The 61238-nt window shown below is 41.8% G+C and overlaps 1 protein-coding gene and 1 long non-coding RNA gene across 3 annotated transcripts; one reads left to right on the top strand and one right to left on the bottom strand.

The window, feature by feature from the left end:
- Positions 1-13587: 13587 nt before the first annotated feature.
- Positions 13588-27717, bottom strand: DYNLRB2 (dynein light chain roadblock-type 2). 2 transcript variants are annotated; one of them, XM_043898121.1, is made up of 4 exons: positions 27584-27717; positions 25265-25340; positions 18924-19091; positions 13588-13812 (listed from the first exon to the last, which is right to left on the bottom strand). In XM_043898121.1, the coding sequence occupies exons 1-4, from the start codon at positions 27584-27586 to the stop codon at positions 13769-13771; spliced, it is 291 nt and encodes a 96-aa protein (XP_043754056.1). In that variant the 5' UTR covers positions 27587-27717; the 3' UTR covers positions 13588-13768. The 2 variants fall into 2 exon arrangements, with proteins under 2 accessions (XP_043754056.1, XP_043754055.1); XM_043898120.1 differs by lacking the exon at positions 13588-13812 and adding an exon at positions 17354-17605.
- Positions 27718-27750: 33 nt separating this feature from the next.
- LOC122691544 lies at positions 27751-57540 on the top strand. Its single transcript, XR_006340438.1, has 3 exons — positions 27751-27897; positions 44152-44353; positions 57226-57540. It is a non-coding gene; the product is annotated as an uncharacterized LOC122691544 (long non-coding RNA).
- Positions 57541-61238: the final 3698 nt, after the last annotated feature.

The raw sequence follows: 61238 nt of genomic DNA, 5'->3' as shown, positions 1-61238 counted from the left end.
GACACGGCTAAAGTGACTAAACACGCACTCACACATAGTTCACATTTACATACAAGTCACCCTCTATAATTCAGTTGTGCAGCCAGCACCACTAGTTCCAGAACACTATTCTCACTTCAAAAAAGAGACCCCGCACCCTTGAGTACCATCACCTCACCTCTCCCCCCATCTGTGTCAATCCCTAATCTACTTTCTGCCATCTCTGTCTTACCTTTGCTCCTGGATAAGCAGGTTTAATCTTCCCTTAGAGCTATTTTTCATTATTTGCTCATCATTTGAACCTCCTTCCCATATGTGTGAAATTCCATAGGCTTATTGTCAGAAGCCTTCTATTTTTTTTTTTTTTTTAGATTTGTTTATTTTTGGCTGCACTGGGTCTTCACTGCTGCTCGTGGACTTTCTTTCCTTCCAGCAAACAGGGGCTACTCTCTGTTGCAGTGCATGGGCTTCTCATTGTGGTGGTTTTCTTACGGCAGAGCACAGGCTTTAGGTGCTCAGACTCTAGAGCGCTGGCTCAGTAGTTGTGGCACACAGGTTTAGTCGCTCTACGACTTGTGGGATCTTCCTGGACCAGGGATTGAACCCGTGTCCCTTACATTCAGTTCAGTCACTCAGTCGTGACTCTTTGTGACTCCATGGACTGCAGCACACCAGGCTCCCCTGTCTATCACCAACTCCCAGAGCTTGCCCAAATTCATGTCCACTGAGTCGGTGATGCCATCCAACCATCTCAACCTCTGTCGTCCCCCTCTCCTCCTGCCTTTAATCTTTCCCAGCATCAGGGTCTTTTCCAATCAGTCAGTTCTTTGCATCAGGTGGCCAAAGTATTGGAGTTTCAGCTTCAGCATCAGTCCTTCCAATGAAAACTCAGGATTGATTTCCTTTAGGATGGACTGGTTGGATCTCCTTGCAGTCCAAGGGACCCTCAAGAGTCTTCTCCAACACCACAGTTCAAAAGCATCAATTCTTCAGCACTCAGCTTTCTTTATAGTCCAACTCTCACATTCATACATGACTACTGGAAAAACCATATCTTTGACTGGACAGACCTTTGTTGGCAAAGTAATGTCTCTGCTTTTTAATATGCTATCTAGGTTGGTCATAACTTTTCTTCCAAGGAGTAAGCGTCTTTTAAATTTCATGCTGCAGTGATTTTGGAGCCCCCAAAGTAAAGTCTCTCACTGTTTCCATTGTTTCCCCATCCATTTGCCATGAAGCGATGGGACCAGTTGCCATGATCTTAGTTTTTTGAACGTTGAGTTTTAAGCCAGCTTTTTCACTCTCTTCTTTCACTTTCATCAAGAGGCTCTTTAGGTTCCCTTACATTGTCAGGCAAATTCTCAACCACTGGACACCAGGAAAGCCCTGCCCTCTCTCTATTAAAGCTTTAAAATAAGCTGAATGTATGCTTTCCCAGATACCCTTGCCACTGGATCCCTCATGTGGGAGGCTTAGCCAATGATTTTAGCCAATCATTAACCGATGATTCAATGATCAACCAGTTAATCTTAACCAGTCTGGAGTCAGTGGCCCCCAGAAGTCAGGGTGAGTCTCTTCTGGTAGCTATGCTGGCCCCCGTGGTTGTGTCCAAGGCCTGTGGGCAGCTGTGGCGACGGGGCCGTGGCCGTGGCCGTTCTCAGCGGCACTAGTGTCCCCACTGGGCTGGTTGGGGTTCTGACTACGGTTCTGGCTGTCAGACTCCCCATTCCTGGCCATTGTTTCAGCCGGGTCCTGCAGCCTTCCTGGCTCCTATGTCAACTAGACCCTCTCTTTAAAATAGATTCCCTTTCAGCTAAAACCATCTCGAGTTTGTTTCCATGCTTGCAACTGAGAACCCTATCTCAGTTTAATGAGACACGTTTTGTAAGACTAAAGTCATAACCAACTAGCTTTGTAGAGGTTTTCCCCCAGAACACTGCATTGGAGGGTGCCACGTTTTAAAGACTGGCCCTCCCTCCTTCCGTGTTCTTTGTTATTCCTGCTGCAGTGCGGTGGTGAGCAGGCTTCCTTTGCGCCCATCCCCTTGGTAGCAATGAGCAGAGATGGAGATCGAGACTCAAGATCAAAGGTGTTAAGTGTTCACCTGGGGGTCCCTCAGTCGGGGAGGAGGGCAGGTCTCTCCTCATCCTCTCTGAATCTCGTTTAGAAATTGAGTTTCTGGTTCTGGCTGCTTGTTCTCTGTTACAGGTTGAACTGAGTTTCCCCCAAAGATACATTGAAGTACTAACCCCACAGTATAAGAATGGGAGCTTATTGGATAATGGGCTTCCCTGGTGGCTCAGACAGTAAAGAATCCACCTGCAGTGCGGGAGACCCAGGTTCGATCCCTGGGTCGGGAAGATCCCCTGGAGAAGGGCATGGCAACCCACTGCAGTACTCTTGCCTGGAGAATCCCGTGGACAGAGGAGACTGGCGGGCTGCAGTCCATAGTGTTACAGAGTCACACATGACTTAGTGACTGAACAATAACAGGAAGTTAAACCACAGTTTGAACCCAAATCCCTGGCAAAAGCTTGGCTTGAGCATCCAGCCCTCGAGGCAGGTGAAACTGGGCGTGGGCTTAATTCATCACTGCCAGACATGTGGGTTGAGGTCAACCATTCACTTTCTTGGAGTGTCCATTTCCTTACCTGTGAATCAAAGATGAACAGACCTCTTTCAGAGACTGTTAAACACTGGGACTTCCATGGCAGTCCAGTCTCCCAGTGCAGGGGGCATGGGCTCAATCCCTGGTTGGAGAACTAAGATCCTGCATGCCAAAAAAAAAAAAAAGACTGTTAAACGTTGAACATAGTACCTGGCACATAAGTGGCAACAACTAATGTTACCCAAGTGCTCCTTGTCATTCTGAGACCCCTATGATCTCTTCCTGTTGAGTGGATGACGTCAAAGCCTGCTCTTCGAATACAGATCAATGCCACAGATTATTCACAAACAATGAATTTTCTTTTCAAAAGAGAGGATAACTCTGTGCATGCTATGTGTCCCCCAGCCTGCACCATCTTTTTAGTATGTTTTCGTACTTCTGAGCTTATTTGCAGGAAGACCCCGTTTTTCAGGAAGGGTGGGTGCTAACATGTCGGGGGGGAGGGCCTGTGGCCCAAGGACAGAGCCCTCCTCCCCACCAGCCAGGCAGGGTTGAGCGTGCAAAGGTGGCTCAGAACGGCTGGTGGGCAATCTGGCCTCCGATCTGGGGAAGCTGGGCGCAGCGGGTGGCTTTAATATCCGCTCTCCATGGCTTCATCTCCACTTGAGATGGCTGTTGATTGTGGCACAATAAAGTTGGAGTGACGGAGGGGGTGGCTCGGTGGTTCCTGCTTATTTCATTCAAAGGCTACTGTAATCCCCTTCAGGGAGAGATGGGCGTGATTCAAGGTATTTCAGGAGTTCAGGACTCCAAGACGATTACTGTTCCTTCTAACCCTGGGGATCTCATGATTCAAGGCTTGTGCCCCGCAGGAGGGCCATTCTGACTGCAGACATGGGAACAAATTTAACAGGTGCGTGTACCTCCCGGGTGCTGGGTAGTTTATGCGACAGTTACCCACGACCCTTGTCTGAGGGCAGTTTCCTTAGAAGTGGGCCCTGCCCGAGGATTCCTGGGCGTGGGACTAGTTCAGGAGCAGGGCCGGGTAGAGGACGGAGGCCAGCGGAGCTGTGATTTCAGGCCGAGACCCATGCAAGGCAGCTGTAGGCTGCTCCCGCAGGGGCCTCTGAATGGTACCCTGTACCTCTCCTGGGTTCAGGATTCTACACCCCATCCCCAGCACCCACTGGCTGAGGGCCCCTGTGGGCTGGCGCTGCCAGAAACCTGTTTGCACCGGGTGCTGCGGAATCCTCGATTCTCTGAGTGGAAGGATCATCTGAGTATAGAATAGAGTCTGGACCTGGGAAAGGTCCCTGTGTGTAAAAACTGAAAGATGGGCTTCATAAGGAGCCCAGGCAATAGGGGGAGTGGGGCGTTTCTTTCCTCACGGGAGGCAGTTGTACCCAGAACGGGAAGGGATGGTGGGGACAGATGAGGGAGTGGTCCCCAGAGGTGATCTGTGATGTTCGGAGCCCTGTGGCTCTGGCAGGAGCACCAAGGAGGTTGGAGCAGTGAAGGGGAAGGTCATGAAGATGCCGCTTTAAAACTGCTGGCCTGACTCACGGGCAGCTGAGGTGCCCCAGGGACCCCCCCCAATGCCTGTGTGTGAAACCTGGCTGGGGAATCAGCTTTGCCTCGATTTTCCAGGTCATCTCCTTCCTCTTTTTCTGGGGTGGGGGGCGGTCAGGACTGGGGCATAAGTTGACTGCTATTTGGCATCCTTTTCCTTCTCTCTCTTGCTCTTACTATGAGCCCAGGCTTTGGGTGGCCTAAGGTTGGCGGTGGAGGGAGATTTCAAGACGAGAGCAAGGGTGGGCTGACAGTGTTCATACACTCCCATCCTAACCCCTCTCCTGGGGACACTTGTTGGGGGAAACATAGGTTTCCTCATCCAACTTCAGTGGGAAGAACACAGGTCCCTGGGAGTCTTTCTAAACTCAGAAGCTGATTCAGCAGGTCTGGGGTGGGGCCCCTGAAGGACCGTTGTGTGTAAGTGTGGTAGGGGTGGCGAATAGCAAGGGAGGACATAATGGAAGCCCCCTGCCCCCCCAACTTCGTGGAGAGCGAGCAGCTTTACTCATCGCTGTGCGTGAACGAAGGTCTGTCCCTAAAGCGGGATCGAAAGACTGCTGACCTAGAATGTGCCTCACTTTACACACCCTTCGCCCAGGTTGCTCTTTATCTCCCCGAACTTTGTAAACTCCTGTTGGGCCTTCAGCCTCCAGCTCAGGGATATTTGCTTGCAAGCCGCTTTCCTCAAACACCAAGCCTTGGTCAGTCCTTTATCTGCGTGGCGTTGGCCCTCATGCATACTTCTTTGGTCGCTATCATCTCACTGGGTCGAAAGTGCATTCTTTGCACACCTCTCTCCTTTCTACACCCAGAGCTCCTTGAGGGTGGGGATGACGTCACTCCTGTCCCCCGCTGGGCAGCCTGTTCCGGTTTCCATGCTGAACTGGGCACCACCTGGGTCCTGGTTCCCTGACTAGGAAGCACACCGCCTTTCAGTTCTCAGATGGAGCCGGTGTTTTTTATTCATTTGCAATTTCATAAATGGTTATTCAGCTCCGCCTGCATCTCCCAGAAATTACCTGGCTTGGGCAAGAGCAGGTAAACACGTTTAGATAACATCCTCTTTCCCATCCTCCTGACATCACAGACAGTGTTGTGTGGGCTTTTTTTTTTTTTCCCTTTCCTGGAGACACTAAATATTCATGTTCCCCCTCTTTCCCTGAGATATGATCAAATACCTAGCCGAAAGGTTCAGGGTTTGTGAACAACTTAAAGTTCGTGTTGGATAAAGGATCTGGCTGACAGCACCGTTCGGGACATTGTAATCTGATGAGGCTGGCGCCAGCCCATTCCTGGGAGGTCTGGGACTTGCTGACACAGGCCTCGCATCCACGCTTCACAGAGGGTGCAGCTGTGAATACTGACCTATGCTGAGAAGCTGGGCCTTCTGCTCTCCTGGCGTTGATGGGGAGGCCCCAGTATTTCCTGGGAGCCATTCAGGAAGCAGGAAGTTGTGCAGGAACAGACGCAGAAGGAGGCCTCTGGCACTTGATGAGCTGCTTTAATTCATTCTGTAATCTGAATTGAGATGTTCTAAAGCTTCTAATCGGCACTAGTGGTAAAGAACCTGCCTGCCAGAGCAGGAGATGTAAGAGACACGCGTTCAAACCCTGGGTTGGGAAGATGCCCTGGAGGAGGGCATGGCAACCCACTCCAGTATTCTTGCCTGGAGTATCCCCAAAGACAGAGGAGTCCCCGGGCTACAAGTCCATAGGGTCACAAAGAGTTAGACACGACTGAAGTGACTTAGCATGCAAGTGCAAATCTTCTAATTGGTCAGAATCCTGTCTTGAGTATTCTTGAAGGATAAGGATGTGCACTTCAGAGGTGCTCAATAACTTTTCAACCAGTCCCATGATCCAGGGAACAGTGTTTCTAAAACAGGGCCTGGGTGGGAATAGAGATCTTCACTATTTACCCTAAGGACTTAGTACCCATCCTGTGCCAGAGTTTCGGCCAGGCGCTGGGGTAGGGGTAAGGACAAGGCAGAGTCTGCATCCTTAAGCCTCACAGACCGCCAAATGCACCATGTCTCTTGATTGGATTGTTGAGGCAATGCAGCCAGTTAATACGGATCAGAAAATCCGGTCTGATGGATTGAATTGATCCATCAATCCAGACTGAATAAGAAAGCTGGTGATGTGCGTCCACAGGGTAGCGAGAGGGAAGGAAAGAACGGTTCAAACAGGTTACACGTGAGGATGGTATGGGAGGGGGATTAAGCATAGCATGGATTGGTTTTATTGTAGACATACTGGGAGGGGTAAAACATAGGCTTGGTCAGCATATTAAACAGTAGATGTCTTCTTTTTTTCTTTAGTTTTGATTGGAGGGTAATTGCTTTATAATATTGTGTTGACTCTGCCACACGACATTGTGGATCAGCCACAAGTACACGCGTGTCCCCTGCCTCCTGAAGCTGCCCCCGCCCCTCTAGGCTGTCACAGAGTGCCAGGCTGAGCTCCCTGCGCCCCTGTAGCGGCCTCCCACTAGCGGTGTGTTTTACACATGTAGTGGTATGTGTCCCTGCTACTCTCTCAGTTAGCCCCACCTCCCCCCCCACCCCCCCGCTGTGTCCAAAGTCTGTTCTCTGTGTCTGTGTCTCTGTTCCTGTACCATTTTTCTAGATTCCATATGTATGCGTTAATATACAAAATTTGTTCTTCTCTTTCCGACTTACTTCACTCTGTATAACAGGCTCTCGGTTCCTCCACCTCACTAGAACTGACTCAAATGCATCTCCCAATGAGGAGATTGGTCCTAAGAGCAGTCTGTGATACAATGACATTGCATGAATGGAGTGGTGGTTTGACATCCTGGAGACCCAGATGGATGGTTGATTGCTGGAGTCTGATGAAAGGATTAGCAGTAATTGTTCTACGTGATGAACCCCACAGAATACTGTCAAATGTCGACATTGTGACACTGATCATATCTCTAATGATAATGTAATTGCTGTGATGGTCATCTCCCGGCACTTGCTGCTTCTCTAGAGAGTACTGATGATCATAGCAGCTCCCCTTTGTTGAACATCCCCTCAGTATCAAGGGTGTTATGTAGTTTCTTCTTGTCTCCTGACAACCTGCATTGTAGGAATTCTGGCCTCTATGTATTTTCAGGTAAGGATGCTGAGGCTCGGGCTTCCTCACTGGCTCACACAGTGAAGCATCTGCCTGGAACGCAGGAGACCACTCCGGTGCAGGAGACCCAGGTTCGACCCCTTGGACGGAAAGATCCCCTGAAGGAGGGCCTGGCAACCACCTCCAGTATTCTTGCCTGGAGAGTCCCATGGACAGAGAAGCCTGACAGGCTACAGTCCATGGGGTCACAAAGAGTCGGGCACGACTTAGAATCTAAACAACAACAACCAGCTCAGGTTCAGAGAAGCTGAGGATCCTGCTAATAAGTAAGTAGTAGAGTCAGACGGTCGGTCTCATGATCTTTCAACTGCACCATATTTATATCTCATGGGGTTAAGCTGACCAGAGAAAGAGACTTTGAAAGTCATTTCTGCCTATAGCAGGAATGTTCATGGTTGAGGGCATCAAGAGAGGCAGTCCTGAGGTCGTGTATGGCGAGGGGAAGAAGGAGCGGAGGTTTCCAAAGTCAGAACCCAGGAGAAAGTCTTTTTTTCTGTGTCCAAGACATGCCTGAGCACATGGCCAATCTAACCCTCTAGGTTAAATCTTGCCGAAGAAATATAGAGCAAAGTGTTATTAATACTAACCTAAAATATTCAAGATCCTAAAATAATCCAGGCTTCCCTGGGGATGCCAGAGTGTCCATTATTAGAGATGGTTTCGTATTAGGGGGGCAGTCCAGACCCACGATACCCAGGGATTTGAAATACTGGTTTGTCTTTTGTAAGACTCCTGATTGGAGGTGTTACCATCACTCTGAAAGTTCTGCTGTGGCCCAAAACATGATCTACTTTTTCTTAAAACAGGAACTGTAAGACCAAATATTGGTTGATTGACTACCTATTGCTGTATTATTCAAAGGCATATATTATTATACATTTTCTAAATGCAGAAGAATAAAGGTATTTCCCCCCATGTCAAAGACATATTGGGGATTGTGATTTATTGAAGGCCAAGAAAGGAGTGGGGAAGAATCCAAGTCTTAATCTATGGCAATTTTTGCTTTTGAAGAAGTAAAAAAAAATGTGAAATTTTGCTCAGTCATATTTGACTCTTTGCGACCCTATGGACTGTGGCCTACCAGGCTCCTCTGTCCGTGGGATTCTCCAGGCAAGAATACTGAAGCAGGTTGCCATGCCCTTCTCTAGGGGATCTTTCTGACCCAGGCATCGAACCTGGGTCTCCTACACTGCAGGCAGATTCTTTACCATCTGAGCCACCAGATCTAACCCTTTGAAGAGGTGATCTAGCTCAAAAGCCAGAGTATACACAGGAAAGTGGCCTTGAGAGGCAGGCACTCGCTGGATCTTTGGGCAGGTTCCTGGCCATCCTCTTCTGAAATGGGCTGGCTGTTCAGAGATGAAAATTTGGGAGCTCGTCATGCTAATGATGTGTAAATGCATTTTAGCTATTTTATTAAGCTGGTCTGCTCAGGTTCATTCTCATTAATATTGATGGTTGGGATATGTTCCTCCAGAGAGTCTGTGAATAGCTCTCCTATTGTTCAGATAAAATTTATAGCAAGTTGGACCAAAGGGAGGCCCCAGTGAGTCCAGGCTTGTACTTCTCATAGGAAATGAAAACTCTATCCGTGGTTTTGTATGGGTGTGGACCTTGAGTCTATAGATACAGGTGTCTTATAATATTTTTTTAATGAGCTAATTTACTCTGTTGTTAGGAATCCAAGGGGAATGTGAGTTTCTCTCTGCTGAGGCAGAGACATGGTACAGATTTCCTAATATCACACCCTTCTCCACGGTCACTGGGTTTGGCAAGTTCTCTACCACAGTCTCTGCCTCCAGCAAAGGGTGACAGTTTCCCTTGGATGCAAAAGTGCAGGCGGGACCGCAGCAGAGTTCCCTGCCTGGTGGAATGGAGGGAGGTTCTTGTTCAGAAGAGCCCACACTGAGTCCTGGCCCTGAAAGCGGTGGCACCTGCCCCTGCCAGAGGTTTCCCACTGCTGCATCTCAAATGGGGCTTGAAATTTCTGGCCTGGCCCAGAGGGAGGAAGTGGCTTTTCCACTCAGCCGTGCATCTGCTGTTGAGTTCTGGGTGGGCTGGGAAACGATGGGGAGAGGGACCGATTTGGGAATTGCAATCAAACGTTGCCTCTGGTATATTGTATAACAGTGAGATAATCTCTACCTCCTCAACACAATTTTTTTCTGGAGGGTATGGAGGGGGTCTCATAAGAGCATGAACCCTCTGATGAGATCATGAGCCCCAATTCCAAAAAAGTGAAAAGTGAAGTGAAAGTGTTAGTCGCTTAGTCGTGTCTGACTCCTTGTGGCCCCATGGACTGTAGCCCACTAGGCTCCTCTGTTCATGGGATTCTCCAGGCAGGAATACTGGAGTGGGTAGCCATTCCCTTCTCCAGATCTTCCCGACCCAGGGATCGAACCCCAGTCTCTCACACTGCAGACAGATTCTTTACCGTCTGAGCCACCAGGGAAGCCCATAGCATGACCAGTTCAGTACAAACTCAGATATTCGATTCCTGAAAGACATTGCATACCTGGCTCAGGTGAAACCTTCACCTGTAACACCAAGGACTCAGATAGATGATGTCAATGATCCTCTCCATCAATAGTGCATCTCCTTGCTGCTCGGCTTCTCACAAGATGTTCTTTATGGTGGAGATGGTCAGCACAGGTAGAAGTGTCCCGTGAACCACTGGGTATTATTATGGTACCCAGACCTCTTTGGGTTGAAGGGTGAGGTTGGGTCCATGGTAGTATGTCTGGTCTCTGAGTCATGACAGAAGGAAGGGGAAGCAGTCACCTGTGATGAAGACCTGCTCTAGGCCTGAATTTCGTCTATTCTTACACGCGGCCCCTGGGTCCAATCAGGAGGGGCTCAAGGGGGATGGGGAGCAGATGGCATGGGGACTCAAGGGAGAACAAGTACAAATTTGATACCACCTTGAAGTGGAGAATAGAAAACGGGGTTCTGAAAACAGCTGAAAAGCTAGAGACATGACCACCCAATGTAACATGCTACCCTTGATAGAATGCAGGATTAAAAAATTAGCTATAAAGGACATGAGGGGACCACTGGGGAAATTTGAATATGACCATGTGTTAGATAATATTGTTATATCAATTAATACATTTCTTAAATGTGATATTAAGGCTATGGGTATATAATATACCCGTATAGTCTATATATGAACTATATGGAGAGAGATATGAGGAAATGTAAAATATTGAGTGGGTAAATGTGGTGAAAGTTATGTGGGTGTTGATTCTTCTTCTGCAATGTTGAAATTTTTTAAAATAAAAAGTGTTGGGGGAAATGCTTGAAAGTCAAATATGTGCTATAGTATACAGGTTCTCTATTCTGCAATCTGTCTCTTCTGTGTTTATTCATCCCCCTTTTAGTTAGAACTCACTTTTGCTGTAATTTAAGCTCATTTCTTCATTTGTTCTGTTCTCTCCAGAGACAGAGTCAGCAACCTCTTTGTAAATCTAGGGCTCAGTGGGCTGGACGATGCGGGGGAACTGCAGGGCTGTTTTCAGGCTGGAACCGGTATAATATTTATCTGTTGTCTTGGGTTCCTCTCCTCACCACCCTAGTAGGACCCACTGTTGAGTAACAGCAGCGGCTCTCAGCCTAGAGCCACACTGCAAATATCTGGAGAGCATTTTCAGAGTATATGCATGTTGGTCTTGCTTTCCAGGGGCGCTGAGATCTGCAGTGGGGTGCAGACTTCTGTTGTGCGGACAGACTTAGCTGTTTGACTTCAGCCACCATGGTCTCTCTCAGCCTTGACCTGCCTCCTCTCCTGTCATCACGTACTGAGTAAACCCCTTTCATCTGAGGGCTTTGCCTCAGCCCTTGCTTTCTGCTCAGATTACACTATGGTCTGCTTGAGGGGGGGCTTCCCTCATAGCTCAGATGGTAAAGAATCTGCCTGCAGTTCAGGAGACCCAGGTTTGACCCCTGGGTTGGGAAGATCCCCTGGAGAAGGAAATGGCAACCCACTCCAGTTCTCTTGCCTGGAAAATCCCATGGACATAGGAGCCTGGTGGGCTGCAGTCCATGGGGTTGCAAAGAGTCGGGCACGACTGAGCGACTAACACTCTGCTCGAGTGGGGCCATGGTAGCCCCCAGGATGCCAGCTGGCGCTGTGGCAGGGTGGAACTAGACTTGTCCTGCGCTGTCCCTCACCCTTGGTGTGCCTTGGAGGAGTTGTGGGCAAGTGCTTGTGGACCCCTGTGCAAGGTAACTTGAGCATCCGACAAGACTCCTCTGGGTGGGCTTCCTTGGTGGTTCGGTGGTTACGAATTTGCCTGCCAATGCGGGGGAAACAGATTCAGTCCCCGCTCTGGGAAGATTTCACACGCCTGGAGGCAACTAAGCCCATGTGCCACACCTACTGAACCTTCTCTCGAGAGAAGCCCCGTGGTGAGAAATCCACACACCACCAATGGAGAGAAGCCCTCACCCACAGCTAGAGAAGGCCCGCGTGTGCAGCAGCCAGGCCAGGAGGGCCGAAATAAGTAATTAGATACATCTTAAAAGCCGACAGACAGACAAGAAAGCAATCATCGGGGAAAGGAGAGAACCGAGGCCTTGAGGGGGAGACAGGCTGCAGTTGTACCCATAATGCTATTTAGTTTTAAAATTTTAACAGTTAATATTTTTTAGGGATTCAGATCAGTACATATATTATTTAAAAGAGGAAGAAACATGCCAGCAAGGAATACAATCCTATTTAAAGCAACTCCTTTCTCTCCATAACATTATATATACATTGTGTTTTAATCTTTTTAATTCAAGTGAATAATCAGAAATCTTTATTTTTTGGATGAATCTCAACAAAACTATGCTGAGTGAAAAAAAAGTCAATCTCAAGAGGCTACGTCCTGTGTCATTCCATCTATCGAACAAGCTTCTGGACATGACAGAATTACAGAAATGGAGGACAGATTGGTGGGTGCCAGTGGTTTGGGGGCTTGCTGCAAAAGGGTACCATGAGGCACTCTGGTGTTTATGGAAATGCTCCATGGCTAGGCTGAATTGGGGTCCACTTCCTGGTTATGGTATTGCACTATAGTTTTGAAAGATGTTGCCATGGTGGAAACTGGGTAGAATCCTACGTTAGGATCTATGTTATTTCTTACAATTTCATGTGAACTCTTAGTGATCTCAAAATAAAACAACTATTTGGGAAAAAAAGGATATAAGGCAAATATGACAAAAAAGGTTAACATCTATGCTCTGTGGGTCATGGAAAATGTTTTTTTTTTTTTTTTTCCTATCATGGTTGTTGTTTTCTGAGTGTTTGAAATACTCAGAAGAAATAAAGCTTCCTGGGACTTCCCTGGTGGCCCAGTGGTTAAGACTTCGCCTCCCAGTGCAGGGGGTGCAGGTTTGATCCCTGGTTGAGGAGCTAAGATCTGACATGCCTCAGGGCCACAAAACAAAACCATAAAACAGAAGCAACGTTGTGACAAATTCAATACTTTAAAAATTGTCAAAAAAACCCCCCCAAAGACCCTTCCAGAGCTATCCAGGCAGCCTTAGACTTGGGTGTCCTTGCTCAGAACCAGCTCCTGGTCTGCTCAGGCTCATGTGATGGAGGGACAAGCCTGAGGAGTGTTGCAGGTGGCGGTGCTGATCCAGCCGAGGACCATGCTCCTGACCTCTTTCCTTCTTTAACCTGGGAAGGCACTTAACCCTCCTTCAGAGCTGGGACACCCTGCGTCCCCCCCAACCCATGGACTCTGCTGAATCTCCTGGGCATGTCCGCGAAATGGGCAAAATCACACTTCTATTTTGATGCTTGGTGGCCGTTCAGTTCAGTTCAGTCGCTCAGTCCTGTCCGACTCCTTGTGACCCTGTGGACTGCAGCACACCAGGCCTCCCTGTCCATCACCAACTCCTGGAGCTTACTCAAGCTCATGTCCATTGAGTCGGTGATGCCATCCAACTATCTCATCCTCTGTCCTCCCCTTCTCCTCTTGCCCTCAATCTTTCCCAGCATCAGGGTCTTTTCAAATGAGTCAGTTCTTTGCATCAGGTGGCCAAAGTTTTGGAGTTTCAGCTTCAACATCAGTCCTTCCGAAGAATATTCAGGTGGTTGAATATTTGCTTCTAGACTAAAAGAACGGTTACAAGGACGTCTGCCTTATCACCAGAATGCTTCAGTTTTGGGTATGGCCAGAAAGTTCATTCGGTTTTTCTATGACATCTTACGGAAAACCCTGAACAAACATCTTTGCCAATTCAATAAAAGAAAAAAAAAAAAGGGTGACATAACTACCAGAACTGATTTATTACATAGTTAAATCACAAATTTACAATGCATTCAAAAGGGACTAAATGAGACACATAAAGAGTTTAAATGTAAAAATAGAAAGGACTGTCCAAAGGAACACTTAGATTGGATTATAATCTCAGGAATCTTTAAAGAGTGAAGTGTTTTCGGCCCAGCATCACAAGACAGAATTTGGCTGTTGCAGGTCTATTCACACGGATTCTGAATGACGATCAGAAGATATTCCTTATCTGTGGAGAGAGATGGACAAGGTTAATCCACCCTAAAAATTTGTTGTTTAGTCACTAAGTCGTGTTGACTCTCTGTTACCCCATGGGCTGTAACCCACTAGTCTCCTCTGTCCATGGGTTTTCCCAGGCAAGAAGACTGGAGTGGGCTGCCATTTCCTCCTCCAAGGCATCTTCCTGGCCCAGGGATCGAACCTGCATCTCCTGCACTGGCAGGGGTATTCCTTACACTGAGCCACCAGGGGAGCCCACCTTACGTGTTAGGCTACCCTAAAAATTAAATTTAATAAGTGAATACTTCAGCTCATCTGCTTTTCTCTTCAGCACATCACTTGGACCTTGTGTAGACCAGTGGTTTGCCAGCCTGATTGCACATCAGAATCACCTGTTGAGCTTTCAAAAAAAAAAAACCATTACCTGGGGCCCAGCCCCAGAGATTCTGACTTCATTGGTCTGGGGTGGAGTTCCAGGTATCAGTAAAAATTTTTTTTTAATTTTTAATTAAATGATAATAGCTTTACAGAATTTTGTTGTTTTCTGTCAAATCTCAACATGAATCAGCCACAGGTATACATATATTCCCTCGCCTTTGAACCTCCCTCCCATCTCCCTCCCATCCCACCCCTCTAGGTTGATACAGAGCCCCTGTTTGAGTTTCCTGAGCCATACAGCAAATTCCCATTGGCTCTCTATTTTACATATGGCAATGTAAGTTTCCATGTTACTCTTCCCACACATCTCACCCTCTCCTCCCTCTCCCCATGTCCATAAGTCTATTCTCTATGTCTGTTTCTCCATTGCTTCCCTGTAAATAAATTCTTCAGTACCATTTTTCTGGATTCTGTATATGTGTTAGAATACAATATTTTTCTCTTTCTGACTTACTTCACTCTGTGTAATAGGTTCTAGGTTCATCCACTTCATCAGAACTGACTCAAATGCATTCCTTTTTATGACTGAGTAATATTCCATTGTGTATATGTACCACAACTCCTTTATCCATTCATCTGTCGATGGACATCTAGGCTGCTTCCATTTTCTAGTTATTTTAAATAGTGATGCAATGAACAATGGGATACATGTGTCTTTTTCAATTTTGGTTTCCTCAGGGTATATGCCTAGGAGTGGGATTGCTGGGTTATATGGTGGTTTTATTCCTAGTTTTTTAAGGAATCTCCATACTGTCTTCCATAGTGGCTGTATCAATTTACATTCCCACCAACAGTGCAAGAGCATTCCCTTTTCTCCACACCCTCTCCAGCATTTATTGTTTGTAGGCTTTTTGATGATGGCCATTCTGACTGGTGTGGGGTGATATCTCATTGTAGTTTTGATTGCATTTTTCTAATAATGAGTGATGCTGAGCATCTTTTCATGTGTTTGTTAGCCATCAGTATGTCTTCTTTGGAGAAATAACTGTTTGGGTCTTTCCCCCACTTTTTGATTGGGTTGTTTTTCTGGTATTGAGTTGTATGAGTTGCTTGTATATTTTGGAAATTAATCCTTTGTCAGTTGTTTCATTAGCTATTATTTTCTTCCATTCTGAGAGTTGTCTTTTCACTGTGCTTATAGTTTCCTTTGCTGTGCAAAAGCTTTTTAAGTTTAATCAGGTCCCACTTGTTTACTTTTGTTTTTATTTCCATTACACTAGGAGGTGGATCATAGAGGATCTTGCTTTATGTCATGTGTTCTGCCTATGTTTTCATCTAAGAGTTGTATAGTTTCTGGTCTTACATTTAGGCCTTTAATCCATTTTATCTTAGTGTATGGTGTTAAGAAGTGTTCTAATTTCATTTTTTTACATGTAGCTGTCAAGTTTTCCCAGCACCATTTATTAAAAAGGCTGTCTTTGCCCCATTGTATATTCTTGCCTCCTTTGTCAAAAATAAGGCACCCATAGGTGCATGGATTTATTTCTGGTCTTTCTACCTTGTTCCATTGGTCTAGAATTCTGTTTTTGTGCCAGTACCATACTGTCTTGATGACTGTAGCTTTGTAGTGTAATCTGAAGTCAGGAAGGTTGATTCCTCCAGCTCCATTCTTCTTTCTCAAGACTGCTTTCACTATTCGGGGTCTTTTGCGTTTCCATATGAATTGTGGATTTTTTTTTCTTCTAGTTCTGTGAGAAATGTCATTGGTAATTTGACAGGGATTGCATTGAATCTGTAGATTGCATTTGGTAGTATAGTCATTTTCACAATATTGAGTCTTCCTATCCAGGAACATGGAATATCTCTCCATCTGTTCATGTCATCTTTGATTTCTTTCATCAGTGTCTTATAATTTTCTATGTACAGTTCTTTTGTCTCCTTAGGTAAGTTTATTCCTAGATCTTTTATTCTTTTTGTTGCAGTGGTGAATGGGATTGATTCCTTAATTTCTCTTGAGTTTTCATTGTTAGTATATAGAAATACAAGTGATTTCTATGTCCTGCAACTTTGCTAAATTCACTGATGAGCTCTAGTAATTTTCTGATACTATCTTTAGGGTTTTCTATGTACAGTATCATGTCATCTGCAAACAGTGAGAGCTTTACTTCTTTTCTGATCTGGATTACTTTTCTTTTTCTTCTCTGATTGCCATAGCTATGACTCCCAAAACTATGTTGAATAACAGTGGTGAAAGTGGACACCCTTGTCTTTTTCCCAATCTTAGGGGGAATGCTTTCAGTTTTTCACCATTGAGAATAATGTTTGCTATAGGCTTATCATATATGGCCTTTACTATGTTGAGGTAGACTCCTTCTATGCCTATTTTTTAGAGTTTGAATCATAAATGGGTGCTGAATTTTGTCAAAGTCTCTTTCTGCAGCTATTGAGATTATCATATGGTTTTTATCTTTCAATTTGTTAATATGGTGTATCATAATGATTGATTTGCATATATTGAAGAATACTTGCATCCCTGGAATAAACACCCAACTTGATCATGGTGTATGAGATTTTTGATGTGTTGCTGAATTCTGTTTGCTAAAATTTTGTCGAGGAGGTTTGCATCTATGTTCATCAGTGATATTGGCCTGTAGTTTTCTTTTTTGTGTGTTGTCTTTGACTGGTTTTGGTATCAGGGTGATGGCGGCCTCATAGAATCAACTTGGAAGTGCTCCTTTAAAATTTTTTGAAGAGTTTTAGACAGATAGGCATTAGCTCTTCTCTAAACGTTTGATAGAATTCTCCTGTGAAGCCGTCTGGTCCTGGGCTTTTGTTTTTTGGGAGATTTTTGATCACAGCTTCAATTTCAGTGCTTGTAATTGGATTGCTCATAATTTCTATTTCTTCCTGGTTCAGTCTTAGAATATTGAACTTTCCTAAGAATATGTTCATTTCTTCCAGGTTATCCATTTTATTGCCATATAGTTGTTCATGATAGTCTCTTATAATCCTTTGTATTTCTGCATTGTCTGTTGTAACCTCTCCTTTTTCGTTTCTAATTTTGTTGATTTGATTCTTCTCTTTTTGTTGATGAGTCTGGCTAAAGGTTTATCAATTTTGTTTATCTTCTCAAAGAACCAGCTTTTAGTTTTATTAAGCTTTACTACTGTTTCTTTCAGAAACTGATTTATTATATAGTTAAATCACAAATTTACAATACATTCAAAAGGGACTAAATGAGACACATAAAGAGTTTAAATGTAAAAATAGAAAGGACTGTCCAAAGGAACACTTAGATTGGATTATAATCTCAGGAATCTTTAAAGAGTGAAGTGTTTTCGGCCCAGCATCACAGGACAGAAGATGTTGGCTGTTGCAGGTCTATTCACACGGATTCTGAATGACGATCAGAAGATATTCCTTATCTGTGGAGAGAGATGGACAAGGTTAATCCACCCTAAAAACTTGTTGTTGTTTAGTCACTAAGTCGTGTTTGACTCTCTGTTACCCCATGGGCTGTAACCCACCAGTCTCCTCTGTCCATGGGTTTTCCCAGGCAAGAATGCTGGAGTGGGTTGCCATTTCCTCCTCCAAGGCATCTTCCTGGCCCAGGGATCAAACCTGCGTCTCCTGCACTGGCAGGGGTATTCCTTACACTGAGCCACCAGGGGAGCCCACCTTCTGTGTTGTGTGTGTGTTAGTTGCTTAGGCGTGTCCGACTCTACATAGACTCTACATAGACTGTAGCCCACCAGGCCCCTCCATCCATGGGACTCTCCAGGCAAGAGTACTGGAGTGGGTTTCCATTTCCTTCTCTGAAAGGAACTATAGAAAGAAAGAAAGTGAAGTCACTCAGCTGTGTCCAGCTCTTTGCGACCCCATGGACTGTAGCCTACCAGGCTCCTCCATCCACGGAATTTTCCAGGCAAGAGTAGGCTACCCTAAAAATTAAATTTAATAAATGAATGCTTCAGCTCATCTGCTTTTCTCTTCAGCACATTGCTTGGACCTTGTGTAGACCAGTGGCTTGCCAGCCTGGCTGCACAACAAAATCACCTGTTGAGCTTAAAAAAAAAGAAAAAAAAAAGAAAAAATACCATTACCTGGGGCCCAGCCCCAGAGATTCTATTGGTTTCAGGTGGAGTTCCAGGTATTGGTAAAAATTTTTAAAAAGTTCTCCAAGTGATTCTAATGTGCAGTTTGTGTGAGAACACAGGTGCAGGTAAAGCTTTAGTTTGTGGGTGACTCTGATTTTACAGCTGCATTATAGAGAAGTTTACTCTAGATTAGATTTAGGAACATTGAGTCCTGTTTTACACTGACATCCACTAACATTGTGAATGCACCTCCTTCGAGGAAAGAAGTATTTCTGTGACAGCTGGCTTTTGGTGGCCCCCGTGAATGGGCTCCACCCCAGGGAAGGTTTGAGACCCGAAAGACCACCCTCTGCTTTATTCCCTGGACAGGAGACATTTCTCCCACTCTTCAGGAAGCCCGTGTGCTAAGTTCACATAACAGGAAACCTACACCTCCTAAACATTTGACTAACAGGTACAAATGGGCAAAATCCAACTTCCTAATTTCAAGGAATTTTCAGATTCAAACTTCTTCATTTTATAACTGAGGAACATGATGGGTCATATTGCATGCTAAAACCCACAATCGCCATCCTTTGAGACAGAAAGACTTTATCCATTAAAGTAGAAAGATGCCTGAAGTGTGAAATGAAATGTGCCAGATTACCTGGAGCTACCATGATTTCATGTTTCTTGGATCTGATCCTAAGAAAAGTTAGGTCGTTCTGAGGGTCAATGTCACGGACGGTGCTCTTGGCTTTCATGGTCAGCTGATGAAGGAGACCTGCGTACTGAACTGTTGTTGAGTTGTCCAAGGTCGTTCGGATGGGGATGCCTAGTGTGAGATTTAATTATGGGTTAAACATTTTTTTTTCATTTTATAAAAGTTATATGTGCATCATAGAACTACTGGAAAATACTGGTAATTTTAAAAAGGAAGAAAAAAATGATGACTCATATTACTCACTGGAACAATTTTACTTTATTTCCTTCCAATCTTTCTGCCTCCACATGGGTTTTAAAATTTAGTTGGATCAAATGATAATAGTAGATTTGACTGTTGCTTTTTTCTTCACTCAAAGGGCAGCATACAAGTTTCCCTTGTTGATGGTGCCATCGACATTATTTTTAGTGGCTGTAGACTTTACTATTCTTTGGATATATCATAATATAATCAACCTCCTACTATTGGATTGTTAGGTTGTGTGTTTTTGTTTTCGTACCTAATGGTGATGAACACTTCTGTACACAAATCTTTTGGAAGTTGTTAATTGATTATTTCAGTAGTAACTTAACATGTTTCTATATGAAATGCATTCTCCTAAGCGACTCTTGAGTGTCCCTTGGACTGCAAGGAGATCCAACCAGTCCATCCTAAAGGAGATCAGTCCTGGGTGTTCACTGGAAGGACTGATGCTGAAGCTGAAACTCCAATACTCTGGCCACCTCATGCGCAAAGTTGACTCACTGGAAAAGACCCTGATGCTGGGAGGGATTGGGGGCAGGAGGAGAAGGGGACGACAGAGGATGAGATGGCTGGATGGCATCACCAACTCAATGGGCATGGGTTTGGGTAGACTCCGGGAGTTGGTGATGGACAGGGAGGCCTGGTGTGCTGCGATTCATGGGGTTGCAAAGAGTCAGACACGACTGAGTGACTGAACTGAAGTGAACTGAAGCACCCTGTCTACAGTGAGTTCACTGTGAAAAGCTGTGAAAAGTCCACTTGTGACATGGTGCTAGTTTCCCGAGACCAGAGATAGAAGGGGGGTATCTGCACATGCTAGAGAATATATCAAAAGGGGTTTTCATAACTTCTTCATACAGTATTTTGCAAACCTTAATTTTTATGCTAGAAAACACAGCAACAAAGATGCTGTAGTTTGGCAGGGGATTCCCTGGTTTGCACTTATTCTTGGTTTAAGCGTGATTAAATTTGGCTACTTGTGTGCTCTATTGTTTCATTATGAGTGTAAAACAGAAGCTATTAATTTAGCTGAAAAAAACCTAGCCAGACGAATATGCGAGTGTAATTTAATTCCGTCCAAATCAATCCAGCCTCTATTCAGGTCACTCCATGCTTATTATGGAACAGGTGCTGTGCTAGGTATTTTACATATATTGTATCTAATCAGAGCCAACCTTCATATTATTTTGAAAACTACCAGATAAGCCAGAGAGTTCCAGGGATTTGATTTGCAAATGTGCCTTGAATTTCGGGGGACATATGAAGGTGAATCTGGGATCGCTGTCAAGTTCCTCAGGAACCCGAATGAAGGCCCATCAATAAAAATGGCTAACATGGCTCTCTTGGCTTTTTTCCCTCAGAGAATGTAGCTCCAGAAACTGGTCCGAGTGCTTCTAACTTGGGAGTTTGTGTATGTTTCAAGAAAATCTTTGAGAACCTCGACTCTGACTTTGAAACAGACTAATTTCCTTTCCCTTTAAGAAATCCATTCTCTCCAGAGTAGGTCTTGCCAAAAAAGATGAGGAGGAGGATATTTATAAGGAAAACTTTTCCAGCAAATAAGGTTCCATAGAAAACTTGTTAATTTCTGTATTATTGTTTGCTGGCCACTTTCTCTCCGGAAGTCTGGAGAAGTTCTGTCTTTCTCACCCGGGGAACCATTACAACATGTGCGTCTTCACCAAGCAGGAAGCTGGAAGTGGAGCAAGCACTCAACCTTTGAAAAGCGCTTTTTGACCAAACAGTTTTATTTTGCATCATGAACAGTGACTACCTACAAAGTCTGCATTGCTCAGTGTCAAAAAAGAAATACAAGCAGAATAAATTATTTAAAGTGCAGATGACAAGATTATGAATCAGATGCTCGGGCCTACTTAGTCAGTCTATTCATGATTCAAGTCAATAAATAATAGACCTAGCCTTCCTGAATAATAAGTGTGCACCGTGGAAACTCTTGGAGTTCTTCATATCACTGTGGACCCTTGGGGAAAAAAAATCAATCAACAAATGTTTATTGAGTTCTTGCTTGGGACCATGTGAGGTTAATTAAAAAACAATTTATTAGGAAGTAATTTTAGCACATGGTATAAAATGCACCCACTTCTCCTTCTGAGAGGTAACCACTGCTCTGAGTTTCTTTGGTATCCTTGCAGAGATAGTCCAAGTCTATTCAAGTATGTTCATGCTTGTATTCTTTAACTGTATCATTCTCTATTCTGTACCTTAACTTCTTCCATTTGATACACTTGGGAAGTTGTTGCATTCAGTCCACATAAGGCTAGGGCATTCCTGTTAATGGCTGTATAATGCGACTGTTGAATGGATGCTTTGTCATGAGCATAACTAATATATCTTCCTGACAAGCATTTGGGCTGTTCCCAACCTTTGCCTTTTATGAACAAGGCGACAGAATATGTCTGTGTGGATGCCATTTCACATTTGTATACACATGTGTGTAGGATAAATTCCTAAAATGTAACTTCTAGAACAAAGGCTATAAATTCAATATTCCTGAATTTATGATACTGCTTTAAAAATATGACTCTTTATATCCCAGTAAGGTGGTACTCTTCAACTGTACACTTGTATTTTGGTTGCTAGATTATATTTCAAAAATAAAAGGAAATGGCTGGATGGCTGGATAAAATCTAATGAAACTCAAATGATGGGTTGTTAGAAATGTCAAGAATATTCAAAATTAAGAGCCTGCAGAAATCAGGCTTATATACATAAGAATATACAACGGATATGACTGTCTGGGAAACAAATATGCATGTTCACCAGTATCTAGTTCAGTGATCAGGACTGTAATATTGTAAACAATGAATTATTTTATAAATGGGAAACCAATGTTAACAAAGAATCTAACAAAAACCTACACCCCTCAGCACTGGGTTAAACTGATAAGCTCACTTCATTGTCATGGATAAGTCTATGTTTCAAATAGTGAAACCAAAGGACTCTATCGAACGTGGCAGAGGATGAGATTTAAATGTAAAAACATGGTAGAAGGCTTACCTCACCACAATTAAAAACCTAAAAAACTGTTAAAATGATTTGCCTGGAATTAATCAACTAAAACCATTGGTAGAGAATAAGAACACACAAACAGCAGTTTAGTTAAATATTTACAGTGTTAAATTTCATGGGACTTCTGAATGCTGCAAAGCTACATTGTAATAAATGGCACATTCATTTAAACCTGAGAAGCCTGTTGAGATGGAGTATTTCATTTCATTCTAGTCACACAACTTATACTATATGCTATTAATAAACATCCTTGTCATACACTCTAGTTGTTAATAATCTGACCGTAAAAATAAGCCCCTCATTTATATTTTTTGGGAAAAGGTTAATTTGGCTTTCAGAAAAGTGCCCTGAACCTTAACACAACCTTTTCCTAGTAGAGGTTAATTAGAAGTTAATGAGTATGAAAAATAATATTGTGTTACTCTTGGATGAGAAAAGTGTTAATTGAGAGACCTAAGGAAAATAAAAGTCATTTTTAATTCAACTGCTCAAGAGATAATCACCGTAACACATCCCTGCCTTTTCTTCCATATTTCAGTGTGTATGTGTGCCTGGCTGTATTCAGGATTTAAAAATACTGGTTACTGCTTCGTTTCCTGCTTTTTTTCCATCTAATATTGTGAGTAGTTTTTCATGACTCTAAATATTCTTCAACATTTTAAATAGAGCAATGGTTCATTGAGTAAATATTACATAATTAATTCAAAAATTTCCCCACTGTTGGGAGAGATTTATTTACTTATTTGTCTGTGTATTTATTGCGGGAGAACTGGGTTTGATCCCTGGGCTGGGAAGATCTGCTGGAGAAGGGGAAGGGTACCCATTCCAGTATTCTGGCCTAGAGAATTCCATGGACTGTATAGTCCATGGGGTTGCAAAGAGTCGGACACGACTGAGTGACTTTCGCTTTATGGCTCTTATACATGATGCCTCTGTGAGATCCTTTGCACCTAAATCTTTTCTTCATTACTCATTAAATAAAGTCCCAGGAGTGGAATTACAGATGAAAAGGTAGGATATTTTTCAGACATTTAAAGCATATTGCCAGGATTATGAACTTTAGACTAAGTCTGCCATTAGACACATTGTCCTGGGTGTCAGGATTGGTGAATGAACGTACTGGAGTTAGTCGCTAAGTTGTATCTGACTCTTTGCGACCCCGTGGATTGTAGCCCACTAGGCTCCTCTGTCAATGGAATTTTCCAGGCAAGAATACTGGAGTAGGTGGCCATTCCCTTCTCCAGGGGATTTTCCTGAACCAGGGATCGAACCCAGGTCCTCTGCGTCGCAGGCAGATTCTTTACTGTCTGAGCCACCAGGTGGGTTGAATAGAGTCCGCTCCAAAATTCAAGCCTCCCCTAAACCTTAGAATGTGATCTTATATGTAAATAGGGTCTTTGAAGATGTGAGGTCATACTAGATCAGTGTGGGACTAACCCAATGACTGGGGTCCTTATAAGGAGAAAACAGCACAAAGAGGAAAACGCACACGATGATGGAGGCAGAGGTGGGAGTGATGCGTCCTCAGGCAAACACAGCAAGGATTGATGGAACTCACCAGAAGCTGGGAGAGAGGCAAGGAATGATGCTTCTTTGAAGAAAGCCTGGACCACTGACACCTTGATTTCAACTTCTAGCCTTCCAGAACTGAGAGAAAATAAACTTTTCTAATCTTTTTAAGCCACTAAGTATGTGGTGTTTTGTTATGGCAGCCAAAGAAAACAAATACAGCCTCTCTGTGAAGTCCTCCAAATAATCCATCTTAGGTCCTGTGACGGAGCATATGCAAATGCCTGGGACTAAAATCAGTTCAACCAGAACAATGCACTCAGACTGGACTCCCTCCTGGAAATATTAGGCATAGCTCTTGATTTACCTGTAGGCTGAAGTTAAAACCTCTCCCTCCTGATCACTCAAGCTGGGCCAATTTGTTACTTGACATTCGCTTGACACTGGGCATTTTAAAATTTTATTATTTTGTAAAACACATCAAATATTTTATCTGTACAAATAAATTAAAAATTTCCACATTCACAGAACTACTTCATTACGATTCTGTTAAGTATCGGATATTGTGCCAGGCCCTTGACAATTATTATTTCACTTAGTTGTCACAATCATCAGTAAAGTAGGTTATTTTCCGTTTTTAATAATAAGGGATTGAAGTTCAGAGCTTAAACAGACTTTCAGTGGGTAGTTGCTCAATAAATATTTATTGATGTATTTGCTCCATCATAATGATTAGCTGTGAGAGTCCGTTGCCAAGCACCGAGCTGGCAGTGTGCCAATTCCATGGTTATACCATGAATTATGTGAAGTAGCTACTCTTGTTTCAACTAACGCTCTGGGATCTGTGGCACCTCTCGCCCTTACAGATGCCTGAATCAGCAATGAAGCCAGCAGAAACCTTTAGGAGGCTGCCACCATGGCTGAGCATGGAGCAATGTGCCTGAGAGAAGGCTCTGCAGACTGTTAATAGGCAAGCTTCTGGTATAAGTCTACAGATTTCATAGATGGAAACGTATTGCCCTTCTGAAACTATAACCATGAAGACTATACTATAAATTACATTAAAATCAATTCTCAAAGATTTCATGAACTATGGCAAAGGAACAATTTCTTTTCAAATGAAGATTGAAACTGTGTACGCTTTACAATTTCAAAATGAAAGCAAACTGCCAACAATGGTATTCTTATCTTCATTGTAATAGTTTTATAGCTCCTCCTGAAATGTTAGAAGAGAGTTTACCAAAGCTTTAAAAATTAGGCAATGTACAGCACTTCTTAGGAATATATATACATTAAAAATTTTATTTCCCTACCTCTTAGCAGAGTGTTTGGCATGTAATTAATAGACACTCAATAGATGTTTGATAAGTAAATGATACAGCTAAAATATGTAAAATATACTTTTGATTTAAAATTCCAAGATGTTTGGCTAAGACGTCATACAACAAAAATGCTCTTGGTCTGCTTCTGCATGTCAAGAAGGCAGCCTATGATGTATTTACCTTCTGCATTTACAACCATCGTTCCTATAACCCCTTTGTGGCTCTGGATCCTCTTTAGGGTTTCCTCCACCTCTGCCTGGAAGAGATCAGGAAAAAAAATTAACCAGAGTCTTCATGGTGACCCCAGTCCTAAAGAGAGTAATGTTTAGAAAGATCCCTACTCCTTTGTCTTCTTAAACTAAGGTATTGGATGCTAAATCTCAGCTTTTGGAAGAGAGCTTTGAAACTGTCAAGACCCATAGGCAAACTTACATAAGACTCTCTACATATAACCCTGAAAAATATCTTGCCCTGGACTTTTGCTGAGACAGAAATCTTGCCTCACAAGAGCTCACTTCATTTTTATCTGTCTCTATTCACTGGAAAAGTATTATGTTGAATAGAAATCTGCTCCTGGTCATCTTTCATTCATTGATCTTTCTGTATTCATACGAAAAATTCCATTTCTACATTATAGATTAAAAAATATTTATAGAGCTATATTACTACCTCCTTCCTTCTAAAAGCATCATTTAATAAGAAATCATATTCTCAGTTGTAAATGTCATCTAACTGGGAGTTCAGATGATTAAATTAAAAATATTCTGTGAAAACAATGTATCCCAAGATTCTATTGGTAACTACAGCCTGGATCTCAGGGCAAGCCAAATGCTCAACCATGAATGTTATAATCCCATTATTGGGTTTTAAATTTAGCTTTCTGAATCTTATGCATAGACTATATTGTACAAGTTTCTTTCCTTCTACAAACACTAAAATTAAGAATAATATTTTCTAGCCTGCATATTTTTCGTAACAGAGTAATCCCTGGATATTCTGAATTCAAACAGTATTCTGCAGAGTCTTCTGATGAGGGTTTATAAAATAATTTTCTTTCCAACATTGTATGGGTGAACATTATGTTACTTTTGTCAAAAGAGTTTTCTTTTGACCCTAATGTAGGCAGGAGCACTTTTTTCCTCTTTCCACCACTATAGCAGGTGTTTCCTAAATTTCAGGCATTTCGTGTACCAGGTTTTCAATTTCTGCCATTATAAATACCATCTATATTATTCACCCAGCACATTTTTAGAATTATCTCACTGCTAAAAGTTTAAATGAATGCATTTTAAAAGGAAACTATACATCACTACCACAAATGCAAAGCCTGTATCATTTGTCACAGGCAGAAATAACCATAAAAAAAGAGAGAACATATTATTAAATTCTACTCCAATGAAAATTATGAGCCTGAGGTTTGCACTTCAGGTGAAAAATCAAAACTACTTGAGGGTAGATGATAGTGGCATTAAAAGGACCTAAAAGTGCCAGAAAATCTCTCCTGGAGACTGAAAAAAATGAAAGAGGAATAACTTTTTCTGATGTGATTCACACTGTGGTTTTTGGTATTTCTGAGCCACTTTAAAGTAGCAACTCATGTTTGCATCTCTCTTTGGGAAACACTCCACGAAAGCATCAGAGGCGGACACGACTGAAGCGACTTAGCAGCAGCAGCAGCTCTAAAGCATAATACCTGACCAGGGGATTAAATAACTACTTTTTTTGTGCCATCTATAGGACAGCGTCCACAACTCCTTACATCCGCTGACCTCTATCATTTTCTGTTTTACTCTTCTCTCCCTGCTTGTCCCACCCTGTCCCTCTATTTTCCAGGTGTTTTTTCCTTTCGTGATTTCTGAGCCCTCCTGATACAGTCTCTTAATTCCCATCGCCAAAACCTTTTCATTCCTTAAAAATAAAACAAAACACACACACACACACACACCAAAAAACGCTTTCGGTTTGTTCTTTTTCGACCTTTCCTCCTTCTCCATTTTCCTTTTCTTCGCCTCTCTTCTCCCATCCCTACTTCCTCTTTTCTCTTTAATTTTCTTTCTTCTCTCTCAATAGCTCCTCCTTCTCCCACTTCTCCATTCCCTTGAGCTCCCTGTCCCATGTCTTTCTTTCCTCTCAGGGTGATTTTTCTCTCCTCCATGGTGCCTCTTCCCCTTTCAAACTTCCCTCGCTGTCGAGGAGATTTCTCATTCCCCTCAGGATCTTTCATCCCTTCCATATCTCTTTCTCGATATTCTTCCTCCTCAAGTATTACCCCCAGAAGACAGCCCTAGATATCTATTCCCCAAGAAAGCTTCCCCCATCTACACATCTTCCCTTCCTCCACGGTCGCCCCCTCTGGTCCCTCCAGCGTCTCCGTGTCGCCCCTCCAAGAAGCTTCTGGAGCTCTCAGCCTTCCTCACGGCCCCGAGAACTGGGCAGCGAAGGGACCCTGCCTGTCGGCACCCTTGGCGGGCGGGTTGTTGACAGTGACCCTGGATTTACCATCTTATGGGCGGCGAGACTCTGGGCTTAGACCTGCGCCACCGCTGCCCGGGATGTCAACAACGCTTCCAGCCGTTGCTAGGAGACAGTGGAGGAAGTGAGCTCCCGGAAGCGTGGGCACCCGCGCCTGCGTGCGCGCAGGGCGGGCCCTGCGGGGCTTGCACTTCCGCCCGGAACTGGCTTGACTCTCCCGGCCGCCGTAGCCCGGGGCTGGGGACCGTTGCCCCGAGCACTCACCTGAGCTGAGGAGAACTGAGGTACTTAGGCCAGGCTTCGAGTCGTTCGTTCGAAGTTTCAGTCAGTCATTCCTTGAGGTACGCGTTCGGTAACCGCCAGTTCTCCGTTCAAGAACAATTTATTGACCACTTACCATGTCCCTTTCTCTGGGCCTGTGGTACATTCTAGAACGGGAGACAGACAAAGTGCGCGACAAACGAAGCAGTACTGTCCCAAGTGTGATATGTGTCCTGGGGCAAATAAACCGGGGTGGTTCCGTCTGACCCTGGGGTGATATTTGGTATAGACTCAGCTGCCCTGTGACCCGCGGAGTAGTTCCTAAGGCGCTGCCGCGTGCAGGGCTGACAGGTTTGTTACCCCTCCCCCCAACCAAGGACATTTCTTTTTAATTGAAGACATATATATGTGTGTGTCTGTATAATAAGTGTATATATCGCAGTATATAGTAAATATATATTTATTAAATTACATCTCCCCACCCCCAACACCGTAGGTGAAGTGTCATCATAACGTCTTAGGTTCTTCTGTGGTTGTAGCACCCCCAAGCTGCTCTTCCCTCAGTTGTAGAGCTGCTGCTTCCCAGTACTTATACTTAACCCAGTAGGACTGTATTTTATTTTTTACAAAGTCATTTGCCCACATTTCTGAGTTGCTGAAAAATGGCAGGTTAGTGCTGAGATTATGCAAATCTCCGTAGCAAGAGCAGTCCATTGGGTCTTTGGGGAACTGTGGGAGGAAACAAGTTAAAGGTCAACTAGGGATGGTTACAAGTCTCTTGGTCTTCCGAGGGGCATTGATATATCTTGGTAGTCTGGGAGGAAGACACAGAGTGTATGTGAGGCACAGTGGGAAAATTTTGTGGTTGGGTTGGCATCTCCTCCTGGGGTTTGAAGAGAACTTGGATGACTGAACTCTAGACAGGTCTTCCCTAGTGGCTCAGTGGTAAAGAATCTGCCTGCCAAGCAGGAGACATGGGTTCCATCCCTGGGTGGGGAAGATGCCCTGGAGAAGGAATTGGTAACCCACTCCATTATTCTTGCTTAGAAAACCCCATGGACAGAGGAGCCTGGTCCATGGGATCGGAAGAGAGTTGGATATGACTTAGTGAGCGTGCATGCACTAAATATAAGTGGTGAAGTTGGGACTGCATTTCCATAGGGACCCCGCCATAGTGGATCCCTGTAATACTGACTCAGTTTGTGCTTTTGTTTCCAATAAGTGCGTCACACCAAACAAGGCATGGTTATTGCTAGGGAAGTCATCTAGAATCTGAATAGGTCGTCTTCCTGGTCAGGGATGCCCTGGAAAAGTTTTGAACTTCGCTTGGGACTAGATGATCCATTTCAGCTTGGAGTCTTACCCTTTTATGGTACTATGTTATGTACAAAAATACTTGCTGAAGCTCTAGTTCTGCTTCAGTTTTTTTTCCCCCTTTGAGAAACTTACTGCTTCTCAAAAAGCCAAGTCACAATGGCTAACTCATGCCCCCTTGTCACTCCACACGACACTCCAGCCAAGGTCATTTGGAATGGGCAACTGAGATTCTGGGGGAGGAGCTGGTGTGTGTGTTTGCAGATCTAGTTCTGCACTGATTGCTTGTATGCTTTTCAATGATAAAAGTGTGGGCATATACTGCAATACTGGATGAATTGTATAAACACTGATTCTTAGGCTCTCTGGGTGTTTTGGATCCAGGAGATTCCTACTTGGTTGTGCAGCCATTTGTTTTGCTTCTAAAAATCAGTGGCAGTGCACCATGTTATCGCTGATGTCAGTCAGCATTAATGAAGGAACTGACTGCATATGCATGGTCTGTGAATCCCCTCCTTTCTGAAGTCAGGGTGTCAAACTCATTCAATAGCTGACAGCTGTGATTAGCGCAAAGAGAGACTGCGCCATGAAAGGCACTGACAGGAGTATCCAACTGCTGAAAAAAGTAATAAGAAGTAGACAAGCTGACTTCCAACCAACAGTCAAGTTTGACTCAGTGTGCACAGAAAATCAATGAGGAGAATATGAGCCATTTTCTCCGTATCGATTTTCACTTCTAATTATTCCTTGGAGGTAGCATGGTTTAATTTTTATGCTTTTTGAGGGACTGTATAGTGACTATCGAGAGCTGTGCTGTATAAAGTATCTTGGCAGCATCTATCACGTTCCCTATACCCGTGCTTAGTATATGGGAACCCCTCTTTCTCTTTTTCTCTTCTGTTCATCCCCTCACCACTTCTTTTGACCCACAGTAAATGCTAACTATAGTTCAATAACTTTTAACTAACGTGAAAGAATTAATGAATAATACTTTTTGCAAGTACTCTTGAAGGGACCACCAAAGTTGTATGAAGATACAGTAGAAGATACTTTATCTTCTACATGCAAAGATAAAGTCTACTGTTCTTCACATGTAATCTTGTCAAAGTGAGATAATTTTATGCTGGGATCTCTCTAATAATTTGTTTCTACTCTCTATTTAATCTGAAGAAATCCAGGTAACTTCATGAGCTCGAGTTTTCTCTTGGTATTTTCAGTACCATCCTGTATAGAAACTGGCGTTCCTACCAGTTGGCAAATACTAAATAATGAGCCAAGGAGTATACTTTTTTCCCATTTTCTCATAAGATAAGGCATTATTTGTCAGTTTAAACACAACTTCTCCTAGTACTCTAGTGATTTTGCTTTGATTTCCCTGATGGCTCAGTTCAGTTCTGTCGCTCAGTTGTGTCCGACTCTTTACAACCTCATGAACTGCAGCATGCCAGGCCTCCCTGTCCATCACCAACTCCTGGAGTCCACCCAAACCCACGTCCATTGAGTCGGTGATGCCATCCAACCATCTTGTCATCTGTCGTCCCCTTCTCCTCATGCCCTCAATCTTTCCCAACATCAGGTCTTTTCAAATGAGTCAGCTCTTCGCATCAGGTAGTCAAAGTATTGGAGTTTCAGGTTCAACATCAGTCCTTCCAGTGAATATTCAGGACTGATTTCCTTTAGGATGGACTGGTTGGATCTCCTTGCAGTCCAAGGGACTCTCATGAGTCTTCTCCAACACCATAGTTCAAAAGCATCAATTCTTTGGCACTCAGCTTTCTTTCCAGGTTCACTCCCTGGATTGGGAAGATCCCCTGGAGAAGGAAATGGTGACACGCTCTGGTATTCTTACCTAGGAAATCCCATGGACAGAGGAGCCTGGCCTGCTACAATCCATGGGGTTGTAAAAGAGTTGGGCATAACTTACGACTAAACGGCAGCAGCAACAACAGTTTGCTTGAAAATTGCCCTTAATACTGAAGCAGAATTAGGGGATGTCAGTGACATTAGTATTATAACTGACCCAGTACCATTTTGGAATGATAGATTTAGAGTTTCAGAAAATCAGCCATTTTCTACTTTATATTAGGACAAAGGCGACCTCTAGGGTAATTCTTTTCAGGACTCAAGTGTAACACAAGCATTTACTTCCTGTAAGGGAATCTTTTCTGTTGTAATTAAATGGTTTCCTAGAGCACAGAATTTGGAGTTAGATGCAACTAGGGTTGATGTTTCTAGGTGTGTTTCTGTGAGTAAAGTAAGTTATAAGAGCTTCTGTTTCCTCATTTATAAAATAGGAAAGACAGTATCTCACTTACAGGGTTTATGTGAGGTGTCCAAGATATTATGTGGGTAAACTACTTGGCTTGTGTCAGGTGCCCATTATGGATCATTTAACTGCATTACTTTCTGTGTCATTTCCTTTCTTTAGTGTCCTTCCTAATTTCCTCCATTCCTTTACTCCCTTCTTTCTCTCTTTCTCAGCTTTCTCTTTCTCTAGCCTTTCCCTCCTTACTTCCCTCCCCTATTTCTGTCCTCTCTTCCTTCTTGACTACTTTCTCTTCAACCTCCTTTTCCTTCTTGCCCTCCCTATGAAAAAAATCTAAAATTTGTATTACAGACTTTCTTACTAAAGAACATCTTTCCCATTGTTCTCTTATTCCTCTTCTCCAGTTATTCACTTAAAATGTTCATCTAATGTAATTCATCTACCTCTCATCTCATTTTTTCACAATTCCCATTTTTAAATTTCTCGCTCCAGCAAGGGGTTTCCATCTTTGTGCACTGCACTCAGTAGATAGTCTGAGTATCTTAGGGGTGAGGGAAAATTGTTACTGTTTCCTGGTCTATTAATTTTGTTCAAAGAAGAAAGGACTGAAGGGAGCAATAAGAGAACCATGCACTTTATATACCCCTTCTTTTTTCCTGATAATACAGTCAAAAGGTCTCTAGTCTATTTAGTTCAGAATTGCTTTCATTGTTAGGTATAACACACAAAACAATTAGGTGCACAAAAGTTGATTGGTGAGTTACTAACATAGGCCGCGTGCCTAAAAGAAAATACACAGTCATTGAGTTACCACAAAGTGAACTCCTATGTAACCCCCAACCAGGTCAGGAAATAGAGCACTGCCCACATTCCAGAAGCTTCCACATGGTCATTTCCAATCATTACCTTCACATTGTATGGTCTGAAGAGCCTAAAATATTTACTGTCTGGATCTTCACTGAAAAACTTGGTGACCTCTGTAATAGACATCTTTTCCCCCCTCTTGAGTCTTCTAAATATGTTTGGTGGTTGAAAACAAAACATTGTTAAAAGTATGTAAATGCAATGTGTAAAATAGTCATAACAGAGTAGGGAGGCTAAAGGGATGTATCCTGACATTCTACTTGACGTGTTCAAGTATTACTTCTAACTAGACTCTGAAGTGAGGTGTGTAATCCACAGAGGAACCAATAAAAAATTTATACAAGTACAATGGGATAGCATAATAGATAAATTGGAGTACTAAAAATTGTTCAAATAACCTAAAAGAGAAAGACAAACAGTGGGATGGAAAACAAATGGAACAATCAGAAAAAAAATGATATAATTGTAGAATTAAATTCTGATTTATCAACAGTTACATTAAATGGATACAGACTAAGCACACCAGTTGAAGGAGAGATTGTCAGAATTCTTCAAAAAATGACCAGTGATTTCTTTTTTTTGGAAAGATGGAGTAGATGTATGTTTCCCTATTCTTCTCATGGAGTATAACTAAAAGTCCTGCAAATTATGTGTACAAACCCAAGAAGACTTTGACAGGTGGAGTAAATCAGGCAGATTGCCTAGGGACCTTGGGACCCAAGGTATGACCTGATTGTAAGTTACCTGGGTTTCTTTTTTGCCTCCTATATCCCAGACTAGGAACTGAAGAAGTGGTTAATGCAGAAATGCTGATAGGCACAGAAATGAAAAACAAAAAACCCAAAAGCCTACTCTTAAATCCAAAGACCAGGAAGGGACACTTTGAAACTAACCACTGTACTCTAGCCAATTACTAGCAACCAACCACCTTCATGTGGACAGGCAAACCCTGTGGAGAGATGCCTCCAGCTGTGTTTATTAGCTCTCAAGTCACTTCCACTAAGGAACCAGAAATATCGTGTAAACATTAATCCAAATAAGAAAGAATGTTAATATCAGATAAGTAGACTTCACAGCAAAGAAAATTACCACATATAAAAGGAAAATTATTTAAGGATAAAATGATCAATTCACAAAGAAGATACAGCAAATCTAAAAAGGTATGCATCAAACAACAGAGCTGCAAACTATAGAAAGTGACAATTAAAAGAAGTAGACACATCTTCAATGACAATTGAAGATTTCAAGACCCCTTTCTCAACAATTAATAGAAGAATAACAGAAAAACTACCAGCGATAAAGAACTTGGCATTATCAATCAACAGAATCTACTTGACATTTATAGAACACTGTAACCAACATCAGCAGAATATATGTTCTTTTCATGTACCCACAGAGCATATACTATCCTGGGCAATAACACAAACCTCAACAAATTGAAATGAAGTAAAACAGAGTATGTTTCCAGGGGCAGTGGAGTCAGGTTAGAAATCAATAACAGATAATATTAAAATCTCCAAACACTTGGACAATAAACAACACACTTCTGAATAATGCATGAATCACAGAAATCTTAAGAGAATAGAAATAAATACAGTAAACTGAATAGAAATAAAAATACAACATATCAAAATTGTGGGATATAACTAAAGCAATGATGAGAGGGAAATTTATAGCCATTAAATTATTACATTAGAAAAGGTAAAACATTTTAAAGTGGGCTCTCATATTGAGAATCTACAAAAAACCAAAGGAAGCAGAAGAGTGTAAATCATAAACATAAGAGCAGAAATCAAATGTTTAAAACAGGAAGACAATAGAGAAGATCAGAGTTGGTACTTGGAAAATATCAATAAAATTAACAAACTTTAGAAAGATGGACAAAGACAAAAATGGGAGAAAGCACACATTAGCAGTATCAGAATGAAACATGGAATGTCAACTGCATACTTTGCAGAGATTTAAAAAGTTAGGGAGTAGTATGCACAACTTTGCATGCACACAGTTTACAATTTAGATGAAATGGACCAATTCCTTAAAATCACCTACCACAAAAATCCAGTTTGAAATAGATAATTTAAATAGCTCAGTACCTATTTAAGACGTTGAATTTATAATTTGAGAATTCCCCAAAGGAAATTTCCACTGGAGATTCACCAAAGAAATCTGCAAAATGTTTAAAGACTAACTAATATCATTTATACACAATCATTCTAAAAGTAGAAGGGGGAAGACATCCCAATTCATTTTATGAAGTTAGCATTATCTTATAAAAACCAAAGACAGTATTAAAAAAGGAAGAGTAGGAAACTATAGACCAGTATCTTTCATGAATGTACATGTAAAACCCTTAACAAGATACTAGCTAATAGAAATAGCAATTATAAAGAATTATAAGCCATTACCAACTGGAGTTTATCCCAGGGAATGCAAGGTTGGTTCATCATTCAAAAGTCAGTCAGTAGTTAATACACTATGTTAACAGACTAAGGAAGAAAAAATAATCACATGATTAATAATTGATGCAAAAAGAGAAATTTGACAGAATTCAATACCAATTCATGATTAAAAAAAAAACACTCAGCAAACTTGGAATGAAAGGGAATTTCTATAACTTTCTAAAGTGTTAGTTACTTAGTCATATCTGACTCTTTGCAACCCCATGGACTTTAGCTTTATAAAGAGCATCTGTAAAAAGCTACAGTTAATGTACTTCATGTTGAAAGACAAATGCTTTTCTCCAAAAATTGGGAAAAAGGATGTCCTCTGTTGCTACTCTTTAACACAGTGATGGACCAGTTAGCCAGTGCAGTAAAGCAAGAAAAGGACCCAAAAGGCAAACGATTTTCAAAAGATTGAAAATCAAGAGAGAAAACTGTCCCTATTTGGAGATTATTGAATATGTAGGAAATGCTATGGAATCTATGAAAACAACTTGTAGAAATGAAATCTTCAGGTGTAAATATAACAAAACTTGCATAGGATTTGTATGCCTAATACTATGAACTGCTGAAGAAAATGAAGATCAAAATAAATGTGGGGATGCCAGTTCTCTCCAAATCGATGTACAGGATTAATTCCTGCCAAAATCCCAGCAAAATTTTTTGAAGATACAGAGAAGATTATTCTAATATTTGTATTGAAAAACAAAATATAAGAGCAAAAACAATTCTGGAAAAAAGGAAGAATAAAGTTGGAGAAACCACTGTAAAATTTCAAGATATATAACTACAATAATCAAGACTAGGTTATGTTGGTGGAGGGTTAAATACATAGATCAATGCAGCAGAACAGAGAACCTCGAAATAATCCTATACAAATATTCCCAACTGATTTTTGTCAAAGGTGAAGAAGCATTCGGTGAAGGAAACATGGCTTTTTCAATAAATGGTGCTAGAACATCCATAACATCCATAAACAAAAGAAACAAACTAAAAGCAAAACAAACAAAATGCTAGACATTTGTCGTGCCTCTTGAAACTGTGGCTTGATATCTTTTGTTCATTTCAGGAAATTCTTATTCTGTTTTTCCAGTTTTCAGTAATTATAATAAAAACATTTTTTATGAATGAATAAAAACTATAGCTTTGTCTAAGGTGACTGACTGAAAAATGTTTACTCATCATACTCTGCATGTATATTTCCATCCATACAGTTATAAATATGGAAACAAAATGGCACAACTATACATGGTGTTTCCCCTTTATTGTACCCTATATGATCTCTACCCAGTTCTTACTCGCAGAATCTACTGATTATCATTTAGGATATGCTTGGCTAATTTTCCTGTAAGTTTTACTTCTTAATTAAACCTATGTGAGGATGTAAGCAGTGAAATATTCTCTCCAGACCCCTAAAAACTAAATATAATTGATATTGGGGAAGTCTGTGGTCCTACTGTTAACAATTTCTTCTCTATCAGTTTTTGTTAGCTGGGCATAGTTTTCCAAGCACTTTGATATACCCTGCCTCAGTTGCCCTCACAGCGACTCCTTGAGCCTGTCAAGCTTGTAGATACAGTCTCTGAGGCAAAGAAGCCAGATGACAGAATAAGAGTCCAGAGTGATAAACCCCATTTCATATCACTCTGAAATTTCCCAGGGTGGCTCTGAGTCTGTATTTGAGTGCCTGTTTTACACTCTTCCACTTACCTAGTTCCAAAATGTCATAGTCCTTCCATGGATACAATAAGTGGTTCAGTCAGAAACAAAGATATCTTCCTTGCCTTCTTTTTATGCTAATAGGCCAACTGCATACAAGAGAGAAGACTTTGTTATCTACTTGTAAAGAGGGAGGGTTCTCATCTTCCTACCAGTTGACTGCTGCTTCCTAAGAGAACACCAGACATTCCAGAAAGAGCCGTCCGGCAAATATAATATTTTGATTGAACACTTCTCTTGCAGTGACTCAGTAACTGAGATGGGTAGTCTGCAGATCCTAAAATAGATCCTAGTCTGGAGATTGTGACCAGGCTGCCAAGTGGAATTGGGCTGTAAGCCTTGACTAGCAAGAAGCAGCTTACATTGTGGAATCTTGGACTTTTCTTCTGAGCGCTTTAGGGATAAGAGGACAAGGTAAGCGAGGAAGCACAACTGAGGCACATGTTTGGAAGGCAAAGCGATGGAGATAATGTATGAAGCCTCAGAGTCCTTCTTGAGGTGAATCATACTTACATAGGGGAATTGTTCCTTCAAAAATATTGATGGAGTGTTTGCACAAGAACCATGGGAATACATGGGAATGCAGTGAATAAAATAGGAATAGCCCTGCTTTCATAGCATTTGGGGCTTCTCTGATAGCTCAGTTGGTAAAGAATCCACCTGCAATGCAGGAGACCTGGGTTTGATCCCTGGGTTGGAAAGATCCCCTGGAGAAGGGAAAGGCTACCCACTCCAGTATTCTGGCCTGGAGAATTCCATGGACACTATAGTCCATGGGGTCACAAAGAGTCAGACACGACTGAGTGACTTCCACATAGCACAGGGTGAGTCATAAAGAATCAGACACTCATTAGGTGAACAGATGTGAAGGTTGAATAGAAGGGAAAGAGTGGGCAAGAAAATGGAAGATGTTTCACAGAACTAAGATTATTGCAGTTTGGTGTGACTTTAGCTGTGACTTTTCCTCCCAGAACAGGGAAGAGTAAAAGAGTTCTCTAGGTAAAACCTAGTCTTCGAAAAACTAGGTCGAAGTGCTTAACTTGAAATTTAGAGAATCGCCATGACTGCTCCCCCACTGGCTCCCTACTGTTTACTAGTATGTTTGGGTAGGAACACTGACTTCCTATACACAGGCAAGAAGGTATGGCTAACTCAGATTTCTACATTTGGTCTTGTGTGGCAAGGTGTGAATCTGTTCGTTCTGAGGCAGACAGCACCCTCAAGTGGCAGCGAAGATGAGCACTCTACCTGCCTTCCTGAAGGTGCATTTTTGCCATTCCCTTCTGAGGTTGCAGTCAGCTGAGTGAAGAGTTGGCTGAAATTCTGAAACCAAGTAACACAAGGAGAATGCTAGTTCTTATGAAGAACAAGAATTCACTTACTATCTAAACATTAATCCTTTTAATTTGCCTCCAAAGCAGTTACCTTGTTGAAAAAAATGACCAAAAAAAAAAAAAAAAAAGAGGACTGGATCTGCTGGTGTAAACAATAGAAAGTTAACTTCTCAACTCTTCTAAATAAATGTTGGAATAAGACTTTGACCTGTTACCAAATAGCCAGTCTGCGTTAAGTGCTCACCTATCTGGGATTTAGGACAGAATAAGGAGGGTTTGTGCCCCAGGGAGGGGGACCGCTGTGGTTCATGTCATAATGTCCCAGGACACACTCAATTACCCTTCTTCCAGGGGGAAGATTGGGATCCTCTGCACAAATGTGTTGTGATTTTTCAGCATATTCAATTTTATTTAGCTATTTTATAGAAATCTAAAGATTTAAGAAGGTGCCAAATAGATGGATAGAATTGCTGTAAATGACAGAAGACCCAGAATGCGGTAGGTACTTTTCTTTCTGCTTAAATAGGAAGAATGGCTGAGTCCGGGGAAATGACCCTGTGATGTTTTTAAGAATCCTCTAGGTGGCGCTGCTGCAATACATATTGGCTAGAAAATTTTTAAGCACTTAACTATCAAACCAAAACTTACTGAACGTCTTATATTCATGGTAATTGCTAATATGATCCTACTGATAATTTATACCATCACATTTGCATCTTATTCTCCTAAGAGTGAACCTATACACATAAGTTCCACAACAAAGTAATTTCAAGAGTTGAAATACATGTACTTCTCTGGTTATTGCATAATTTAATGGACTTCCTGTGTGGCTGAAGTCTTCCACACATGATAAAATTGGCTGCAGGATTAGCTCTTTCAACCTTAACTTGTGTTGGATGGTGTAGGACAGTGCCTTGTACAAAGTAGGTGCTAAATAAACATTTATGAAAGAAACTGACTCTATTTTGTTTTTCCCCTTTCACTACTGATTGGAAATGACATGACTGCCTGGATTAAGCTTTTGCAGTGCTGGTCAGACATTGCGCCTTATCTTTGCTAATGCTAATAAAAAGACTGGGGGGCCGTTTTTTCTTTATTCCTGAAAATAGCCTGAAGTGTATATATATATACACACACACATGTATATATATATATATAAATCACTTCTTTATTTAAAAGCAAATTAGTTTTTAGGTTGGTTTCATTGAAATGCAGGAATGGCATGAAAAATCATGTTTGATGATTGCTCGAATATTAATCAAGATTTTATTAAAATCAATATTTGATATGCTGCTCAATTTAATTAAACTAAACCATAGAGAAATGGGTAATAAATGAGCTTGAAAATCAATCACAGAATAAGCTATGTTTCTTTTAATTAGTTTAACCTATGAAATGTTGGGTTAAACAATTGCTGACCACAAAAGGAACAACAACAAAAATCACCACTTTTATTTCTACAGTATGGACAGCTAATATGAATGCGCACATACTCCGTGCCAGGCACTGTGCTAAACCTTGTATATTTATCTTCTCCTTTTATTTTGAAACAAAATCTTATAAGGTCTGTCTTCTTAGTTGAGCCAGCTGAGGGGTGTCCCAGGTCATTCAGCCAATAAATGGCAGAGGTAGGTTTTAGCACAATGATCCAGCTCTTCCCACTTTGTTAAATTGCTCACAAGGAGGAAGAAAGAGAATAATCTGATTGTGGCTAATTTTAGAAAAGTTCATTGGTGATCATTTTCTACCTAAGAGAAATGTTGCATTTAAGACGACTGATAGATGAGAGGGGGGTGGGGGTGGGAACCCAAATCAAAAGGCCTGAGTGTTGACTTAGCAACTCTGAGTCTCATGAACTGGAAAAAAAAAAAAGGGGTTCTTATTTTTTTGGACAGACACAGAATATGGTTATTTACTATATAATTTATGCTTATTGAGAGTGGCAGAGATTTATGGCTTTAGTAAAAAAATGTTCTAATTGGGATTAGCTAATGAAAAAGTGGTTGCACTGGAGAAGGAGAAAGTTGGAAAATGTGATTTCAGTGGAAGTGTTTCTTCTCTCCTGGGAGGCCAACAAAAGGGCTAGTGTGACACATTAGGGCAAGAATCATACTTTTAATTAGGCCTTCAGCGTTCGGCCTGAACTCTTGGTTCTAAGTGTTCTTAGCTATCCAAAGAATCGGCTCTAGGAAACTAAAGATATTCTTGTTAAATACCATCGACAAAGAAAACTAGCTGCAGCTTCAGTTCAGTTCTGTAATAAGAACCTCCCTCATTTTTATTTAGTGCTCGTTCAGTGGGATGAAAATGAAAAACCAACAATAGTCACAACTACATAACTGTGCAACTTCTCAGCTCTGGATAATTCTCAACTTCTCAGGCTGAGGATAATTTTTCTTTCAACTCACGGCTTCCCAAACAACAGTCATTCGTGTATCACATGCACAGTTTTTGCCATCTCCCTGTACCTCTTGTGTTACTTAATATTTTCACTGAAAATGGTTCATTTTTAAAAACTGAAATCAACTGCATCTATTTTAGAAGGAAACTTTATGTCACGACCACAAATGGAAGCCAAAGTTACTTGCGCTAAGAAGGATATGAGTGAAAAGAAATATAGTTAAGTCAAAACACTGTTATCGAATTTTAACTCCAGGAGAGTACCCAGAGGCCATAAAGACATACTTGTACCAAACTGAGACTTCCTCTTTTATTGTATCCAAGGAATAAAAAAGATTTGAAAAGGGAATGAATTTTTTCATTATGTGAATCAGTTTTGTCCAGCAAAGTGTCTATATACCACTTAAAATCATGTTCCCCACCAGAGGTGCATCCTCCCATCTTTATGATCAACAGCCCATGAAGCTTTGTCTGCTGGGCACACAAGCCTTTACTGTTCCCTCACCCCCCACCCCACCCTTTCTTTACTTCCCGGCTTCCTCCCAATAGTATCTGAACCTTGCTCTCCACCCATCCAGTTTCACCGACCTTATTTCTAAACATTTAGAGACTGCTGTTAAGCAGACATACTTGGGATGGGAAGCAGATTGAAAAATGAATGGTTTCTGTTACTGGTTAACACTTCTGTTCTCCATATATGATGTTTGAGATAATTTTTCTTTAACCAGATATGGCAAGCTTCCAATAATAGTAAAGTAAACATTATGGACAAGATGTCTGTTTACCACTCCTGAGTTCATATACCCAGTTCTTGCCTCCAGAGGCAATCGCTGTTATCACTTTTCCTGTATTCTTCCAGAGGTGTTCTGTGTATGTGCAAGTTTACTTGAACCTGTATTCCTCTACTTAAATGTCACACAAAGGGAAGCACACTCTACATGTAAATGGATAGAATGCTACATTTTATTTATTTTAATCCAACAAAGTGTTTTGGATGTAGTTTCATATTAGTATCTATAGCCCTAGCACATTCTTTTGAATACTGCATAGATGGACTCTTTGCATGTAACTAATCCCCTTTCTGTGGGCACTTGGGTCATTACTTTTCCTTCTGCGAACAATGCTGTATGCAGTATCCTTGCATAGTTCTCTTTGGGCCCATGATGACCATTAAGAAATAAATCTGATGCTGGACAGTACTCATTCAAGTGGATGGAGTTCTAATTATAATAATTAGAGTGGGCAAACATAGTCATAATTCTTTTAGGAAGATTGGCTTTCTCTTGGTCCTTACGCATAATATAAATTTGCCTTTGCCGTGGTGTCCTGCACAGTGTGACGCATCCTGATGTGCATGTGTAGTTGTGGGTTCTAAGTTATGTTTGTTTCATTTGTCTAATGCTGTTTAATTTTTCCTTGTCATGATCACGTTTGAAGTTAGCCCTATAGTTTTGTGTGCAATGCTCATCTCTCTCAGTGGATGACAAACTCCATGAAGCCAGGGAGGGACCTGGGGTTGGTGAAAAGTCCTAAACTTCTTTGACCTTAGGGAAAATAATTGACATATAATTTTACTAACAAATAGACGCACATTCCTAGTGCAGCCTGAATGGGAAGTATGAAGGGAAAAAAACAGAATGGGAAAACAATCCATGAGAGTTAGGGTTGCTATTTCTGACCAAGCTGAAATTGGGAAATACCAAGAGTCTCATAGGAGATCTTCTCTCACTGGAAGACCATCCTGTACTCTTGGTTGAAGAATTGGCATGTGTTTCTGTATATAATACTTTCAGACCCAGGCAGAGGGCCAGTCTACCTTCTGGCTTAGCCTGCCATTTATTATCATTCACAAGGTGGTGTTAGATGCTCAGCTTTTAAAAGAACTGGCTTTTCAGCAGTATTTTTACCCTTGAGAGTGTATAGAGAGAGCTCTGTGTTGTATATTAATCAGAGATTTCACGACTCGCTTTGAATGGTATTCGAAGTGTGTCTGGGAGTGTGGTGAATGAAATATGCCCAAAGTGTGCTCTATTATTTATTACTCAGGAGTCTTTCCATCTGAGACGTAGGCTGAAATTAAAGGAACCAAATATCTACCTTTAATAACTCAACATTCTTCACAGCTTCTGCTCCGTATGTACCCCTCACCCCCAAAAGGGGTGATACCTCCCCTTGATACCTCCTAAGAGTCAGTTTGTATCTAAAGTTGTACTAAAATTTGTATTTTTAAAGTCCCCAGTCTTTCTGTAGATGTGTAGACCTCAGAGCACACAGTACTATGCAAACATTTAACACACATGCCTGGGAGCTTTTCCTTCTAGAACCACTTCCCTTCCTTTCCCAGATGGCAAATCTTACTCATCCTGCAAAACCTGGTTCAAATGTCACTTCCTCCTCTGTCCTCCCTGATGGTCCCAGGCAGTGAGTCACCCCTTTCTCTGCTCTCCCAGCATCTTTTTTATATACCTTAATCACATGTCTTCTCAGTTGGGCCAGTATTGTCCCCAAGGGAGCAAAAATTCATTCTTGGGGGACAAAATATATTCTTTTAATGTCTAAAACACACATATACATATAATACATAAAATATACTGTATATAAAATTTCATGGTGGGAGGAAATTAGGAAAACAGTATCCAAAAATGGTTGATTTGGGACTTCCCTGGTGGCTTAGTGGTTAGAACTCTGATTTTCCACTGCATGCGTGTGTGTGTGTGTGTGTGTGTGTGTGTGTGTGTGTGTATGTGTGTGTGTTTGTAGGAGGGTAGGGAGAGGTGTGCATAGGTCAATCCCTATTCTGGGAACTAAGGTACTATGAGGCACAGCCAAAAAAAAAAAAAAAGCTTGACTTTAGGGTGGAGAGATCATGGAAAAAGGCTGAGAAACTGCTTTATTATAACACTCACTTCTTCTGTGACAGTCATTACTTTGTATTATACTGTGTATCTCTTACGAGTTAGAAAACCCTGGCTCTGAAACCCAGCCTCTAACTTAGTACTCATATTTACTGGCATTCACCATTTATTCACCATTTCTTCACCTGAAGAAATAGATGATGATTGAGATGTTTGCTTCTAAGCGTAACTGCTCCACATTAGAAACTCCTGTAAAAATCACTCTTAATACCAATTTCCAGGATCTATCTCCAGGTATGGAGTAGGACCTGGGAATATGCATTTTAAAATGCTTCTTGAGTGACTGAATTTGTGAACTATCACTCCAGCCCAAGAATCACTTTCCTTTTCTTTTACAAAGGTCTCCATTTATAAAAACAAAAACCAGAATAGATGTGGGTAAGAATTTTAGACTGCAGGATCCTGTGAATGTGGTGGACAGTGTGGTCTGGCTCAACACCAGGGGAGCCCCAGGTAGGGTTTCTTTTGCTAGCCTCTGAAAACGATGGACAGATATGAAAAGTTAGGTGGTTTGGGCACTGAAGTGAAGGTTTAGGGTGCTGGTTGATGGAAGTGTTGGTGATTTTTAGTGGCATGACCTGAACTCTTTCTTTAATTCTGTCCTGGGAAAAATTGTTTCCTAGAAAAAATGTTTCAGCAGTTTGAATGGCACAATGGGAGACACACTTATCAGATCTATTGACACAACTAAAGAGGAATAACAATTGTATAGAACAACAGTTCTTTAACAACCGCCCAGTAGGTTAGAACCAATATTCTCAGTCCTCTCAGGCCCAGTGCCCTCAAAAATAGAAAATATTTTGTTATCCCACTTTTGTTATTGTGAAAGGAATGTCATAGATAACAATCTATTCATTATATATGTAATTTCCAAATATCACTGTAATGTCATGAATGTAATATCAAGAGAAATAAAAGTGAAGCAATTTTAGAATAAAATGATGCTAGGAGACATATGTAGTACATTCAGTTCTGCCATCATACTTGTTTTGAAAACATGAATTTGTTTCGATGTGACTGCAATATGAGGGGATGATTTGAGCACTTGTGTTTGCTTATGTGCGGTTTTATCCACACAAAGGGAACGCAGAAAACCACACCCAAGTGAATTCAGCCCGTGGAATACACAAAACGAGTGTGTGCATCAGCCAGATATCGACCAGCCACCTCAGTTCACCTCGAATTGGAAGTGTGCCTGCCTGCTTAGTCGGTTTAGTTGTGTCTGACTTTGCGACACTATGGACTGTAGCCTGCCAGTCTCCTCTGTCCATGGGATTCTCCAGGTAAGAATACTGGAGTGGGTTGCCGGGCTATCTTCCAGGGGCTCTTCCCCACCCAAGGATTGAACCTGGGTCTCCTGTGTCTTCTGCATCGCCAGGCCACTGGGGAAGCCCTGAGTTGGAAGCCGCATTGACCCAAATCTGATGTTACAAATTGCCTTGCCATCTGGTCAGCCCACCCTCCTCCACAATAACACAGGCTGCAGCCCTTCCACTGCTTAGACTTGGACGAGCAAACCTCAGACCTCTTCCAAGATGACGTGCCTATAGTTACTTAAGTATTCCTTGGCCATTTAACACGTGTAAAACTGCGCCGCCATTTTTATTAGGTTCTTTTTTTTTTTTTTTTTAATGTGTTGCTGTTGAAATTTCTGAGCATTGCGGCCCTCATTCCACTTTCCCTGGAGGCCCTGTGATTTTATCAGGTGGTTTGCTGTAGTGAGGTGACTTTTTAGGAATGCATACATTGTGTTTTGTCAGAACCAGCCAGATTCTTGCCTCTGATACAATGAATTAGTTTGGATTTAATAGATGTAAGACAATCTTCAATTGAATAGTATCGACACTTTTTCTGTTGGACTTTTTGAAATCAGGATGAAATAAATATATTAGCACATAATGCATAGAATTGTCTTACTATAGCAGCTCAAATGCTGTTGAACTGTGCTGGTTACTCAGATACCAGTGTTACCATTGTTACAAATGATGTGATTTTTCTAAAATGATGAGTAAATTCTAAAGTTCTGACCAAACAAAGCATATCTCTCCCTTGATTTCACAGTAGCTGCATTCCTAGAAAAGTAACTTACATTAAACTCATGGAAAAACAACAACAACAAAAAACCCCTAAATAACCATATTTATAACTGAAGGGGAATTTTATTTTGTCCAGGTATGTGTAAGCATATTTTTTCTTCTCTAGGAATGACATGGGGGAAGTGACTTCTGTTATCCTCTGTGGGACATGCAAGGCCCTGTCCACTCAGTAACAGTAGAGCCTCTCCTCATGTGACAGCCCAAATTGCCTCCCCCCAGATTTCCAACACGCCTTTTGGGCTATTTCAGTGGACTTAGAATAATTAAAATCAATGTAAGTTATTCAGTTAGGCTGAGAAAAATTACTGTATGGAAAACACAATGGAGAAAAATGACTTTCCCAAAGAAGGGATAAGAAAAGTGCAGAAATGTTTGTTGACAGTAAGTGGAAAGATGAGTAAATAGTTCCATGTGACCTAATGGCCTTAGGCTGCTTGAGAGAGCACGATAACTAGACCAATGCTGTTTGGTAGAAATATAATATGAGTACATATATAGTCTCAAGTTTTGCTCCACGACAAGAAAAGCCACTGCAATGAGAAGCCTGTGCTCCACAACAAAGGGTAGCCCCCACTCGCTGCAACTAGAGAAAGCCCTCATGCATCTGTGAAGACCCAGTGCAGCCAAAAATAAATAAAATTTTGAAAAATTTCTAATAGCCACATTAAAAAAAAAGGTAAAAAGAAACAGATGAAATTAACTTTATGAATATATTTTATTTAACCCAGCATATCCCAAAATATTTTTTCAAGGTGTGGTCCATATGAAAACTATCTTGAGGTATTTTTTTATACCTCTAATACTGTCTTATTTCAAATTCTGTGAGTATTTTACACTTAGAGCATGTCTCACATTCCAAGTGTTTGAAGATTCTGTATCACTACCAGCTCAGTCTTACTTGGTTATCACAGAGCTTAAATGTTACAACTTGAATTCTGTATTTTCTAAGATGCTGTTGAGGGCAAGTTGAAAATCCCCAATGCAAACTGCCTTAAACAATGAGAACATTTATTCTCTTAAGTCAAGAGTTTGAGTGTGCCCTGGGATTGGTCAGTTCGGCAGTTTGTGATGTCATCCAGGACATGGGTTCTTTCCATCTTCCTGTCCTGACTTCCTCTGGTGGGCAATCCTCTCAAGGTTGTAAGATGGCATCCAGGAGCACGATGGTGGCTCACACTTCCTTGTTTGTGTCCAAAAGAGGGTGAGGACACTTCTCCCCCAGACTTGGAATATTCGTTCTTTCTTTCAGTCTTATTGGGCCAAATGCCATGTCCCAGTTGGCTTACACAAATCGTCTGGGTCAGACTATTAGATATTCTTGTATCAGATGCAAGAATGCCTTTGGGCATTCCCTCTTCATTTATTCACCGTAAGAGACACCATTTGTTATTGTCTTGTACTTGATTTCTTCGTTCATTTACTGTATTCCATTGTCTCTAGAAGTGGTTGAGTTTGTGACCTCTTCATAAAACTTTGGCTCCAATAATTTTTGGCCAAGCCACACATGCAACATTGTGTATAATTTTGCTTTAAGGGGATATTAAAAAATGGAGTAGGTTTAAAGGAGAGACCTAAGGTGACAAAGAGAATTGAAATCATATTATATGAGGAATATTGGAGGGAAAGGCGGTGTAAGCCCATGAGAAATAGAGGGCTGGTGGGCAGGAATAGAGTGTCTTACATGTCTCAGGGATGACGGTAGGTCTATTTGTAACAGTTCTCTGCTCCCATCAATTTAGCTGCCTCTAATTTGTTCTGGAACTGGAAGCCAGATAATTAAGCCTGTTAGAATAACATGTACTATGAGAACAAATAGGCTGTGATTGAGAGGCTGAGGTGCTTGCCTAAGAATAAAGTATTTAAGCATCAATCCTTGAACTTCATTACCCCTCGTCTACCTCCCTCATCTCAGTCCCTTTTGCTGTGCTTGATGCCTGAGCTTCGTTCTTACTAGGTAATATGATTTTATCATTTTCTAGCATATGCTAATAAATACATGAATTATCACTAGTAAGTAATACTGTTGTGTGTGTGTGTGCTCAGTCTCTCAGTCGTGTCTGACTCTTGGTGATGCCGTGGACTGTAGCCCACGTCTCCTCTGTCCATGGAATTGTCCAGGCAAGAATACTGGAATGGGTAGCCATTTCCTACTTGAGGGGATCTTGCTGACTCAGGGATTGAACCCATGTTTCTTGCATCTCCTCAATTGGTAGGCAGATTCTTTACCACTGTGTGCCCAGGGCATCACAAAGAATTGGACACGACTGAGTGGCCTGCTTCTCTTGGAATTGTGCAGAATTGTTTTAACAGGGAGGAGATTTTCAGTTAATTTTGCAGTTCACACTTGAATCTACTCTTGTTTGATTCCACCTGTTTGTATATCCCTCACCTGCATGTTGTAGAGATTGGTTCATATTTAGGACCTCAGACTTTATCTGTGGGCAGTGGGATGCCATTAATACATTTTTGAGAATGGGAACACTGAGATCAGCCTTACAGTTTATTAGGATTCTTCTTACTTCTTTTGGGGAGATGGGATCAAAGTCAGAAGCCAAGGGAGTTTAAGAACCCCTCTTTCCCAGGGAATATTTCTCCATCATTTCCAAGTGTCAGCTCAGCTCCACACAGCACTATAGTCACCTCCATCAAATGTCAGGGGGATGGAGGGAATGTGATCAGAAAGGGGGGCATTAGTCAACCAGCCAGCACATTTCTCTTGGGTCCTCCTGACCTCTTGTGTCTGTGCATAAGCCCCAAAGGAACCAAACTGTAACCTCTGTTTAGGCCATTGATGACCAAATGAATACCTGAATCATATAATAACTAGGGGGAAATTAGAAATCTTTCTAGGACAAAGGGAGTATAAGCCATTGCCATTTTCTGAGAGGAAACTGAGAATTGAGGGCTGAAATATTCCTTAATTGCAGAGCAGTTCTAACAGCAGACTTTGACCATACCCTTAATATGGGCCATGCATTGTACAGAGTATGTCACATGAATTATTATACTTTATTCCCATCAGAAACATCTGAGGGAGTATTCTTATTTGCATTCAGCAGATGAGAACATCAAGGCCTCAAGGAGTTTGACTGACAGTCTCAAGGTCACATGATAGTAAATGATGGAGTCAGTTTAAACACAAGCTGTCTGACTCCAGAGCCAACACTTGACACCCTAATGACTTTGGTTTACTCTGATGTTTAATTCAAGAAAGCTGAGACTGTCCCCTTCCACAAAACATTTGATGCCATACAATGAAACACAGCAAGGCTGAGTACTGCTGCTCTGCAGCACTGCCCAAATATCACATGATCCTCATCACATGCAACTCAGACATACCTGTAAATATATAATCTCCACATTCCAGTGTGAGGTGTACCATCAAGCAGAACGCAGTCAATTGTCAAGCAGATGGCCCTAGCAATTGAGAATTAAACCATCTCTACAAGGTATAAATAAATAACAACATGGAAAGAAAGAAGTTTGCTAGATGCAAGATGCCAGCTGTAATTTCAAGAAAATGTTGATTGCATGCTTCAGGAACTATTTCACAAAGCCTTGCTCCAATACAGATTTTCCTTGTAAGGTAGCATGAAAAAAAAGAGAGAGATTTTTATTTTTACTTGGTGTTTATTGTTTCTTCGTCAGCAGCTGTGCCGACGTGGTGTTGATTATGCAGAGAAGAATTATTTTGATTATTGACAGTTGGCATTCTTCTCATAATTTGGAGTTCTTCATCTCAGAATTGTTTCCTCACCTCCTCTCCTGTCTGCACATGAATAAAAATCTAAAAGCACTTGCCAGGATTCTTCCCCAAAGCAGCTGTTAGGAGGAACGTAGTTGAAAGTTCAGATGCAATTTGATTTTAAACTCTCCCTGCCGTTTATTCCTTTCTTTGAGCATCACTTCAGAGCAGTGGAGCTTGTGGGGTTCATCACAAGTGTCTGAAAGGCCTCTCGAAGGGACGCCACACTCTTTTGTGGATTGCCTTTCCCCTTCACCTTTGTTGGCGGGATGTCCTGTCTTTCCTTGCTGTTCCATTCAGAACTGTACGCCTGCAGATTACCAGTTAAAGTTGGCCAAAATGAATAGTCTGTGCTACTTTCCATATTTTTTTTCCTCAGAAAAAGACTGCTTGAAAAGCAAAAGTGATCTGAAGATCCCCTTTTTGGGTAATTTCCACTTGGTGTTTGTAACAGATTCCTTTGGTGTCTCATGTCAAATCTCCTTACCTATCTGTTTAAGCCTGATTTAAGACAAACCACCTCTAGCACTCTCTCCCTGGAGGGAGTTAACACCCCTGAGGACAGCCTTCCATTTAGGGGGTCAGAAGTCAGTGAAAAATGACCGAGCTCCTCCTCCTGTGGGAGGGAAGTTCTGAGAGGCATTTTAGCTGCTTCTCAGAAATCCTGGAAGATTCAAGCATACTATCCACATCAATGACCCCAAATACTTCCTTATGTTGGCTTTTTCTCTTCCTTAGCACGTTCCTCTTAACCAGGGTCGTGCACCCAAATCCTTGTCTCAGGCTCTGCTTTTGGGGAACACAAAATGAAACATTCTGTGAAAAAAATTTTTTTCCCCATTGCATTTCTGTATTACCATCTTGCTGTTCTTCTCCATTTCTTTTGTTTTGGAGTAAGTAATAGAGTCTATTCTTTAAAAAAAAATGTAGAAGTTATATAGATACATTAAAAATATTCTTTCTCTCCTTATATATATATATTTAAAGTACATGTACAAATGTGTATGTGTATCTTTAATTTTTGCATCTCTTTGTGGGTAAAGTATATTGTAGGCAGAACTGTCTTGGGTCAGACACCTGGGGTTGAATTGCAGCCCTGTAGCCTTCCAGTCTTCTGAACTTGGGGTAGTTATTTACTCTTCCTCAGCCTTAGCTCCCGCCCCCATAAACTGAAGTGGGCATATTTATAGGGCTGTTATGCATATTAACTGGCATTGTGTGAGTGTAACACACTAGCATGGTTCCGAGCACTTAGCAAGCTCTTCGCATATCTTCTCTGGTAGCTCAGCTGGTAAAGAATCTGCCTGCAATGCAAGAGACCCTGGTTCAATTCCTGGCTCAGGAATATCCACTGGAGAATGGATAGACTACCCACTCCAGTAGTCTTGGTCTTCCCTGGTGACTCAGATGGTAAAGAATCCACCTACAATGTGAGAGATTTGGGTTTGATCCCTGCATTGGGAAGATTTCTTGGAGAAGGGAACAGCTACCCACTCCAGTATTCTGGTCTGGGGAATTCCATGGACTGTATAGTCCATGGGTTCGCAAAGAGTTGGACACAACTAAATGACTTTAACTCACTAACATATCTTAGTGATTATTATAAAAAACAAGACAAAGCAAATTCCTCTGTCACACTGTACATTCTTGCCCTACTTTCTGGGGAGGAATGGAATGGGGGCAGGGAGGAAACCGTTGTGTCTGCTGTATATCTTTCCAAAACTTTTTCTGTGTTTGCACAAACTTAAAAAATGCATATGTATATGCATTTTTGTATATTTAATTTATCTTTTATGCTTGTGGGACCATAGTATACATACTCTTCTGCAATTTAACATCAGATCTTGAACATTCTCCTATGTCAAAATATGTACATCTGTTGCATTAAAAAATGGCTGTATGATACTGTTTTGCATGAATGAACCCATTTGGGAAACTAATTTTATGTGTCAACTTGACAGGACCATGGGATGCTTAGATATTTGCCAAACATTATTTTGGGTGTTTCTGTGAGGGTATTTTTGGAGGAGTTTAACATTTAAATAATTAGAGTAAAGCAGATTGCCCTCCCTCATGTGGGGTGGGCCTCATCTAATCCATTGAAGGTCTGAATAGAACAAAGGGTTGATCCTGTCCTGGGAAGGGAGAATTTCCTCCAGTCTGATTGCCTTCAGTATGAGACATCAATATTTTTTCCTGCCTCTGAACACAAACTAAAACACTCTTCCTGAGTCTTGAGCCTGCCTGCATTTGGACTGGAGCTGTACTATCAGCTCTCTTGGGTCTCCAACTTGCTAACTGTGCATCTTGGGACTTGTGAGCCTTCATAACTGCATGAGCCAATTCCTTATAATAAAATAGCAAAGTCATCACTTTGCCAGCAAAGGTCCATATAGTCAAAGCAGTGGTTTTTCCACTAGTCATGTATGGATGAGAGAGTAGGATCATAAAGAAGATTGATGCTGAAGAATTGATGCTTTCAAATTGTGGTGCTGGAGGAGACTCTTTAGAGTCTCTTGGATTGCAGGGAGAACAAACTAGTCAATCCCAAAGGAAATCAACCGGAATAGTCATTGCAAGGACTGTTGCTGAAGTTGAAGCTCCAATACTTTGACCACCCGATGTGAAGAGCTGAATCACTGGAAAAGACCCTGATGCTGGGAAAGATTGAAGGCAGGAGGAGAAGGGGTGACAGAAGATGAGATGGTTGGATGGCATTACCACCTCAATGGGCACGAATTTAAGCTAACTCCAGGAGATAGTGGGGGACAGAGGAGCTTGGCATGCTGCAGTTCATGGGGTTGCAAAGAGTCAGACACAACTTAGCGACTGAACAACAACAATAACATATATCTATGTCTATACTGTGTGTGTTCTACTGTGCTTAGTTGCTCAGTTGTGTCTGACTCTGCGACCCCATGGAGAATAGCCTGCCAGGCTCCTTTATCCATGGGGATTCTCCAGGCAAGAATACTGGAGTGGGTTGCCATGCCCTCTTCCAGGGGATCTTCCCAACCCAGGGATTGAACCCAGGTTTCCTGCATTGCAGGCAGATTCTTTTCTATCTGAGCCAACAGGGAAGCCCAAATCTATACATGTTTGTAAATTAATAGGGGAAACATTCATACATTACATAATTAACAGGGGAAAGGGCAAAACAATGGTGTATTAGCCAGGCTTCTCCAGAGAAACAGAACCAATATGTACATACATGTTTGAGGGAAGCTGGTAAGATGACTGTGGTCTTGTCATGGAGACTCTTTGACTTTTTTAATTCACCAGAGACTTCCCCATTCCCACCAGCGCCTTTAAATAGATCAGCTTTCTTGGACTCAGTCTTCCTTCTTGATTTCCAGGCTCACAGCCTACTGTTTAAGGATACAGTCCCCAAGGATGTCGTGATGATGCAGGATAAAGTCACTCTCAGGAGGATAACAGTCCTGGCTTCAAAGCTGACCCAAGGGAGCTGTTAGAACAGTGCTCTCTGGAAGTTCCTGTGCCATCTCTGAAGATCTGAGACAACTAAGAGTCAGATGGGTTTTCATAACCTCTTAGCAATATCCAGGTCCTTCAATGTAGTGTTTCTGAAGGCTGTAGGCAGACTACCCAAACCCAGAACTTTTTTTTTTTTTTTTTTTTTTTTTTTTTTGCCCGCCGCGGACCCGAGAGCGTCACTCACGAGACCAGCTCCGTGGACAGACCTAGCGGGCCCGTTTTGGGCAACCCAGAACTTTTTATCTGTGATTTTACATCAAAAGCACTTTGTTCTAGACATATTTTTATGTCCAGCAGCAGCAGCGGCCCTGAGCATGGAGGTCTCCAGCTCCAAGGAAGGCAAAGCTTAAAAGGGGACAATGTGCAGTTTAGGATTTCCCAGCTTCTCTCCTACCTGGAAGTAAAAGAAGATTCCTGGTGTTGGATGCTCTGTACTGAGGGTCTTCAGGATGGAGTGGACTCTCCTCTGTTGAGTGGCCCTATTTTGATCTACAAAGCCCGGCATGAGCTTCTATGGCTCTCAGGAACCAGCTAGTCACACAAGTTCTGCCTCTTGGAGGCCACAAGTATAAAGAAAGAAGAACACTGAAACAAGTCAGATGTCATGCTTCTGTTCTATTCCATTCTCCTCTCTTCTATTCTCTTCCACTCCATTCTATGCTGTTATATTTAATTACTAGACATTCTAGTCTGTGAGGTCTCATTCCATTTGAACTTGGGACTTTTTATTCTATGTTATTCTGGTTCATTCTATTCCATCTCATCTCTTCCCACTCCATCACATTCCATTCCATTTTACAGGTGTGTAGAATGAGTTCTTGCCTAATGCAAGGGATTTTATTAGATGTTACTAAGGCTCTGTGTGTGTGTGTGTGTGTGTGTGTGTGTGTGTACACACATGTTTTGAAGGGTAGTTTTCAGGATATCATTATAGTAGACAAAAATTCCGTATTTCTTGCACCTATAAGAATTTTCAGGAGGCAGTCTTAAGTGAATTTGAAATATTACAAAGTAAAGATTCACCTGTGCTTCCCACGTGGTGTAGTGGTAAAGAATATGCCTGCCAATGCAGGAGACATGAGATGAAGATTCCATCCCTGGGTCTGGAAGATTCCTGGAGAAGGCAATGGCAACCCGGTCCAGTGTTCTTGCTTCAAGAATCCCATGAACAGAAGAGCCTGATGGGCTATAGTCCATAGGTTTTCAGAGAGTCAGACACGACTGAGCAACTAAGCATGCATGCACAAAGTTTACCTAGAGAGCATTGGTACTTGCAGTGAGTTAAGGAGAATTCAAGGTGTTAAGTCCCGTATGTTTCTTTTCTAGTGATCTGTAGGTGATCATGTTTATTAGCAATGCAAATCCTGTGGTAAATTAAGATGAATTTCAGTCTATATTTAAAAGTTTAAAAGGTGGAAGACCCCAAATTACAAAAAGAACCATAAAGTGAGTGAGTGTGTGTGTGTGTGTGTGGGTGTGCTCAGTCATGTCCAACTCTTTGTAACCCCAGGACTGTAGCCTATCAGGCTCTTCTGTCCATAGGATTTTCCCTGCATAGGTACTAGAGTGGGTTGCCATTTCCTCCTCCAGGTGATCTTTCCAACCTAGGGATCGAACTCGTGTTTCCTGAGTCTCCTGCATTGGCAGCAGATTCTTTACCACTGAGCCATCTGGAAATCCTGTAAGGTGAATAGAGAAGGTATATGCTTTCAAATGTATTTCTCAACTGTCCTTCTTCAATGTTGGCTGCAATGTGGACACTGACATCTTTTTGTTTTTGTTATTTTTCTTGGAAAGTCAGTTATTCTGGGAATAAAATATGTCCTCAAGAGATAGTCTAGTGTCATTGTTAGTAAGATCATGGGCTTTTATAAAGAACTGAGTTAGAAGATCAGTTCTACTAATTCTAGCCATATGAACTAGGGTGTGTTCCTTAAGCACTTGGATAATAGTCTCTTTCATGGTGTTCTTGAAAAAAATTAAATGAGATAATGCATATGGAGTGCTTAGGGTCATATTACTGATATTAAGTGGCCAATAAATGTCAGTTATTAGTTGAAAAATAGGGACAGTATAATACTTTTGGGGATGTTTTTGAGGATAAACTGAGATGCTTATAAAGCATTGAAGTCAATGGTAAGCCCTCAACTAGATGTTCAGATCATTGACACCATTGTTTTTGTTATTACATCTTATCTGTACAATATGGATAATATAATTAACTTAGTATAGTTGTAAAGATGAATTGAGATAATGTGTGTGAAGTATATTTAGTGCTGTGCCTGGCACAGAGGGAGAACCAAATAAATTTTAAACTACTGGGGGACAGGAATTGTGTTACTTACACTGAGTACCCCAGCCTCATGCTTGACACATAAAAGGTATCCAATAAGTATTTTGTAAATAAATGAATGAATCACTGTATTATAAATTAGGTTCTATTCTACCGCAAATGTAAAAGGAGATCTTGGAAAAATGTTCTGGTCTCCTTTAGAATCTGATGACCCCTGAAAAATGAGGAATAAAATAAACCCGAGGAGACAGGATGTTCCCAAACTCTGAGATCATCGTCCTAATCCCCTACATTAGAAAGGTCTTTATGGTTCACAAAGAATGTTCACATCCATTATGTCATCCAATATAAAAAAAATTAAAATAAAACAAGCAAGAAATGTCCTTAGGGTCGGCCTGGACAAGGAACTCAATCTCTTACAAATGGTTTAAAGCCCCCTCTGTCTCCCTACAGACATTGCTTATAGAAAACTTCAGGCACAGAAATGCTACCCAGCTTGATTTAGCTTAAAGAAACCTTTTGTGACCTTATAAACAAACACAGCCCAGTGGGAACTCAAGTGGAATTTCAGAATTTTGAAGATGAGCTGAGAGAATTTGCTCAGAAATGGGGTATATTAAAACAGTCTCTACCAAAGGAGTGAAACAATAAAGAGATTGACTCAGAACAAAAAGGCTAGTCCTGCTTATTGGTGAGCAGTGAGCTCCTGACTCATTAGAACTATTGACTGTGGCAATAATGTTTGGGAACATTGCAGTCTCATGAGCGAGCTTATAATGATGTTCATCTCGTGTGGATGGACGGCCTTACATAAACTCTGACTGCTCGTGGAAAAGAGCTTCTTATCCTTAAAGTATGCTATGGGCAAGGCTGATTAAAAGACGTTTTTATGAATGTAAATGTCAACTTTGAAATGCCTGTCCTCTGATATAGTGCCGTGTGTTCATGCACGCATTGGGTAAATGCGTTTCGACCTTTTGTCCTGAGTGAGTGGGTTAGGCTAGTTGGTTAATTGAGTCATTGAAAGAAAGACAAGTGCTGTATTGGTCGAGGTCCCAGCAAGAAACAGATGGTTCAAATGGAGTTTCAAATGGAGGGACTTTATTGACCAAGGTATGAGCAGGGCTGCTCCCAGATAAGTCAAATGAATAGACAAAAGGACTGAAGTATGAGCAGGGTTACAAAGTAGGGACAAGGGGTTGTGAATGAGGTCCCTAGACACTAGCCATAAGAAGCTGTGTGAACCCCTCAGGTGTACCTAGCATTAGGGCAACCCAAAAGCTCACAGGAGCTGTGATCCTGGAAAAACAGATCCCATCATAGATGCGGGGAAGCAGGGAAGAGGCTCTGGCCTCTCTCCCGTCTCTCGCTCTGGTTCCCTGCAGGTATTTCCCAGGGTCAAACCCATCTGGTTGCTAGCAGGTGAGGGAACCTGGGAAGCAGTCTGCTGGGGCTCCCAGGGACAGAACATGACACAAAAACATGGGTCTTGGGGTGAGTCATACCATCTTTGTCACAACTACTCTTTCTGCCAGTGTAGGGTCAAAGCTGGCATAGATAATGAGGAGATGAATGGGTATAGCTGTGTGTCATTAAAACTTTATTTACAAAACAGTGGGCCAAATCTCCAGTTACAGTTCACTGACCCTCAGCCTTAACCTCAGACTTATCAGAGAATGGTTTATATATTGACTCCAGCATAAGCTCAGTTACTGAATTCCTGGGTAGCAGCAGGCAACAGCAGCAATGTCCTCATTAACTCTTTCTGGCAGGGACCTATCGCCACTTGGTTTCTGCCTTGGGTATCGTACAAGTTGAAGCAATTGCCCCACACAGGCTTAATGCACACCAGAGAAGACTTTGGTGGAAGCCTTCAGCACACTTGAAATGAGGACATAAATAATTCAAGTGAATCCATAAATGATTCAAGCTTGTTCCAGTAGTGTGTGCGTGGACATAAGCGTGCGTGTTGTGTTCTGTGTCATGAGCAAAAGGGCAATGTTAAGACTCTCATATGGATCAGTGGGCAGCTCAGAGGCGCATAGTCTATCTCCTCGTTAAGCCAGTGGACTTTGGGGAGATGGGAGCAGAAGTAAGCAATGACTACCCCAGTAAGAACAAACAGAGGCCTTTTATTAAAAAGCCTGTTACAGCAGGGGAGTCAACCACCATCCCTGGTGTTTGGCAAAGACTCAGGGGCAGGCAGGGGAGAGGGAAAGTTTTATAGTGAGAAAAGGGAAGGCTTCAGTGTGTTCTGATTGAAGGCTGTCCTCCTGGGGAGGCTGGGGGCAGACCAGCTAGGAGCCGGACATCCTAGGGGCTTGGTTTGGGAACATATTTGGCTTTCTCTCGTTGGTCCTGAGTTGGAAGAGAAGGCAAAAATGAGAGAAGCTGGCATCATTGACCAAGTCCTGCCTGGTTTGGATTGATTGCTAACAAGTTTGTGGTTTGGCCTCCCAGGCTGGATGTTCAAGTGGTATAGCTGGTCTGGCCATTGGCTGTTTATATATTCAGTCTCTCTTACAGGTTAGTGCTGACCGTCTTTCCTGGCTCTGTCTCCACTTGGATGTTGTTAAGACAGGAAGAGCATCTCAGCAACCAGCTCCTCTGCTCTGTACCAACTCACGCGGGCCTCCATGGCCATGAACATTTTCCTTACTGAGACTCACAGTGGATCTCCAGTTGCCCAATTATCACAACACTGACTTAGTGTTACCAGGAACAGCTATGGCCTCATTCTCTGAATTCCCCTAAAAACAAGTATACTATCAAGGGTGAAACAGATCACCAGTCCAGGTTGGATGCATGAGACAAGTGCTCAGGGCTGGTGCACTGGGAAGACTCAGAGGGATGGGATGGGGAGGGAGGCGGGAGGGGGAATCGGGATGGGGAACACATGTAAATCCATGGCTGATACATGTCAATGTATGGCAAAAACCACTACAATATTGTAAAGTAATTAGCCTCCAACTAATAAATGAAAAAAAAAAACACCTCACTCTTATGTCAGTCCTTTTATATAAATCTCACATTCTTCCCTTAATGACCTCATCCTTGACAGCATAATCTCCTTGTTCCTCCCCAGGTCTCCCCATGAGGTGGACCCAACTAGGTCATGTACGCATGCTTCTCCAGTCATTCCTTACCTCATTTGCATATAGTTTGCTCATAATTTTATCACCTCAAGAGACATTCTTGAGCCAGGATGACCCCATGTGGAGTGTACCTAGTGACATCTCCATTCAGGCCTAAACAGCTGTGGTCAGTTTCCTTCTGTATCCAGTTTCTCTATTGTAGTGTAGGTAAAAGATTGCACATCCTTTCACAGGTCTGTGCATTTTTTCTTCTTGCCTCAGTTCTTCCTTCCTACAAGATTTATCTCTTTCCTGCATTTGGCTGGATTGAACAGTTTGTCATGAATTTGCTAAATTACTGGATGCCTTTTCTTTCTTCTAAAATAAAATGTATAACTCCCCAAATTTAGTTTCTGATCACTTCTCTCTCAACAGCCACTACCCTCTTTGCTCTGAATCAGACAAGCCCTGTAGGTAGTCTTTGTGTGTGTGTGTGTGTGTGTGCGCGCGCATTTGTTCACCTGAGTCAAATGGCAACATTCTTTTTCATAGACTTGCAAACCCTTGGAGCTGAAAGGGATCTCAGAAGTCAGGTTAATATTCTCCAAATGGGATACATAACGCTGGATGGTTATACATGGTGATGTTGGCTAAGCATTTCATGTAATTTTAGTTGTTGTGTATTTATTTTAATCTATTAGAAAAATTTATGTAATTGTTACATTAAACTACATGAGTTCATAAACATTACTGTCAAGGATGAGGTTGAGTCATATGGTATCTTAGAAACTTATTGTTCTCCATGTATATGAACTGCAGGTACTGACGGGTAGTACCTAGATATGACTAAGATCATGAAAGTAGAATTTTTGGAAGCACCAATCTGCTCCAACCTCCCCAGGGCTACACAAGAGGAAATGGAGTCTTTGAAAAGAGACGGGTTCTATCCCGGGTCCCTCGGCTTGATAGACGCGGAGCTGGAGTTAGATCAGGTCCAGATTCCCAGCGTTCTTTCGTTCAGTTCCCAGAGACTCCTCCTTAGAAACTGTGAGCTCAGCTGCAGAATGAAGACCATGGTCCATAATGGCTCCTGGGGGATGGGTTTGCAAAAGCACAAGAAGCTGGACAAAAGCCTATTCTAACTACATGGCAAATTACCTGAACAAGTCCAAGAGCCTCATTTTCAGAGATTAAAAACTGCTCGTTTATTGGATCTAGAACAACTGAAACTTTGCTGGATAACAAGGTAAATGAATGCATTGCACCATTCACCGCCATGGAGGCCCACAAGCTGCTGGTTGCTCTGTGTAATGGGAGATTCAGAATGCAGTTAATGGGTTAGTGTAGTTTTTATTGTAAAGGCAAACTAAATTAAACTGATAGTTTTAATTAAATTTGAATTGGCTGTGATTTTACTCAGTTTTAAAGGCCACTTGAGACACTAGCGTTGCACTTAAAATCTAGTGTTGTAATTAGTGACATCTACATTTATTATAATGGTTACTGCACTTTATTGAATTTATTCAGGGGTAAACAAAAGCTCAGCATCTAAAGAGCGTGGATTCCAAGCTAGGTTGGCTTTGGGAGCCTGTTTTGTTTCTGTTAGAATGTCAGGTGATGATGCTGATCTTGGAAAGGGAGGTCTGGGGTTTAGCCCTCCAGCGGCAAGCTTAACATCATGGGCTACCTCAAACCAGAACTGTCCCAAAATGCTATACTTTTTACTGTATTGTTTTTTATCTGGAAAATCCAAATTAGGTGTGTGTTTGAGCATCCCTCAGTCCTCCAATTCTAGAGTTCAAGGTCCATTAGTCTAGATTTGAAGACACCATCAAGCAACCATTAATTTGATCTGGAAATCATAGAAGCTTCGTGGCAGCTCCAGGAAATGTTAGCAAGGGAAGGTGCTGGCTTCTGGGGGAGAGCCGTGCCTGGGTGGCTCAGTATTGTCTACTGTCCCAGACAGAACTGGGCCCTAACAGGGGGTTCTCATAACTTGGATGTGTGGAGGACCACCTGAGAGGCTTGTTGTAACGCAGTGTCAAGGCTTCATCTGTAGAGGTTCTGGTTTAGTAAATGCCCGGGGAAAACCTCATTTTGAGAAAGTCTGCACTAAAGTGTTAATTCAGTCTAATGAAATCCTCAAAAAGACGCCTGATTAACAGAAGTGGGAGTATCTTCTCAGAGGGTCACCGTGTTACATACTCTGTTGTGAGGCCTGTGTGGTAATGGTCACTTAGAATTGTTTGGTAAGAGTGAGATTAAAGCAAGGATTATATTTTTAATTAAAAATTAGTAAATGCTTATAAAATAATTCAGAAGTGTATAACATAAAAGAGGAATTACTCTTAGTCCAGTCAGTCCTCCCCAGGGGCAAATAGCTCACTGTCTGGTATGTTCCTTCTGGAGAGAGATTTGCCTCCTCTTTAAAGCATAGGTATAAGTAGATGCTTCTCTACTAGATCGCCCTACTTGTTACTTTGTTCTGTGTTCCAAGGGATTTCCTCGGCTTTGTCTTTTTATGTTCTTTGTTTATTCCTTTTATGTACCATCCTATTCTTGTTTAATGGATATAAAAACTTTCTCAAGGTTTTTGAAGATAACAGGTGTTTTTTTTTTTTTCTTTTTTGGGTGTACTATCTCAATTTTCTCTGTTACCGCATTTCTCGTTGTTTTTCTTGATCTTTTTCTGGCAAGTAGTAAGCATAGTGCTTCCCTTTTTCATATATGAGAATGGAAGCAAAAGGGAACTCTGAGTGTGGAGGGGGCTGCTTGACTATCAGATTTCTCTTCTGGTACAACAGGCAAGAATCTGGACTGTTTGCTTTGGGACTCCTAATGCCAACACGTGGAGTGCTGTCCACATTCAAACTCACTCTAGCTGCCCTGTTTTTCTTTTGTTTATTCAACATTTTTAGAGGAAGAGTTCTTGCTATTGTTATTGCTGGTTTTTTTTTTTTTAATTTTTATTGCAGGTAAACATTTGCCTTTAGGACATTCTGAATATCCGATGTGTAGAACTTTAATTAATCCCACTTTCTTCCTTCCTGTTCTCATTGATGTTCATGAGTTCCAAACCTCACTGGAACTCTCTCTTTTTAAGACAGAGTGGGCAAAACTCAGTTTTTCAGGAGCATAACACATATGCTTACTAACCAGTCTAAAATTTGAACAAGTTGATTGTTAACAAACTAGTACTAGTAAACAAACCTGGGTTTTTTAGTAGGGACCAATACTTGGATGCTTCTGCATTATTCAGATGAATTTTAGGTTTGAATCTTTAGAAACTGTGTCTGTAAAGAGCAGTGAGCTTTGATCAAAGATGAAACAAATCTGAATCATTTGTGTCTGATTCCTTCACCCCAAACTCATTGACTTGGAATTTATAGGACTTGACTCTACTTAATGACAATCAATCAAACAACCAAAAAACACACGCACACACACACACACAAAGAAAAACCC

The sequence above is a fragment of the Cervus elaphus genome, chromosome 4 (assembly GCF_910594005.1).
Source record: "Cervus elaphus chromosome 4, mCerEla1.1, whole genome shotgun sequence".
In the NCBI taxonomy this organism is placed as follows: Eukaryota; Metazoa; Chordata; class Mammalia; order Artiodactyla; family Cervidae; genus Cervus; species Cervus elaphus.
Note: the sequence above shows the minus strand (reverse complement) of the source record. Positions and strands in the feature narration are given on the sequence as shown.

What these genes read in the sequence shown, in the direction of transcription:
- DYNLRB2 (XM_043898121.1), bottom strand. An exon ending in GATGGTTGTAAATGCAGAAG is followed by an intron (nt 19,092 to 25,264) that starts GTAAATACATCA and finishes ATCTCACACTAG; the next exon opens with GCATCCCCATCCGAACGACC. An exon ending in TGAAATCATGGTAGCTCCAG is followed by an intron (nt 13,813 to 18,923) that starts GTAATCTGGCAC and finishes CTCTCTCCACAG; the next exon opens with ATAAGGAATATCTTCTGATC.